We start from the raw sequence: 71338 nt of genomic DNA, 5'->3' as shown, positions 1-71338 counted from the left end.
CCTGTTCCTTTGACAGGCTCAGGAGTACGAGCCAACGCAAAGTGCCCCTTAGATGATCTTTTTGCAAGCGCTAAATCTTGGGACACTCTACGTTCCATTAGGCTAATTACTTGATCTATGACTGAATTAGCCCTTGTTATAAAGTTGTCTAAAGTGCCTGTTAACTGAGCCCCGCCACAGTTTTACTCCTACTTCCTCGTGTAGTCATATTAAAATGTGAACAATATATGTACCCACAAACAGATCTACTCTAAAATATAATATATTAATACAAGGACACACATACAGTTCACACTATAGCAGGGGAAAGAGGGGGGGGGCGGTCCGGTTTTGATCGGTCTTGAACGGGTTTAAATGGGCCCGACCTTGGCCCGGGCTTCGCCCGGCACACGCCCGCGCGCGCGTGTTTGAGCGTGACTAAATAGGCAGGCGAGGCGGGAAGAGGACCCAGGTGCGGCCGGTGACTCTGCCGCTAAGCAACCTGGTCCTCGCTGTCCCGATGTCCGGTCCGATGATGAGCCCCAAGTTGGCGTTATCTCCAATGTGGCAGGTGACCCGGAACGGTGGCAACAAAGTGTCTCTGACCTCGAGCGGCTCCCACGTAGCGGGGGCCGCGAGGCGCTATCAATACTAGGCGCACTGGTTAGAGGAGGCAGACTCTGATGCAGAGGTCAGACCCAGGACCAGGGTTCAATTCCCGACGCGGCAGGGTCTTGAGCTCAAAAATGTCCACGGACTCGATAATTCTCGCCTCGGTGCCTACTCGAATCATGGGTTCACACTCTGCAACTCTGGGCAATAGCTTGCCTAATCTCCACTACGGTGTGGAAAAGTAAATTTTGCCATGTTCTGTGTCCCTACGTCTCATCCATCATATGTTATGTGTGCATGATCAATATGCATATGTTATTCCCCATTTCTGATTAAAGACGCAATTACAGTTGTGTCCACCTCTAGTGTGCTATTTCCCAGTCCTCGTGAATACTACGAATATCAGGCCTATGTAAGTAATGTTGCCACGTTTCTCAGTGTGCACGTTATTCCATTATAAAATCCCCGTTTCCAGGCCTCAAAAGGGCCCGGACCACAGATTCAGCTCCTGTCTCCTGAAAGCCTCGCTGAGGAGCGATACAGCCCCCACCTGTATCCTCGACCCTTCACTTACTTCCTGCTTCGCAGTGCCCGGTGCACCCCGGCTCTGCCTCTGAGTCTGCCAAAAGTATGTTATAGTTCCTGCTATCAGTTCAGTCCTCCTCCTCTGCATTCCTAAGCTACTGAACTGCATCAATAGTTTCCGTCATTGTCTAGCCTTCTCGTCTCCACGTTAGAAGAATACTGTATTTAATGGTCATTTAATATTCTTCACGCACTACATGTAGAATAATGCATGGTCCAGTCTTAGAAATCAGGTCAGCCTCTCCCCTCATGACTTCTAGTTTATATCAACATGTTCCCTAAACATTAGATACCAGATAGGGTTTAGGTACATGTCGCTCCGACCCTCTAGACTCTAGTCTCTGCTCCTAGCACAGAGTTCGTAGCCCCCAGCTTCTCCTAGTAATACGTCATTGCTAGTTTTCGCGCACCATTAGGTTAGAGGTCCCGGCTCCTTAGGTAGCCCCCTCCAATGTTTCCGCCCATTCATGACATATTCTGTTACGTTCGCATCACATGTCTATGTATACTCCCAGTTACACCTCTTTTTACTGTTATCTCTCGCGACTGTTACACGTCACGCCTTCTGCTCCACCCACTGTTACGCCTACTGCAATGTAATGCTATGTGTTTGCGCTATGTATATATGCCTGTGTTTTATTATTAAATGTTAGCGCGCTCATCCCAGACCCAGCCCCGGCAGCTGCCGGGCCTTATTGTCCTATTCCTATGCAGGTTGTCCTGATCCTGTCCTTATGCTGTAATAAACCTGCAGAAACTCCTACTACCTCGAATCTTGACTCTTATTTATTGAGCTATCTGTTATTCATTCATTCATCCAAAAATAGGGTATTATTTATTTATTTACCACATAATGGCGCCCGAACAGGGACTTGCCCTTTCCCCACGCGTCGGTGAAGCCACGCCGACCCCCTGACCCTCTGCAGTCGTGACGGAACTCTTCTGCGCAGTGGCAGATATTTCTGCTCAAGTATCCCTCAGGCCCACGGAGGAGACGGAGGAGGCGGTCCAGCATCCGAACGAGACGGTGGAGGAACGCGGCGAGTCCCGACCAGAGCCCAAGCCGAGAGTCCAAGGTCCGAGGTATCCGGAGGTCCACCCGTAATTGAAGTCCTGAAGTCCGAAGTTCGTCGTCGTAGTTCAGTCCCGTCCGAGGCCTTCCGTTCCGTGCTGCCCGGTGAGTACCATTGCTGGGGTAGTGTCTAGACAGGGTCAGTCTAAATTGACTCCTGGTCCGTGGGTTGGTGGTACCCAAGCTCACAAACGAAGTGTTCACCTAGGTGGATACGGGTCTTGATGTGTTCCTTTATGGGACCGGTATGTTCCGTACTGTTATAGCAGTGCATCCAGTAACTCTAGTCTGTTCCGTTCTCGAGAATTCTGTTCTGTTTCTGTTTTCAGTATTTTCAGGTAGTATTCTGTTCGAACTGTTATTTATAATGTTGTTCAATGTATTTCCAATGTCGTGGTATGCCTGAATTGTTTTCCCAACTGTTATTGTTTTTCGTGTATTGTATTGTGCTCCGATTCAAGTTTAGAATGCCGCTCTTTTCCAAGTTACGTCAGTTAAGAACTAGAAAGGGTCTGCTGGAAGCAGCAGTTCCTGTTCCGCCTAGGGACAGTCCAGGTCACTTTATGTATCAGAAACATGGCATAAGCGCCATATTGTATCTAGATTTATGGGTAGAGTATACCAAACAGTTAGAAGAAAGGTATAGATGGCCCGTATCGGGTACATGGGATGCCGAATGTATCATGCGAGTAGAAGAAGCATTATGGAAAAAGAAAGCCAGACAGTCACAGAAAGATGCCATCGAGTTATGGCGTAAGGAAGCGCATAGAAGAACGGAAAAGGAAGTCAGAAAGTCAGAGTTAAGTAGAGAATCCCAAGAACGAGCCCAAGAAAGAGAATTAATCGAGATAGGTGAACAAGTCAAAGTCGAACAGTCAGACAGACAGAGGCATGCCCTTATTAAGGGTATGTATCCTCTCCTTGCCGAGGGCTTGCCACAAGCGACCCCAGAGGCATCCAGTAATTTCCCGCCACCATTAGTTCCGACCAAGCTACGTCACAAACCGACCGCAGCTGATATTTTTATTTCGTCCTATTTGGACGACACAGTCCCCGAATATGCCAATCCTGTTCGCGCTCCGCCAGTCCCTGTAAACCAGGTAATTCATGTTCCTCCAGATACCGGAGTACCTGTTGCGGTACCCCCGGGTCAGCCTGCCATACAAGTTCAGCCCACGTTACAATTACCGACCCTGCAAGCACGAAGAATGTCAGTCGACGACTCTAGTCTAGGGGCCGCAGGAGGAGGTCCTCCTCAAACCCCGCCGCCACACAAGCGTTTATCAGCACTCGAATTACATGCTCAAGCATCACAGCGTACTCCTAAAAGTAATAAGTCTGTTACAGAAATCAGGCAAGCCCTTAACGAATGTGTTTATGATCCAGTTCCAGGCGAATATACTATGGTTTTATATTCCGTACGCGTAAGGAGGGTGACCGAGTATCTAGTCACCTTGCCGAATATGAAAGAAGATCTAGACAGAATATATCGTTTCATCCGTACAGGGGATGATCCAGAAAGTATTGGCGAGATTATGTCTCAAAGGAAAGCCGAGATTCAGCTCATGATATTAAAGTTCCTGATAAATTGTCTAATAAGAGAACAAGATTACCCGTCTAAAGATCCCGCCGAAATGAGAATCCTGACAAGGTGGAGTGATAATATAGCCGAGGGTAAGCACAAGACCATTAGTGCCATGGAAAGTATGTACAAGAAAATTCGTAAAGAAATAATAAGGTTACACGAACAGCGTAAAGCAGCACAAGTAAGCGAGAAAGAAAGTATCTCTGATCCTGAAGAGGAAGACGAGAATCCCGCCAGAATAGCGTATGTAGGAAAATCCAGATTTCCAGATCGCCATTTACGTCTAGAACCTATGTCTATTTTTCATCATCCAGCACCAGAACGAGGTTCTCTAGAACAAGTATTTCAAGCTACCGATCACATTCTGAAATCACGAGTCGGTTATAGCGAATTAAGTACCATGCATGAACAAGAACTAGCCCGATCAGCAGTCCGATGGATTACTGATTCTACCACTTTTCCAGACGAAATAGTGGCACAAATGTTTCTGAAACTGCCCCCAGCCGAGCAACGACTGGTGGGTATGTATATGATCCAGCACCTCATTACCCTGTATGAGGGTCAACATTCTGATCCAGGCCCGTTACACGATATCCTGAACGAGTTACTCCAGTATAAATGGAGAGGTCTAGGTACCGATTTAATTAGTGTTATTCTAGAACAACGCCACAAGTATAGAACGTTCCTGAACCCGCATTTTGTTCATGTCTCACCCCCAGAAAGTAAACCATTTTACATAGACAGACAGAATCCGTTACGAGAAGTCCACCCAGTCCAAGGGGCGGGTGGCGTAATGCAACGAGTGTTTGTATACACTCCGATTTCAAAGATGGAACTCCTAGAGATGAAGAAATTAATTCCCTGTCATGACAAAGATCCAGCAGGGTTCCATCGAGAATTAAAAGACATGCTCCGTATGGGAGAATACACTTACCCAGATGTCATTAAAATGTTAAAGGTCCTGTTGCCCGCAGGGGTGTATGAAAAGTTAAAGGAAAAAGAATGGGAGGTGGGAGAGAAAAAGATCGATTGGGCAGCTCTAGAAGCTGAAGACAAGGCACGAGTACCAGGTACCGGTCTTGGAGATAAATGTAAAGAATTACCAGAATTATTGATTCAAGTTTTACCCAGATTATTGACAACTAGGAAAGAAGACTGGGATGCAATCTCAGCCTGTAAACAGAAACAAGATGAAGACATTAGTGATTTTTATTCTAGATTCGAGAAATGTTTCAGTATTAACAGTGGTCTCAAGACAAGTAGTGAGTCGTACCCTCATCTTTTCGTTACCAAATTAGTCGAGAATTCAAGTCCACAAATTAAAAACCGAGTTTTGAAAGTCGAAAGCACCTGGCAAGCAAATACTCCGTCCCAGATGCTCCAGATGCTCCAGTATCACCAGAATAGAATCAGAGAAGAGCAAGAACACGAAAGAAAACGTATGAAAGACACGAAAATGAAAGTGCTAGTTGCACAATCTGTTCCTCAAGACAGTCAGAAGAGGGGTCCGAATCAAGCCAGTCATCCTGCGGCTCCCGTTAAAGGGAATTGCAATTATTGCAAACAGCCAGGTCATTTTATAAACGAGTGTGCAGTTCTGAAACACAACATAGCTACTGGTAAGACTAAAGAAAGACCACGTCCGCCGAGACAAGAACAAGTTTCACAGACTCCTCAGTCACAGAATGCACAACAGATAGTTACAGTACCGCAGCCTATTGCTGCAACACAGCATGTTACATCACAGATGTACCAGTATGCACAGTCTGAGTATCCAGAGTACCAGTCATATTCATGAAACAGCCTAGAGAGGGAGGTAGGCTTGCCTCTCATCGAGATACCTGTAGACCAAGAAGGTCCCTATGTTCACAGCCAGGTATTAGGGAAAGACAGAAAGTTTTTGATCGATACAGGGGCAAGTAGGACCACAATTAGTCATGCCGAAGTTCCAGGGGCTCCGCTCTCAGGCTCAAGAAATGTTTCCCTTGGATTTTCAGGAAAACCCATAGTTAATGAGATTTCAAAGCCAGTTACTCTAGAAGTAGGTCCATTGTCCCGTACTACTGATCTGTTACTTACTAAGTCATGTCCAGAAAATCTATTAGGCATTAAGACATTGAAAGAATTAGGTGCAGTTATTTGCTGTTCCCCAGAGGGAATACGCCTGTTCCTACGTGACTTTAAGGGTCACTATGTATTACGAGATTTTGATTCAAGATTGTCTAATGTTCCGCAGCATTTATGGGCGCAAGGTCCAACTGATGTAGGTTACATGCAAATCACACCCTATCGTGTGACTCTCAAACCAGGTGTAGTGTTACCCCGAATCAGACAGTACAGATTGCCACCTGAGGCTGTAGCAGCTTTATCCAAAATTATTGACGAGCTCATGGCTCAAGGAGTAGTTGTAGAAACTGACTCCAATGTATGCAATTCTCCAATCATTCCAGTCATGAAACGTACTGATCCAAATGCACCCCCAGTATATCGATTAGTGATTGATTTACGAGAGCTTAATAAATGTATTATTCCTCAGTACCCAGTTGTCCCAGATATTTCTTCCCTGTTAACAGCCATTGATTCCGAAGCCATGTTTTTCACTGTTATTGACCTCAAGAATGCATTTTTTAGTGTTCCAATTCATCCAGACAGCCAGTTTCTTTTCGGATTTTGTTTAAATGGAAGGAGCTATATGTTTACACGCGCTCCTCAAGGTTTCACAGAAAGCCCTAGTATTTACAGTCAAGCACTCAAGAGACAACTAGACAATATTCACATGCCAACTGACACTGCCCTGCTCCAGTATGTCGATGATCTACTGATCACAGCCCGTTCTGAACGTGACTGCGAGCGAGCATCACTTACAGTTCTGTATTTTCTAGCCGAGATGGGGCACAAGGTGTCACCTTCAAAGCTTCAATTCTGTGTCCAGCAAGTGGTATACTTAGGACACTTGCTGTCCAAGAGGGGTAGGCAGTTGACACCCGACCGTATCCAGTTAATAGCGAGTCTTCCCCAGCCCAGAACCCAGAAGGAGGTACGTGCTTTTATCGGCCTTACTTCTTATTGTAGACAATGGATTCCCCAGTATGCATTCCTAGCCAAGCCACTGATACAGTTAACGACACAGGAGGCAGCCGTATCGACTGTCCTCCCTTGGACATCTGAACATACACTTAGTTTCAACGAGTTAAAGAAAGCCCTATGTCAAGCTCCAGTTCTAGCTACACCGAACTACAGTAAGCCTTTTATACTTTTCGTTACAGAACGCGAAGGTACAGCATTATCTGTTCTCACACAAGATCAGGCAGGTCAATACAAGCCCTGTGCTTATTTTTCGAGCACATTAGATCCAGTCGCCCAGGCGTTGCCTGCGTGCCTCAAGTCAGTTGCAGCCACAGCACTAGCTATCAGACAAAGTGATTCCATAGTTTTAGGACATTCCCTGACAGTACAAGTTCCACATTCAGTAGAAGTTCTTTTAAACCGAACACAAACTCAGCACTTGACAATTGCACGTTTAACAGGTTATGAATTGACACTGTTCCAGCCACACATAGAAATTAGACGCTGCAACGTTCTGAATCCTGCTACACTGTTACCAACAGTTAATTCAAATCCAGACCCACATGATTGTGTGGAAGTAGTTAACATTACGACAAAGCCAAGACAAGACCTGACAGATATTCCGTTACCAGATCCTGACCTGACACTTTACGTGGATGGTTCATGTATGAGAACTAGTACTGGAGAACTAGTCGCCGCGTATGCAGTGACTACTGACACTGAAGTTATTGAAACACACCGTATTGATACCCTGTCCGCTCAAGCAGCAGAGCTAGTTGCTCTGACACAAGCCTGTATACATGCCAAGAACCTGAAGGTTAATGTTTACACAGATTCACGTTACGCATTCGGAGTTGTACACGACTTCGGAGTGCTCTGGCAGGAAAGAGGTTTCATGACTTCTCATGGAACCAAGATTCAGCATGGTCTCCTTATTCAAGCCCTGTTAGATGCCATACATTTACCGACATCTATTGCTATCATGAAGTGCAAAGCACATACGAAAGTTACTGACATTATTTCCCAAGGTAATGATTTAGCAGACCGCACAGCCAAGCTTACAGCACAGACTCCAGACATTCCAGTAAACAAGACACATATTCCAGATCTGACTACATACATGACAGTTAAGGACCCTACACAAGATGTCATAGATATACAGTCACATGCTACTCCCGATGAAATCAAGAAATGGTCTGTACAAGGAGGGGTCCAGACAGATCAAGGATGGTTAACGAAGGGTAGAGCCACATGGTTTCTCCCCGATTCTATGGTTCAAGTTATTATCAATACCGCACATAGTCCAGCACATTTAGGAGAAAAAGCTATGTTAGACAGTATCCAGAACATTTGGTTCAACAAGCATTTACGAGCTGCAGCTAAGCAGAAAGTCCGTACCTGTATGATATGTTGTCAGTTTAATCCAGGTAAAAGTGTCCCGGTGGAACAAGGTGGTTTCCAGCCCCCTGACCACCCTTTTGAGGTCCTCCAGATGGATTATATTCAGATGGAGCGATGTCGAGGTTTCAAGTATGTCCTTGTAGTAGTATGCGCTTTGTCCAGATGGACAGAAGCATATCCAGTCCCAGATTACACAGCCGCGACCACTGCCAAGCAGTTGGTTCGTGAATTTTTCCCTAGATACGGACTCCCTAGAGTCGTATATTCTGACAACGGCCAGCCATTCTCATCCGAACTCATGAGACACGTTTCCCTTTTGTTAGGGTACCAGTGGAAGTTCCATTGTGTACGCCATCCAGAAGCAGCTGGACTAGTCGAAAGGCATAATCAGACTCTGAAAATCCGTATAGCAAAAGTCTGTAAAGACAAAGGTGTGGACTGGTTAGTAGCTTTGCCAGTCGCTCTGTTTTACATGCGTATGGTCGCACATTCCAGATCAGGTCTGTCCCCGTATGAGGTCGTTTTCGGCCGCCCCCCTAACATGTGGGGTACTCCTAGACCCCGAAGTATTACCGATGTTTCATGTAATATGCTGACAGATTACCTAGCTTCCTTGATGTCTGCCCTCAACTCATGTCGTTCACAGGTTGCCGCCGCATTTCCAGACAATACCGAGGTGGCACCGCACGAGATCGTTCCAGGTTCCTTGGTGATGATCAGAAATTTTGACAGATCAAGTCCGCTGGAACCACGTTGGAAGGAGCCACGTCAGGTCCTCTTGACCACCCGAACTGCCGTCAAGTTGGAAGGCAGGAAGGGGTGGGTCCACCTTTCTCATGTAAAACTTTTCAAAGGACCAAAGCCCGTCTTCAAAAACATTGCCAAGAACATTTCCCAGGATTCAAAGGATTGCCAGAACATTGTTTTAAAGGACTGTCCCGCACCGAACATTATTACAACCCCTCCCTTGTTAGAGATAACTCCGCAACAGGAGTATAAGTTAAAGCTCAGGTCTAATAAGTCAGCCAGTTTGATTGTATAAGTCCTCCCCTAGGTGAAACGGTTAGATTGTTTCTGACATGTATAAAATAGACCCATATAGTGAGAGAGTCAGTCGAAGTTCACTACAATGTATCGTTTTTCTGAGTTTCATATTATTCATCAGCATAATGATTTCTTGCACCAGCTATGCTTTCTATCTGTGTTTTTCAGTTCCTCATGTAAATATGTCTGCTCATGCTACAGTAGAGCACACGTTTAGTGATCTGCCTCCTCACGAATATTCATACCGCCTCGCCATGCGTAATAACACATTCATCCGTATGTTACATTATTCACACCAGACCAGCAATGCCACTAATTGTTGGGTGTGTGGTCGACTCCCCCCTTTCCAGACACCGAAGGGAGTTCTGCCACTTTTTCCTTATCCATTCTCACACAATGGTTCGTGTGGAGCATGGTCCACGCTAACGTCATCCTCAACAGATATGTCTTTTCTTAACAGTACATGTTTCCCAGACAAGCAAGGTTTCCCCCATAGAACAGGTTTAGATCCAGAAAATGAAGTATATAATATAGGAAATTATTCGTCGAATTTCATGGTCCTGAATGTCCAGTCTGATACTACTCCAGACTCACCCGCTATTTCAGTATTACCAGTCAAAGGCGAATTATGTGTTCGTAGTTATGGTTCTGTACATATAGGTCATAGTGAATGTACTACTGTTATCCAGTATAGTGACAGTAGGAAACCTATTTTTAAAGCTTCACGTCATTCTTATTTTGTTTGTGGTCAAACTGCATATGTCCGTCTGCCCCTCGATTGGGAGGGAACCTGTTACATTGCTTTCCTACTGCCACCTGTCTTTCTAGCCCCACCTGACTATCATAGGAATTCTTTCTTAGTACACACTAGACACAAGAGAAATCTCCCGATTGTCGATTATACTGAAACCGCCGCAGAGCAATTCATTGATATAGATAAAGGTGTTTTCCCTTATTTAGGTACAGTTGTAAATAGTAAGCTTATTCGTAGGTTAACAAGAACCCTTGAAGCAGTAGTAGATGAGACTGCCTCCGCTCTAGGTAACTTAACTGAAGAGCAATCCTTTATGAGAATTGTCATTTTACAGAATCGTCTCGTCCTTGACGTCATACTGGCCGATAGGGGCGGGGCCTGTAGAATTCTCGGATCCAGTTGTTGCATTTTCATTCCAAATAACGCGCCGTCTGTTTATTCAGCTATAACCAGACTCCATAAAATTGCCCATCTGTTACACCAAGATCCAGGCACCTGGACATGGTCCGGTTGGTTCTGGAATGTAATTTCCGCATGGGGATGGAAAGTTCTGTCCTTTCTAGGTATTGCAGTAGCGATCATATTTAGCTGCTGCATCTGTAAACAATGTGGCCCTGCGATTTGCAGCATGTGTGCTACCTCTTGTATTCCCAGTCCCAAGCCCCGTTCTAACTCCCGTTCCAAGACAATTCGAGACGAGCAAATGGTACTGTATGAAATGATAGACGGTATCATGAATATTGATGTTTCCTGATGGAAACGTAGTGACAAGGAGGGAATGTGGAAAAGTAAATTTTGCCATGTTCTGTGTCCCTACGTCTCATCCATCATATGTTATGTGTGCATGATCAATATGCATATGTTATTCCCCATTTCTGATTAAAGACGCAATTACAGTTGTGTCCACCTCTAGTGTGCTATTTCCCAGTCCTCGTGAATACTACGAATATCAGGCCTATGTAAGTAATGTTGCCACGTTTCTCAGTGTGCACGTTATTCCATTATAAAATCCCCGTTTCCAGGCCTCAAAAGGGCCCGGACCACAGATTCAGCTCCTGTCTCCTGAAAGCCTCGCTGAGGAGCGATACAGCCCCCACCTGTATCCTCGACCCTTCACTTACTTCCTGCTTCGCAGTGCCCGGTGCACCCCGGCTCTGCCTCTGAGTCTGCCAAAAGTATGTTATAGTTCCTGCTATCAGTTCAGTCCTCCTCCTCTGCATTCCTAAGCTACTGAACTGCATCAATAGTTTCCGTCATTGTCTAGCCTTCTCGTCTCCACGTTAGAAGAATACTGTATTTAATGGTCATTTAATATTCTTCACGCACTACATGTAGAATAATGCATGGTCCAGTCTTAGAAATCAGGTCAGCCTCTCCCCTCATGACTTCTAGTTTATATCAACATGTTCCCTAAACATTAGATACCAGATAGGGTTTAGGTACATGTCGCTCCGACCCTCTAGACTCTAGTCTCTGCTCCTAGCACAGAGTTCGTAGCCCCCAGCTTCTCCTAGTAATACGTCATTGCTAGTTTTCGCGCACCATTAGGTTAGAGGTCCCGGCTCCTTAGGTAGCCCCCTCCAATGTTTCCGCCCATTCATGACATATTCTGTTACGTTCGCATCACATGTCTATGTATACTCCCAGTTACACCTCTTTTTACTGTTATCTCTCGCGACTGTTACACGTCACGCCTTCTGCTCCACCCACTGTTACGCCTACTGCAATGTAATGCTATGTGTTTGCGCTATGTATATATGCCTGTGTTTTATTATTAAATGTTAGCGCGCTCATCCCAGACCCAGCCCCGGCAGCTGCCGGGCCTTATTGTCCTATTCCTATGCAGGTTGTCCTGATCCTGTCCTTATGCTGTAATAAACCTGCAGAAACTCCTACTACCTCGAATCTTGACTCTTATTTATTGAGCTATCTGTTATTCATTCATTCATCCAAAAATAGGGTATTATTTATTTATTTACCACAACGGCCCCACTGCGATGGGATGCCTGGTCTTCACCTTGGGGATGCCCAGTAGGGGTTATCTCGCAGGGAAAGCCAGGACGGGTTCCCAAAGCAAGCGCTAAGAGACCTGTCGGTGATTTGGCGCTATATAAATTGAAATTAACATAACATAACAAGTGCTGGGAGGCGGGGCGGGAAGAGGACCCAGGTGCGGCCGGTGACTCTGCCGCTAAGCAACCTGGTCCTCGCAGTCCCGATGTCCGGTCCGATGATGAGCCCCAAGTCGGCATTGTCTCCAATGTGGCAGGCGACCCGGAATGGCAACAACAAAGTGCCTCTGACCTCGAGCGGCTCCCGCGTAGTGGGAGCCGCGAGGCGCTATCAAGTGCTGGGAGGCGGGGCGGGAAGAGGACCCAGGTGCGGCCGGTGACTATGCCGCTAAGCAACCTGGTCCTCGCAGTCCCGATGTCCGGTCCGATGATGCGCCCCAAGTCGGCGTTATCTCCAATGTGGCAGGCAACCCGGAATGACGGCAACAAAGTGTATCTGACCTCGAGCGGATCCCGCGTAGCGGGGGCCGCAAGGCGATATCAAGTGCTGGGACGCGGACGGGAAGAGGACCCAGGTGCGGCTGGTGACTCTGCCGCTAAGCAACCTGGTCCTCGCAGTCCCGATGTCCGGTCTGATGATGAGCCCCAAGTCGGCGTTATCTCCAATGTGGCAGGCGACCCGGAATGGCGGCAACAAAGTGTCTCTGACCTAAAGTGTCAGTGAGAGTGTCAGTGAGTGTCTGTGAGAGTTTCAGTGAGAGTGTCAGTGTCAGTGAGTGTGTCAGTGAGAGTGTCAGTTTCAGTGTGAGTGTCATTGAGAGTGTCAGTGTCAGTGAGAGTGTCAGTGAGTGTGAGTGTGAGTGAGAGTGTCAGTGTCAGTAAGAGTGTCAGTGAGAGTGTCAGTGAGAGTGTCAGTGTCAGTGAGAGTGTCAGTGAGAGTGTCATTGAGTGTCAGAGTGAGTGTCAGTGAGAGTGTCAGTGAGAGTGTCATTGAGTGTCAGTGAGAGTGTCAGTGAGAGTGTCAGTGAGAGTGTCAGTGAGAGTGTCAGTGTCAGTGAGCGTGTCAGTGAGTGTGAGTGAGAGTGTTAGTGAGAGTGTCAGTGTCAGTAAGAGTGTCAGTAAGAGTGTCAGTGAGAGTGTCAGTGAGAGTGTCAGTGAGAGTGTCATTGAGTGTCAGTGAGAGTGTCAGTGAGAGTGAGAGTGTCAGTGAGAGTGTCGATGAGATTGTCAGTGAGAGTGTCAGTGTCAGTGAGAGTGTCAGTTTCAGTGAGAGTGTCAGTGAGAATGTCAGTGTCAGTGAGAGTGTCAGCATCAGTGAGAGTGTCAGTGAGAGTGTCAGTGAGAGTGTCATTGCGAGTGTCAGTGAGAGTGTCAGTGAGAGTGTCAGTGAGAGTGTCAGTGAGAGTGTCAGTGTCAGTGAGAGTGTCAGTGAGTGTGAGTGAGAGTGAAAGTCTCAGAATCAGTGTCAGTGAGAGTGTCAGTGAGAGTGTCAGTGAGAGTGTCAGTGAGTGTGTCAGTGAGTGTAATTGAGAGTGTCAGTGTCAGTGAGAGTGTCAGTGAGTGTGTCAGAGAAAGTGTCAGTGAGAGTGTCAGTGTCAGTGAGAGTGTCAGTGTTAGTGAGAGTGTCAGTGAGTGTCAGTGAGAGTGTCAGTGCGTGTCCTTGAGTGTCAGTGAGGGTGTCAGTGAGAGTGTCAGAGAGAGTGTCAGTGAGAGTGTCAGTGAGAGTGTCAGTGTCAGTGAGACTGTCAGTGTCAGTAAGAGTGTCAGTGAGAGTGTTGATGAGATTGTCAGTGAGAGTGTCAGTGTCAGTGAGAGTGTCAGTGAGAGTGTCGGTGAGAGTGTCAGTGTCAGTGAGAGTGTCAGTGAGAATGTCAGTGTCAGTGAGAGTGTCAGCATCAGTGAGAGTGTCAGTGAGAGTGTCAGTGAGAGTGTCAGTGAGAGTGTGAGTGAGAGTGTCAGTGTCAGTGAGAGTGTCAGTGAGTGTGAGTGAGAGTGTGAGTGAGAGTCTCAGAGTCAGTGAGAGTGTCAGTGTCAGTGAGAGTGTCAGGAAAAGTGTCAGTGAGAGTGTCAATGAGAGTGTCAGTGAGAGTGTCAGTGAGTGTCAGTGAGAGTGTCAGTGAGAGTTTCAGTGAGAGTGTCAGTGTCAGTGAGAATGTCAGTGAGAGTGTCAGTTTCAGTGTGTGTCAGTGAGTGTCAGTGAGAGTGAGAGGGTCAGTGAGAGTGTCAGTGAGTTTGTCAGTGAGTGTGTCAGTGTCAGTGAGAGTGTCATTGAGAGTGTCAGTGAGAGTGTCAGTGAGAGTGTCAGTGAGAGTGTCATTGAGTGTCAGAGTGAGTGTCATAGTGGGTGTCAGTGAGAGTGTCATTGAGTGTCAGTGAGAGTGTCAGTGAGTGTCAGTGAGAGTGTGAGTGAGAGTGTCAGTGTCAGTAAGAGTGTCAGTGAGAGTGTCAGTGAGAGTGTCAGTGAGAGTTTCATTGAGTGTCGGTGAGAGTGTCAGTGAGAATGTCAGTGAGAGTTTCAGTGAGAGTGTCAGTGAGAGTGTCAGTGTCAGTGAGTGTGTCAGTGAGTGTCATTGAAAGTGTCAGTGTCAGTGAGTGTGTCAGTGAATGTGTCAGAGAAAGTGTCAGTGAGTGTCAGTGAGAGTTCTTGAGTGACAGTGAGAGTGTCAGTGAGAGTGTCAATGAGACTGTAAGTGTCAGTGAGAGTGTCAGTGAGTGTGTCATTGAGTGTCAGTGAGAGTGTCTGTGTCAGTGAGAGTGTCAGTGAGAGTGTCAATGAGATTGTCAGAGAGAGTGTCAGTGTCAGTGAGAGTGTCAGTGAGAGTGTCAGTGTCAGTGAGAGTGTCAGTGTCAGTGAGAGTGTCAGCGTCAGTGAGAGTGTCAGTGAGAGTGTCAGTGGGAGTGTCAGTGAGAGTGTCAGTGAGAGTGTCAGTGAGAGTGTCAGTGTCAGTAAGAGTGTCAGTGAGTGTGAGTGAGAGTGTGAGTGTCAGAGTAAGTGTCAGTGAGAGTGTCAGTGAGAGTGTCAGTGAGTGTCAGTGAGAGTGTCAGTGAGTGTCAGTGAGAGTTTCAGTGAGAGTTTCAGTGAGAGTGTCAGTGAGAGTGTCAGTTTCAGTGTGTGTCAGTGAGAGTGTCAGTGAGAGTGTCAGTGCCAGTGAGAGTGTCAGTGAGAGTGTCAGTGAGTGTGTCAGGGAGTGTGTCAGTGAGAGTGTCAGTGTCAGTGAGTGTCAGTGAGAGTGTCAGTGAAAGTGTCAGTGAGAGTGTCAGTGAGAGTGTCAGTGAGAGTGTCAGTGAGAGTGTCAGTGTCAGCGAGAGTGTCAGTGAGTGTGAGTGAGAATGTCAGAGTCAGTGTCAGTGAGTGTGTCAGTGAGAGTGTCAGTGAGTGTCAGTGAGAGTGTCAGTGAGTGTCAGTGAGAGTTTCAGTGAGAGTTTCAATGAGAGTGTCAGTGTCTGTGAGAGCGTCAGTGAGAGTGTCAGTGAGAGTGTCAGTGTCTGTGAGAGTGTCAGTGAGAGTGTCAGTGAGAGTGTCAGTGAGAGTGTCAGTGTCAGCGAGAGTTCAGTGAGTGTGAGTGAGAATGTCAGAGTAAGTGTCAGTGAGAGTGTCAGTGAGAGTGTCAGTGAGTGTCAGTGAGAGTGTCAGTGAGTGTCAGTGAGAGTTTCAGTGAGAGTTTCAGTAAGAGTTTCAGTAAGAGTGTCAGTGAGAGTGCCAGTGAGAGTGTCAGTGAGAGTGTCAGTGTCAGTGAGAGTGTCATTGAGTGTCAGAGTGAGTGTCAGTGAGTGTCAGTGAGAGTGTCAGTGAGAGTGTCATTGAGTGTCATTGAGTGTCAGTGAGAGTGTCAGTGAGAGTGTCAGTGAGAGTGTCAGTGAGAGTGTCAGTGTCAGTGAGCGTGTCAGTGAGTGTGAGTGAGAGTGTTAGTGAGAGTGTCAGTGTCAGTGAGAGTGTCAGTGAGAGCGTCAGTGAGTATGTCAGTGAGTGTGTCAGTGAGTGTCATTGAGAGTGTCAGTGAGAGTGTCAGTGTCAGTGAGAGTGTCAGTGAGAGTGTCAGTGTCAGTGAGAGTGTCAGTGAGAGCGTCAGTGAGTATGTCAGTGAGTGTGTCAGTGAGTGTCATTGAGAGTGTCAATGAGAGTGTCAGTGAGAGTGTCAGTGAGTGTCAGTGAGAGTGTCAGTGAGTGTCCTTGAGTGTCAGTGAGAGTGTCAGTGAGAGTACCAGAGAGAGTGTCTGTGAGAGTGTCAGTGTCAGTGAAACTCTCAGCGTCAGTGAGAGTGTCATTGAGTGTCAGTGAGAGTGTCAGTGTCAGTGAGAGTGTCGATGAGATTGTCAGTGAGAGTGTCAGTGTCAGTGAGAGTGTTAGTGAGAGTGTCAGTGTCAGTGAGAGTGTCAGTGAGAATGTCAGTGTCAGTGAGAGTGTCAGCATCAGTGAGAGTGTCAGTGAGAGTGTCAGTGAGAGTGTCATTGTGAGTGTCAGTGAGAGTGTCAGTGAGAGTGTCAGTAAAAGTGTCAGTGAGAGTGTCAGTGTCAGTGTGAGTGTCAGTGAGTGTGAGTGAGAGTGTGAGTGAGAGTGAAAGTCTCAGAATCAGTGTCAGTGAGAGTGTCAGTGAGTGTCAGTGAGTGTGTCAGTGAGTGTGTCAGTGAGTGTAATTGAGAGTGTCAGTGAGAGTGTCGGTGAGTGTGTCAGAGAAAGTGTCAGTGAGAGTGTCAGTGTCAGTGAGAGTGTCAGTCAGAGTGTCAGTGAGTGTCAGTGAGAGTGTCAGTGCGTGTCCTTGAGTGTCAGTGAGGGTGTCAGTGAGAGTGTCAGAGAGAGTGTCAGTGAGAGTGTCAGTGAGAGTGTCAGTGTCAGTGAGACTGTCAGTGTCAATAAGAGTGTCAGTGAGAGTGTTGATGAGATTGTCAGTGAGAGTGTCAGTGTCAGTGAGAGTGTCAGTGAGAGTGTCAGTGTCAGTGAGAGTGTCAGTGAGAATGTCAGTGTCAGTGAGAGTGTCAGCATCAGTGTGAGTGTCAGTGAGAGTGTCAGTGTGAGTGTCAGTGAGAGTGTCATTGTCAGTGAGAGTGTCAGTAAGTGTGAGTGAGAGTCTCAGAGTCAGTGAGAGTGTCAGTGAGAGTGTCAGTGTCAGTGAGAGTGTCAGTGAGAGTGTCAGGAAAAGTGTCAGTGAGTGTCAATGAGAGTGTCAGTGAGTGTCAGTGAGAGTGTCAGTGAGTGTCAGTGAGTGTCAGTGAGAGTTTCAGTGAGAGTGTCAGTGTCAGTGAGAGTGTCAGTGAAAGTGTCAGTTTCAGTGTGTGTCGGTGAGTGTCAGTGAGAGTGAGAGTGTCAGTGAGAGTGTCAGTGAGTGTGTCAGAGAGTGTGTCAGTGTCAGTGAGAGTGTCATTGAGAGTGTCAGTGAGAGTGTCAGTGTCAGTGAGAGTGTCAGTGAGAGTGTCATTGAGTGTCAGAGTGAGTGTCAGAGTGAGTGTCAGAGTGAGTGTCAGTGAGAGTGTCATTGAGTGTCAGTGAGAGTGTCAGTGAGTGTGAGTGAGAGTGTGAGTGAGAGTGTCAGTGTCAGTAAGAGTGTCAGTGAGAGTGTCAGTGAGAGTTTCATTGAGTGTCGGTGAGAGTGTCAGTGAGAATGTCAGTGAGAGTTTCAGTGAGAGTGTCAGTGAGAGTGTCAGTGTCAGTGAGAGTGTCATTGTCAGTGAGAGTGTCAGTGAGTGTGTCAGTGAGTGTCATTGAGAGTGTCAGTGTCAGTGAGTGTGTCAGTGAGTGTGTCAGAGAAAGTGTCAGTGAGAGTGTAAGTGAGAGTGTCAGTGAGAGTGTCAGTGAGAGTGTCAGTGAGTGTCAGTGAGAGTTCTTGAGTGTCAGTGAGAGTGTCAGTGAGAGTGTCAGTGAGACTGTAAGTGTCAGTGAGAGTGTCAGTGAGTGTGTCATTGAGTGTCAGTGAGAGTGTCAGTGTCAGTGAGAGTGTCAGTGAGAGTGTCAATGAGATTGTCAGAGAGAGTGTCAGTGTCAGTGAGAGTGAGAGTGTCAGTGTCAGTGAGAGTGTCAGTGAGAGTGTCAGTGAGAGTGTCAGTGTCAGTGAGAGTGTCAGCATCAGTGAGAGTGTCAGTGAGAGTGTCAGTGGGAGTGTCAGTGAGAGTGTCAGTGAGAGTGTCAGTGTCAGTAAGAGTGTCAGTGAGAGGGTGAGTGAGAGTGTCAGAGTAAGTGTGGAAAAGTAAATTTTGCCATGTTGTATGTGCCTACGTGTTCCCCATCTTATGTTATATGTGCATGATCGATATGCATGTATTCCCCTCTGATCGATTAAAGACGCAATTACAGTTGTGTCCATCTCTAGTATGCCAGTTTCCAGTCTTCGTGAAAGCAACGAATATTAGGCCTATGTAAACCGACGTGGCCACATTTCACAGTGTACACGTTAATTCATTGAATTGTCCCCGTTTCTAGGCCTCAAAAGGGCCCGGACTCAGATTCAGCTCCTGTCTCCTGAACCCTCTCCGAGGAGCGATACAGCCCCCACCTGTATCCCTGACCCTTCACTTACTTCCTGCCTCACAGTGCCCGGCCCGGCCTGGCTCTGCCTCTCAGTCTGCCAAGAATATGTTATGTTTCTAGTTATCAGTCCAACCCTCCTTCTCTGCATTCCTAAGCTACTGAATCGCATCAATAGTTTCCGTCACGGTCTAGCCTTTATGTCTCCATGTAAGAGAAATACTGTATTAATATTCATAGAATATTCCTCGCACACGCACTACATGTAGAATAATGCATGCACCAGTCTTAGTGTCTATTAGCCTTTGCCCTGATAACTTTTGGATTCTATCAACATGTACTCTAAACACCAGATACTAGATATGCCTGGGTACATGTCGCTCTGACACTCCAGACTTTTGTCTCCTCTTCTAGCGCAGAAGTCATAGCCCCAGTTCTCCCTGGTAACACGTCATTGCCCGTTTACGCGCACCACTAGGTTAGAGGTCCCAGCTGCTCAGGTAGCCCCCTCCATGTTTCCGCCCCGTTTATGACATATTCTGTTACGTTTACATCACATGTCTATGTATACGCCCTGTACACGCCTTCTTGTTACATCATTTTGCCCTTATCTTTCGCGACTGTTACGAACCACGCCTACTGTACGCCTACTGTATTGAATGTAATGTATTTGTTTAAGTATATATACTGTACTCGCATATTAAAAGTTAGCCTATCCCTTATGCTCCCAGATCCTGCCCCCGGCAGCTGCCATCCTATTCCCGTACAGGCTGTCCTGTTCCTGTCCTTTATGCCTGATTAAAGCCTGTAAACTCCAGCTACCTCGAATCTTGACTCTTATTTATTGAGCTACCCGTTTATTGATTATTCTGAAAAATAGATCCGGTAATAAATTATTTATTTACCACATAATGGCGCCCGAATAAGAACTTGCCCTTTCCCCACGCGCCGGAGAAGCCACGCAGGCCCCCTGATCCTCTGCAGCCGTGACGGAACCATACCGTGCACGTGCAGATATTTCTGCTTCAAGTATCCCTCAGGCCCACGGAGGAGACGGAGGTTGCGGTCCAGCGTCCAGACGAGGCGGTGGAGGAACGCGGCGAGTCCCGACCAGAGCCCAAGCCGAGAGTCCAAGGTCCGAGGTATCCGGAGGCCCACCTGTAACTGAAGTCCGAAGTTCGTCCGTCCGTCGTCGTAGCAGTCCAGTCCAGTCCGAGGCCTTCCGTTCTTGCTGCCCGGTGAGTACCGTTGCTGGGGTAGTATCTAGACAGGGTCAATTCATTTGTCTCTGGTCCGTGGGTTTGGGTACACAGATCCAACACGAAGTGTTCACCTAGGTGGACGCGGGTCCTGACGTGTCTCTTTATGGGACCGGTAAGTTTCGTGCTGTTTTAGCAGTACATCTAGTCATTCTAGTAAGTTCTGTTCTCGAGAAATTCATGTGTTCTGTTCTCAGTATTCCAGGCAGTATTCTGTCCGAACTGTTATTATAAATGTTATTTCATGTGTTTTCAATGTCGTGGTATGAGTGATTTGTTTTCTTAGTTTTTATTGTGTTTATCGTGTATTGTATTGTGTCCAGACTCCAGCCTAAATTATGCCTCTGTTCTCGAGGTTACGTCAGTTAAAAACCAGAAAAGGTCTGCTAGAGGAAGCAGTTCCTGTCCCGCCTAGGGACAGTCCAGGTCATTTTATGTATCATAAGCATGGCTTAAGTGCCATATTATATCTAGACTTATGGGTGGAGTACACCAAGGAATTAGAAGAGAAATATAGATGGCCCGTATCAGGTACGTGGGATGCCGAGTGCATCATGCGAGTAGAAGAAGCATTATGGAAAAAGAAAGCCAGACAGTCCCAGAAAGATGCCATCGAGTTATGGCGTAAAGAATCTCATAAAAGAACCGAAAAAGAAATCAGAAAATCAGAATTAAGTAGGGAATCCTCAGAAAGAGCCCAAGAAAGGGAATTAATCGAAATAGGCGAACGAGTTAAAGCCGAACAGTCAGACAGACAGAGAAATGCCCTTATTAAGGGTATGTATCCTCTTCTTGCCGAGGGCTTGCCGAAAGCAACCCCGGAAGCACCATGTAATTTTCCGCCGCCACTAGTTCCGATTAAGCTACGTCACAAACCGACCGCAGCTGATATTTTTCTCTCGTCCTATTTGGACGACACGGTCCCAGAATATGCAAATACAGTTCCGCCAGCTCCTGTAAATAATGTGATTCCTGTTCCTCCAGTCGCTGGCCCCGTGGGTCCAGTTAATGTTACAACACCTGTTACAGTACCCCCGGTCCAGCCCACAGTACAAGTACCCGCTACATCAGTCACTCTGCCCGCCCGTACGATACCCGTCGACGATTCTAGTTTAGGAGCCGCGGGGGGAGATCCTCCTCGTACCCCGCCCCAACACAAACGTGTAATGTTACTTGAGCTACATGAACGTGCGTTACAGCGTACGCCCAAACCCCAGTCCGTTGCAGATATCAAGCGAGCTCTCACCGAATGCCGTTATGATCCAGTCCCAGGCGATGATGATATGGTCATATATTCATTGCGTGTAAGACGGGTGACCGAATATTTGGACACCCTACCGAATATGAAAGGTTATCTAGACAGAATATATTGTTTTATCCGTACAGGAGTAGATCCAGAAAGTATTGGCAAAGCCATGTCTCAAAGAAAAGTCGAAATTCAGCTCATGCTTTTAAAGTTTCTAATTAATTGTTTAATAAGGGAACAAGATTATCCGGATAAAGATCCGGAAGAAATGAAAGTCCTGACCAGGTGGAGTGACCACATAGCCGAGGGAAGACACAAGACACTAGGTTGTATAGAGAGTATGTACAAGAAAATTCGTAAGGAAATAATAAGGTTACACGAGAAACGCAAAGCAGCACAAGTAAGCGAGAAAGAAGACGACTCTCCTACCGAAGAGGTAGATGACAAGAATCCTACCAGAATAGCGTATGTAGGTAGAACTAGACTTCCCGACCGACATTCACGCCTAGAACACAAGAAAGTTTTCCCTCCTCCAGCACCAGAACAAGGTTCTCTTGAGCAAGTATTTCAAGCTACCGATCACATTCTGAAATCACGAATCGGTTATAGTGAACTTAGTACCATGCATGAACAAGAACTAGCCCGATCAGCAGTCCGATGGACTACTGATTCTACCACCTTTCCTGACGAAATAGTGGCACAAATGTTTCTGAAACTGCCCCCAGCCGAGCAGCGACTGGTGGGTATGTATATGATCCAGCACCTCATTACACTGTATGAGGGACAGCATTCTGATCCAGGTCCGTTACATGATGTTCTGAACGAGTTACTCCAGTATAGATGGAGAGGTCTAGGTACTGATTTAATTAGTGTCATTCTAGAACAGCGCCACAAATATAGAACGTTTCTGAACCCGCATTTTGTTCACGTCTCACCCCCAGAAAGTAAATCATTTTACATAGATAGACAGCACCCGTTACGAGAAGTACACCCAGTTAGGACAACGGGTGGTGAACTAGAACGAGTATTTGTTTACACCCCCATTACAAAGATGGAACTCTTAGAGATGAAAAAGTTAATCCCCTGTCACGACAAAGATCCAGCAGGGTTCCATCGAGAATTAAAAGACATGCTCCGTATGGGAGAATACACATATCCTGATATCATTAAAATGCTAAAGGTCCTGTTGCCCGCAGGGGTATATGAAAAACTCAAGGAAAAAGAATGGGAGGTGGGAGAGAAAAAGATTGATTGGACAGCTCTAGAAGCTGAAGATACTTCACGAGTACCAGGTACCGGTCTAGGGGGTAAAGTTAAAGAATTGCCCGAGTTATTGATACAGGTTTTGCCAAGGTTACTAGCCACGAAAAAGGAAGATTGGGATGCAATCTCAGCTTGTAAACAGAAACAGGATGAAGACACTAGTGATTTTTATTCTAGATTTGAAAAATGTTTTATTATTAACAGTGGTCTGAAGACGAGTAGTGAATCGTACCCTCATCTTTTTGTTACTAAACTAGTCGAGAATTCAAGTCCACAAGTTAAAAATCGAGTATTGAAAGTCGAAAGTACCTGGCAAGCTAATACCCCGTCCCAAATGTTACAGATGCTCCAGTATCACCAGAATAGAATCAGGGAAGAGCAAGAACACGAAAGGAGACGTATGAAAGATACGAAAATGAAAGTATTAGTTGCACAATCTGTTCCACAAGACAGTCAGAAGAGGGGTCCGAATCAAGCCAGTCATCATGCAGCTCCCGTTAAAGGGACATGCAATTATTGTAAACAGCCAGGTCATTTTATAAACGAGTGTGCAGTTCTGAAACACAACATAGCTACTGCTAAAACTAAAGAAAGACCACGTCCGCCTAGACAAGAACAAGTTTCACAGACTTCTCAGTCACCACAGAATGCACAACAGACAGTTCCAGCACCGCAGCCTATCGCTGCAACACAGCATGTTACACAGCAGATGTACCAGTATGCCCAGTCAGAGTATCCAAAGTATCAACAGTATTCATGAAACAGCCTAGAGAGGGAGGTAGGCTTGCCTCTCATTGAGATACCTGTAGATCAAGAGGGTCCCTATGTACACAGTCAAGTATTAGGGAAAGACAGAAAGTTTTTGATTGATACAGGGGCAAGTAGGACTACTATCAGTCATGACGAGGTTCCAGGGGCTCCGCTCTCAGGCTCTAAAAATGTTTCCCTTGGATTTTCAGGAAAGCCTATTGTTAATGAAATTTCGAAGCCAGTTTCCCTAGAAGTTGGTCCATTGTCCCGAACTACTGATTTGTTACTCACGAAATCATGTCCAGAAAATTTGTTAGGTATTAAGACACTGAAAGAATTAGGTGCAGTAATTTGCTGCTCCCCAGAAGGAGTCCGATTGTTTTTGCGTGACTTTAAAGGTCACTATGTATTACGTGATTTTGATCCCAGATTACTGAATGTACCGCAGCATTTATGGGCGCAAGGTCCAACTGATGTAGGATGTATGCACATCACACCCCATCGTGTGACTCTCAAACAAGGTATAGTTTTGCCACGAATCAGACAGTACAGATTGCCACCTGAGGCTGTAGCAGCCTTATCCAAAATATTGACGAGCTTATCGCTCAAGGAGTGGTTGTAGAAACTGACTCCAATGTATGTAATTCTCCTATCATTCCAGTCTTGAAACGTACTGATCCAAATGCACCTCCAGTATATCGATTAGTGATTGACCTTCGAGAGCTTAATAAATGTATTATACCCCAGTATCCAGTAGTCCCAGATATTTCTTCCCTATTGACAGCCATTGATTCCGAAGCTACGTTCTTCACTGTTGTCGATCTCAAGAACGCATTTTTCAGTGTCCCCATTCATCCAGACAGCCAGTACCTTTTCGGTTTTTGTTTAAATGGAAGGAGCTATAAATTCACACGAGCTCCTCAAGGTTTCACAGAAAGTCCTAGTATTTACAGTCAAGCACTTAAGAGACAACTAGACAATATTCACATGCCAACTGACACTGCCCTGCTCCAGTATGTCGATGATCTATTGATCACAGCCCGTTCTGAACGTGACTGCGAGCGTGCGTCACTTACAGTTCTGTATTTCCTGGCCGACCAGGGGCACAAGGTGTCCCCTTCCAAATTACAATTCTGTGTCCAGCAAGTGATCTACTTAGGCCACTTACTGTCCAAGTGGGGTAGGCAGTTGACACCAGACCGTATCCAGTTAATAGCGAGTCTTCCACAGCCCAAGACACAGAAGGAGGTACGAGCTTTTATTGGCCTCACTTCTTATTGCAGACAATGGATTCCTCAGTATGCATTTCTAGCTAAACCACTGATACAGTTAACGACACAGGAGGCAGCCGTATCGACTGTCCTCCCTTGGACCCAGGAACATACACTTGTTTTCAATGAATTAAAGAAAGCCTTATGTCAAGCACCTGTTCTAGCAACACCGAACTACAGTAAGCCTTTTACACTTTTTGTCACAGAACGTGATGGTACTGCATTATCTGTTCTCACACAAGATCAAGCAGGACAGTACAAGCCCTGTGCTTATTTTTCGAGCACATTAGATCCAGTAGCCCAGGCTCTGCCTGCGTGCCTCAAGTCAGTTGCAGCTACAGCTCTAGCTATCAGACAAAGTGATTCGATAGTGTTAGGACATTCCCTGACAGTACAAGTTCCACATTCGGTGGAAGTTCTTTTAAACCGAACACAGACTCAGCACTTGACAATCGCACGTTTAACAGGTTATGAACTGACACTGTTCCAGCCACACATAGAAATCAGACGCTGCAACATTCTAAATCCTGCTACACTGTTACCGTCAGTTACTTCAAATCCTTCCACACATGACTGTGTGGAAGTTGTTAACACCATGACCAAGCCAAGACAAGACCTGACAGACATTGCATTACCTAATCCCGACCTGACACTTTATGTGGATGGTTCATGTATGAGAACAAGTACAGGAGAACTAGTAGCCGCGTATGCAGTGACTACTGACACCGAAGTTATAGAAACACATCGTATTGACACCCTGTCTGCTCAAGCATCAGAGCTAGTTGCTCTGACCCAAGCCTGCATACGTGCTAAAAAGCTGAAAGTAAACATATACACAGATTCACGTTACGCATTCGGAGTCGTACACGACTTCGGAGTGCTCTGGCAGGAGAGAGGTTTCATGACTTCTCATGGAACCAAGATTCAGCATGGTCTCCTCATCCAAGCTCTGTTAGATGCAATACATTTACCGACAGCTATCGCTATCATGAAGTGCAAAGCACATACGAAAGTTACTGACATCATTTCCCAAGGTAACGATCTAGCAGATCGAACAGCCAAGCTTACAGCTCAGACTCCAGACATTCAAGTTAACACGACACAGACACTCACTCCAGATCCGACTACTTGTATGACAGTTAAGGACCCTACACAAGATGTCATAGACATACAGTTACATGCTACTCCCGAAGAAATCAAGAAATGGTCTGAACAAGGAGGGGTCCAGACAGATCAGGGATGGTTGACGAAGGGAAAAGCCACATGGTTTCTCCCCGACTCTATGGTTCAAGTCATTATTAATACCGCACATAGTCCAGCACATCTAGGAGAAAAAGCTATGTTAGACAGTATCCAGAACCTTTGGTTCAACAAGCACTTACGAGCTGCAGCCAAGCAGAAAGTCCGTACCTGTATGATATGTTGCCAGTTCAATCCAGGTAAAAGTGTCCCGGTGGAACAAGGTGGATTCCAACCTCCTGACCACCCTTTTGAAGTCCTCCAGATGGATTATATTCAGATGGAGCGATGTCGAGGTTTCAAGTATGTCCTCGTAGTTGTATGCGCTTTGTCCAGGTGGACAGAAGCATATCCAGTTCCAGATTACACAGCCGCGACCACTGCCAGGCAGTTGGTTCGTGAATTCTTTCCCCGCTATGGACTCCCTAGGGTCGTGTATTCTGATAACGGCCAGCCATTCTCATCTGAACTTATGAAACATGTTTCCCTTCTGTTAGGGTACCAGTGGAAGTTCCATTGTGTGCGCCATCCTGAAGCAGCCGGTCTCGTAGAGAGACATAATCAGACCCTGAAAATCCGTATTGCCAAGACATGTAAAGAGAAAGGTGTAGACTGGCTAGTTGCCTTGCCAGTTGCTCTATTTTTTATGCGGATGGTTGCACATTCCAGATCAGGTCTGTCCCCGTATGAGGTCGTATTCGGCCGCCCCCAAACATGTGGGGTACACCTAGACCCCGCAGTATTACAGATGTTTCCAGTAATATGCTGACAGATTACCTAGCTTCCTTGATGTCTGCCCTACACTCTTGTCGTTCACAGGTTGCCGCCGCATTTCCAGACAACACCGAGGTGAAACCGCATGAAGTCATTCCAGGAAACCTGGTGTTGGTGCGGAATTTTGATCGTTCAAGTCCGCTGGAGCCCCGTTGGAAGAAGCCTCGCCTTGTCTTATTAACTACAAGGACAGCAGTGAAGTTGGAGGGCAGGAAGGGATGGGTCCACCTGTCCCACATGAAGAAATTCCATGGAGTTCGTGAAAAGACTTTTGCAAAGGACTGTTCTATTCCTAAAGACTGCCTAAAAACAGACTCTGAACTTGACTCGGAACTTAAAGTTCCTCTGTTAGAGAAAACTCCGCAACAGGAGTATAAAAAGAAACTCCGGTCTAGTAAATTAAGTCAGCCAGTTTAATTGTCTAAGTCCCTCTCGGGTGAAACGGTTAGACAGGTCTCTGACATGTATGAGATAGACCCCCATAGTGAGAGAGTTAGTCAAAACTCTATTTGATGTATCATTATTCTAAGTTTTGTCTTATATGTGAGTCTTATGGTTACCTGCACAAGTTATGCTTTACATTTATGTTTTCCAATTTCACATGTAAACAAGTTTTCTAATGCTACAGTAGAGCACACATTTAGTGATCTGCCTCCTCACGAGCTATCCTATCGTCTTGCTATGCGAAATAATACATTCATTAGAATGTTACACTATTCACACCAGACCAGCAATGCCACTAATTGTTGGGTGTGTGGTCGACTCCCCCCTTTCCAGACACCGAAGGGCGTTCTGCCACTCTTTCCTTATCCGTTTTCACATAATGGTTCGTGTGGAGCATGGTCCACTTTAACGTCATCCTCAACTGATATGTCCCTTCTGAACAGGACATGTTTCCCAGACAAGCAAGGTCTCTCCCATAGAACAGGGTTAGATCTAGAAAATGAAGTATATGATTTGGGTAAATATTCTCCGAAATTTATGATCTTGAATGTTCAGTCTGATACTACTCCAGATTTACCTGCTATTTCAGTACTACCAGTCAAAGGCGAATTATGTGTCAGAAAGAATGGTTCCGCACATGTAGGACATAGTGATTGTACTACTATTGTCGAGTATAGTGACAGTGGGAAATCTATTTTCAAAGCCTCACGTCATTCTTATTTTGTTTGCGGTCAGACCGCATATGTTCGTCTGCCCCTAAATTGGGATGGAACATGTTACATTGCCTTCCTACTGCCACCAGTTTTTCTAGCCCCATCCGATTATCACAGAAACACACATCTAGTACACGTCAGACATAGAAGGGAGATCGAGTCCCCAATTGTCGATCAAACTGAAACTACTCTAGAACAGTATCAAGACTTCAATAAAGGTTTCTTCTTCTTTATAGGCCCTGTCCAGAATAGTAAGTTAATACGTAGGTTAACCAGAACCCTTGAAGCAGTAGTGAATGAGACTACTTCTGCTCTAGGTAACTTAACTGAAGAGCAATCTGCTATGAGATTTGTCGTGCTCCAAAATCGTCTCGTTCTTGACGTCATACTGGCCGATAGAGGAGGAGCATGTAGAGTCATCGGATCTAGTTGCTGCATTTTCATTCCTAATAACGCGCCGTCTGTTTATTCAGCTATAACCAGACTTCATAAAATTGCCCATCAGTTACACCAGAATCCAGGCACCTGGACATGGTCCGGTTGGCTCTGGAGTATTATATCTGCCTGGGGATGGAAAGTATTGTCATTCCTAGGTATTGCAGTAATGATCATATTCAGTTGCTGCCTCTGTATACAATGTGGCCCTGCGATTTGCGGCATTTGTGCTACCTCTTGTATTCCTAAGTCCCGCTCTAAATCCCGTTCCAAGACAATTCGAGACGAGCAAATGATGCTATATGAAATGATAGATGGTATCATGAATATTGATGTTTCCTGATGGAAACGTAGGGCACAAGGAGGGAATGTGGAAAAGTAAATTTTGCCATGTTGTATGTGCCTACGTGTTCCCCATCTTATGTTATATGTGCATGATCGATATGCATGTATTCCCCTCTGATCGATTAAAGACGCAATTACAGTTGTGTCCATCTCTAGTATGCCAGTTTCCAGTCTTCGTGAAAGCAACGAATATTAGGCCTATGTAAACCGACGTGGCCACATTTCACAGTGTACACGTTAATTAATTGAATTGTCCCCGTTTCTAGGCCTCAAAAGGGCCCGGACTCAGATTCAGCTCCTGTCTCCTGAACCCTCTCCGAGGAGCGATACAGCCCCCACCTGTATCCCTGACCCTTCACTTACTTCCTGCCTCACAGTGCCCGGCCCGGCCTGGCTCTGCCTCTCAGTCTGCCAAGAATATGTTATGTTTCTAGTTATCAGTCCAACCCTCCTTCTCTGCATTCCTAAGCTACTGAATCGCATCAATAGTTTCCGTCACGGTCTAGCCTTTATGTCTCCATGTAAGAGAAATACTGTATTAATATTCATAGAATATTCCTCGCACACGCACTACATGTAGAATAATGCATGCACCAGTCTTAGTGTCTATTAGCCTTTGCCCTGATAACTTTTGGATTCTATCAACATGTACTCTAAACACCAGATACTAGATATGCCTGGGTACATGTCGCTCTGACACTCCAGACTTTAGTCTCCTCTTCTAGCGCAGAAGTCATAGCCCCAGTTCTCCCTGGTAACACGTCATTGCCCGTTTACGCGCACCACTAGGTTAGAGGTCCCAGCTGCTCAGGTAGCCCCCTCCATGTTTCCGCCCCGTTTATGACATATTCTGTTACGTTTACATCACATGTCTATGTATACGCCCTGTACACGCCTTCTTGTTACATCATTTTGCCCTTATCTTTCGCGACTGTTACGAACCACGCCTACTGCTACGCCTACTGTATTGAATGTAATGTATTTGTTTAAGTATATATACTGTACTCGCATATTAAAAGTTAGCCTATCCCTTATGCTCCCAGATCCTGCCCCCGGCAGCTGCCATCCTATTCCCGTACAGGCTGTCCTGTTCCTGTCCTTTATGCCTGATTAAAGCCTGTAAACTCCAGCTACCTCGAATCTTGACTCTTATTTATTGAGCTACCCGTTTATTGATTATTCTGAAAAATAGATCCGGTAATAAATTATTTATTTACCACATAAGTGTCAGTGAGATTGTCAGTGAGAGTGTCAGTGAGTGTGTCAGTGAGTGTGTCAGTGAGAGTGTCAGTGTCAGAGTGAGTGTCAGTGAGAGTGTCAGTGAAAGTGTCAGTGAGAGTGTCAGTGAGTGTCAGTGAGAGTGTCAGTGAGTGTCAGTGAGAGTTTCAGTGAGAGTTTCAGTGAGAGTTTCAGTGAGAGTGTCAGTGAGAGTGTCAGTTTCAGTGTGTGTCAGTGAGAGTGTCAGTGAGAGTGTCAGTGAGAGTGTCAGTGAGTGTGTCAGTGAGAGTGTCAGTGTCAGTGAGTGTCAGTGAGAGTGTCAGTGAAAGTGTCAGTGAGAGTGTCAGTGAGAGAGTCAGTGTCAGTGAGAGTGTCAGTGAAAGTGTCAGTGAGAGTGTCAGTGAGAGTGTCAGTGAGAGTGTCAGTGAGTGTCAGTGAGAGTGTCAGTGAGTGTCAGTGAGAGTTTCAGTGAGAGTGTCAGTGTCAGTGAGAGTGTCAGTTTCAGTGTGTGTCATTGAGAGTGTCAGTGAGAGTGTCAGTGAGAGTGTCAGTGTCAGTGAGAGTGTCAGTGAGAATGTCAGTGAGTGTGTCAGTGAGTGTGTCAGTGAGAGTATCAGTGAGAGTGTCAGTGAGAGTGTCAGTGAAAGTGTCAGTGAGAGTGTCAGTGAGAGTGTCAGTGAGTGTCAGTGAGAGTGTCAGTGAGAGTTTCAGTGAGAGTCAGTGTCAGTGAGAGTGTCAGTTTCAGTGTGAGTGTCAGTGAGAGTGTCAGTGTCTGTGAGAGTGTCAGTGTCAGTGAGAGTGTCAGTGAGAGTGTCAGTGAGGGTGTCAGTGAGGGTGTCAGTGAGTGTGTCAGGGAGTGTGTCAGTGAGAGTGTCAGTGAAAGTGTCAGTGAGAGTGTTAGTGAGAGTGTCAGTGAGAGTGTCAGTGAATGTCAGTGAGAGTGTCAGTGAGTGTCAGTGAGAGTGTCAGTGAGTGTCAGTGAGTATCAGTGAGATTGTCAGTGAGAGTGTCAGTGAGTTTCAGTGAGAGTGTCAGTGTCAGTGAGAGTGTCAGTTTCAGTGTGATTGTCAGTGAGAGTGTCAGTGAGAGTGTCAGTGAGAGTGTCAGTGTCAGTGAGAGTGTCAGTGAGTGTCAGTGAGAGTGTCAGTGAGTGTCCTAGAGTGTCAGAGAGAGTGTCAGAGAGAGTGTCAGAGAGAGTGTCAGTGAGAGTGTCAGTGAGAGTGTCAGTGTCAGTGAGACTGTCAGTGTCAGTAAGAGTGTCAGTGAGAGTGTCGATGAGATTGTCAGTGAGAGTGTCAGTGTCAGTGAGAGTGTCAGTGAGAGTGTCAGTGTCAGTGAGAGTGTCAGTGAGAATGTCAGTGTCAGTGAGAGTGTCAGTGAAAGTGTCAGTGAGAGTGTCAATGAGATTGTCAGAGAGAGTGTCAGTGTCAGTGAAAGTGTCAGTGTCAGTGAGAGTTTCAGTGAGAGTGTCAGCATCAGTGAGAGTGTCAGTGAGAGTGTCAGTGAGAGTGTCAGTGTGAGTGTCAGTGTGAGTGTCAGTGAGAGTGTCAGTGAGAGTGTCAGTGTCAGTAAGAGTGTCAGTGAGTGTGAGTGAGAGTGTCAGAGTCAGTGTCAGTGAGAGTGTCAGTGAGTGTGTCAGTGAGTGTGTCAGTGAGTGTGTCAGTGAGAGTGTCAGTGTCAGTGTGAGTGTCAGTGAGAGTGTCAGTGAAAGTGTCAGTGAGAGTGTCAGTGAGAGTGTCTGTGAGTGTCAATGAGAGTGTCCGTGAGTGTCAGTGAGAGTTTCAGTGAGAGTTTCAGTGAGAGTGTCAGTGAGAGTGTCAGTTTCAGTGTGCATCAGTGAGAGTGTCAGTGTCAGTGAGTGCCAGTGAGAGTGTCAGTGAAAGTGTCAGTGAGAGTGTCAGTGAGAGTGTCAGTGAGAGTGTCAGTGAATGTCAGTGAGAGTGTCAGTGAGTGTCAGTGAGAGTGTCAGTGAGTGTCAGTGAGTATCAGTGAGATTGTCAGTGAGAGTGTCAGTGAGTTTCAGTGAGAGTGTCAGTGTCAGTGAGAGTGCCAGTTTCAGTGTGATTGTCAGTGAGAGTGTCAGTGAGAGTGTCAGTGAGAGTGTCAGTGTCAGTGAGAGTGTCAGTGAGTGTCAGTGAGAGTGTCAGTGAGTGTCCTAGAGTGTCAGAGAGAGTGTCAGAGAGAGTGTCAGAGAGAGTGTCAGTGAGAGTGTCAGTGAGAGTGTCAGTGTCAGTGAGACTGTCAGTGTCAGTAAGAGTGTCAGTGAGAGTGTCGATGAGATTGTCAGTGAGAGTGTCAGTGTCAGTGAGAGTGTCAGTGAGAGTGTCAGTGTCAGTGAGAGTGTCAGTGAGAATGTCAGTGTCAGTGAGAGTGTCAGTGAAAGTGTCAGTGAGAGTGTCAATGAGATTGTCAGAGAGAGTGTCAGTGTCAGTGAAAGTGTCAGTGTCAGTGAGAGTTTCAGTGAGAGTGTCAGCATCAGTGAGAGTGTCAGTGAGAGTGTCAGTGAGAGTGTCAGTGTGAGTGTCAGTGTGAGTGTCAGTGAGAGTGTCAGTGAGAGTGTCAGTGTCAGTAAGAGTGTCAGTGAGTGTGAGTGAGAGTGTCAGAGTCAGTGTCAGTGAGAGTGTCAGTGAGTGTGTCAGTGAGTGTGTCAGTGAGTGTGTCAGTGAGAGTGTCAGTGTCAGTGTGAGTGTCAGTGAGAGTGTCAGTGAAAGTGTCAGTGAGAGTGTCAGTGAGAGTGTCTGTGAGTGTCAATGAGAGTGTCCGTGAGTGTCAGTGAGAGTTTCAGTGAGAGTTTCAGTGAGAGTGTCAGTGAGAGTGTCAGTTTCAGTGTGCATCAGTGAGAGTGTCAGTGTCAGTGAGTGCCAGTGAGAGTGTCAGTGAAAGTGTCAGTGAGAGTGTCAGTGAGTGTCAGTGAGAGTGTCAGTGAGAGTGTGAGTGAGAATGTCAGAGTCAGTGTCAGTGAGTGTGTCAGTGAGAGTGTCAGTGTCAGTGACAGTGTCAGTGAAAGTGTCAGTGAGAGTGAGAGTGTCAGTGAGTGTCAGTGAGAGTGTCAGTGAGTGTCAGTGAGAGTTTCAGTGAGACTGTCAGTGTCAGTGAGAATGTCAGTTTCAGTGTGTGTCATTGAGAGTGTCAGTGAGAGTGTCAGTGAGAGTGTCAGTGTCAGTGAGAGTGTCAGTGAGAATGTCAGTGAGTGTGTCAGTGAGTGTGTCAGTGAGAGTATCAGTGAGAGTGTCAGTGAGAGTGTCAGTGAAAGTGTCAGTGAGAGTGTCAGTGAGAGTGTCAGTGAGTGTCAGTGAGAGTGTCAGTGAGAGTTTCAGTGAGAGTCAGTGTCAGTGAGAGTGTCAGTTTCAGTGTGAGTGTCAGTGAGAGTGTCAGTGTCTGTGAGAGTGTCAGTGTCAGTGAGAGTGTCAGTGAGAGTGTCAGTGAGGGTGTCAGTGAGGGTGTCAGTGAGTGTGTCAGGGAGTGTGTCAGTGAGAGTGTCAGTGAAAGTGTCAGTGAGAGTGTCAGTGAGAGTGTCAGTGAGAGTGTCAGTAAATGTCAGTGAGAGTGTCAGTGAGTGTCAGTGAGAGTGTCAGTGAGTGTCAGTGAGTATCAGTGAGATTGTCAGTGAGAGTGTCAGTGAGTTTCAGTGAGAGTGTCAGTGTCAGTGAGAGTGTCAGTTTCAGTGTGATTGTCAGTGAGAGTGTCAGTGAGAGTGTCAGTGAGAGTGTCAGTGTCAGTGAGAGTGTCAGTGAGTGTCAGTGAGAGTGTCAGTGAGTGTCCTAGAGTGTCAGAGAGAGTGTCAGAGAGAGTGTCAGAGAGAGTGTCAGTGAGAGTGTCAGTGAGAGTGTCAGTGTCAGTGAGACTGTCAGTGTCAGTAAGAGTGTCAGTGAGAGTGTCGATGAGATTGTCAGTGAGAGTGTCAGTGTCAGTGAGAGTGTCAGTGAGAGTGTCAGTGTCAGTGAGAGTGTCAGTGAGAATGTCAGTGTCAGTGAGAGTGTCAGTGAAAGTGTCAGTGAGAGTGTCAATGAGATTGTCAGAGAGAGTGTCAGTGTCAGTGAAAGTGTCAGTGTCAGTGAGAGTTTCAGTGAGAGTGTCAGCATCAGTGAGAGTGTCAGTGAGAGTGTCAGTGAGAGTGTCAGTGTGAGTGTCAGTGTGAGTGTCAGTGAGAGTGTCAGTGAGAGTGTCAGTGTCAGTAAGAGTGTCAGTGAGTGTGAGTGAGAGTGTCAGAGTCAGTGTCAGTGAGAGTGTCAGTGAGTGTGTCAGTGAGTGTGTCAGTGAGTGTGTCAGTGAGAGTGTCAGTGTCAGTGTGAGTGTCAGTGAGAGTGTCAGTGAAAGTGTCAGTGAGAGTGTCAGTGAGAGTGTCTGTGAGTGTCAATGAGAGTGTCCGTGAGTGTCAGTGAGAGTTTCAGTGAGAGTTTCAGTGAGAGTGTCAGTGAGAGTGTCAGTTTCAGTGTGCATCAGTGAGAGTGTCAGTGTCAGTGAGTGCCAGTGAGAGTGTCAGTGAAAGTGTCAGTGAGAGTGTCAGTGAGTGTCAGTGAGAGTGTCAGTGAGAGTGTGAGTGAGAATGTCAGAGTCAGTGTCAGTGAGTGTGTCAGTGAGAGTGTCAGTGTCAGTGACAGTGTCAGTGAAAGTGTCAGTGAGAGTGAGAGTGTCAGTGAGTGTCAGTGAGAGTGTCAGTGAGTGTCAGTGAGAGTTTCAGTGAGACTGTCAGTGTCAGTGAGAATGTCAGTTTCAGTGTGTGTCAGTGAGAGTGTCAGTGAGAGTGTCAGTGTCAGTGAGAGTGTCAGTGAGAGTGTCAGTGAGTGTGTCAGTGAGAGTGTCAGTGTCAGTGAGTGTCAGTGAGAGTGTCAGTGAAAGTGTCAGTGAGAGTGTCAGTGAGAGTGTCAGTGTCAGTGAGAGTGTCAGTGAAAATGTCAGTGAGAGTGTCAGTGAGAGTGTCAGTGAGAGTGTCAGTGAGTGTCAGTGAGAGTGTCAGTGAGAGTTTCAGTGAGAGTGTCAGTGTCAGTGAGAGTGTCAGTTTCAGTGTGTGTCAGTGAGAGTGTCAGTGTCAGTGAGAGTGTCAGTGAGAATGTCAGTGAGTGTGTCAGTGAGTGTGTCAGTGAGAATATCAGTGAAAGTGTCAGTGAGAGTGTCAGTGAGAGTGTCAGTGAGTGTCAGTGAGAGTGTCAGTGAGTGTCAGTGAGAGTTTCAGTGAGAGTCAGTGTCAGTGAGAGTGTCAGTTTCAGTGTGAGTGTCAGTGAGAGTGTCAGTGTCTGTGAGAGTGTCAGTGTCAGTGAGAGTGTCAGTGAGAGTGTCAGTGAGGGTGTCAGTGAGGGTGTCAGTGAGTGTGTCAGGGAGTGTGTCAGTGAGAGTGTCAGTGAAAGTGTCAGTGAGAGTGTCAGTGAGAGTGTCAGTGAGAGTGTCAGTGAATGTCAGTGAGAGTGTCAGTGAGTGTCAGTGAGAGTGTCAGTGAGTGTCAGTGAGTATCAGTGAGATTGTCAGTGAGAGTGTCAGTGAGTTTCAGTGAGAGTGTCAGTGTCAGTGAGAGTGTCAGTTTCAGTGTGATTGTCAGTGAGAGTGTCAGTGAGAGTGTCAGTGTCAGTGAGAGTGTCAGTGAGAGTGTCAGTGAGAGTGTCAGTGTCAGTGAGAGTGTCAGTGAGTGTCAGTGAGAGTGTCAGTGAGTGTCCTAGAGTGTCAGAGAGAGTGTCAGAGAGAGTGTCAGAGAGAGTGTCAGAGAGAGTGTCAGTGAGAGTGTCAGTGTCAGTGAGACTGTCAGTGTCAGTAAGAGTGTCAGTGAGAGTGTCGATGAGATTGTCAGTGACAGTGTCAGTGAGAGTGTCAGTGAGAGTGTCAGTGAGAGTGTCAGTGTCAGTGAGAGTGTCAGTGAGAATGTCAGTGAGAGTGTCAGTGAGAGTGTCAATGAGATTGTCAGAGAGAGTGTCAGTGTCAGTGAAAGTGTCAGTGTCAGTGAGAGTTTCAGTGAGAGTGTCAGCATCAGTGAGAGTGTCAGTGAGAGTGTCAGTGAGAGTGTCAGTGTGAGTGTCAGTGTGAGTGTCAGTGAGAGTGTCAGTGAGAGTGTCAGTGAGAGTGTCAGTGTCAGTAAGAGTGTCAGTGAGTGTGAGTGAGAGTGTCAGAGTCAGTGAGAGTGTCAGTGAGTGTGTCAGTGAGTGTGTCAGTGAGTGTGTCAGTGAGAGTGTCAGTGTCAGTGTGAGTGTCAGTGAGAGTGTCAGTGAAAGTGTCAGTGAGAGTGTCAGTGAGAGTGTCAGTGAGTGTCAATGAGAGTGTCAGTGAGTGTCAGTGAGAGTTTCAGTGAGAGTGTCAGTGAGAGTGTCAGTTTCAGTGTGCATCAGTGAGAGTGTCAGTGAGAGTGTCAGTGTCAGTGAGTGCCAGTGAGAGTGTCAGTGAAAGTGTCAGTGAGAGTGTCAGTGAGTGTCAGTGAGAGTGTCAGTGAGAGTGTCAGTGAGTGTGAGTGAGAATGTCAGTCAGTGTCAGTGAGTGTGTCAGTGAGAGTGTCAGTGTCAGTGAGAGTGTCAGTGAGAGTGTCAGTGAGAGTGTCAGTGAGAGTGCCAGTGAGTGTCAGTGAGAGTGTCAGTGAGTGTCAGTGAGAGTGTCAGTGAGTGTCAGTGAGAGTGTCAGTGAGAGTTTCAGTGAGAGTCAGTGTCAGTGAGAGTGTCAGTTTCAGTGTGAGTGTCAGTGAGAGTGTCAGTGAGAGTGTCAGTGCCAGTGAGAGTGTCAGTGTCAGTGAGAGTGTCAGTGAGGGTGTCAGTGAGGGTGTCAGTGAGTGTGTCAGGGAGTGTGTCAGTGAGAGTGTCAGTGAAAGTGTCAGTGAGAGTGTCAGTGAGTGTCAGTGAGTGTCAGAGAGTGTCAGCTAGTGTCAGTGAGAGTGTCAGTGAGTGTCAGTGAGTATCAGTGAGAGTGTCAGTGAGATTGTCAGTGAGAGTGTCAGTGAGTTTCAGTGAGAGTGTCAGTGTCAGTGAGAGTGTCATTTTCAGTGTGATTGTCAGTGAGAGTGTCAGTGAGAGTGTCAGTGAGAGTGTCAGTGTCAGTGAGAGTGTCAGTGAGTGTCAGTGAGAGTGTCAGAGAGAGTGTCAGTGAGAGTGTCAGTGAGAGTGTCAGTGTCAGTGAGACTGTCAGTGTCAGTAAGAGTGTTAGTGAGAATGTCGATGAGATTGTCAGTGAGAGTGTCAGTGTCAGTGAGAGTGTCAGTGAGAGTGTCAGTGAGAGTGTCAGTGAGAGTGTCAGTGAGAGTGTCAGTGTCAGTGAGAGTGTCAGTGAGAATGTCAGTGTCAGTGAGAGTGTCAGCATCAGTGAGAGTGTCAGTGAGAGTGTCAGTGTGAGTGTCAGTGTGAGTGTCAGTGAGAGTGCCAGTGAGAGTGTCAGTGAGAGTTTCAGTGTCAATGAGAGTGTCAGTGAGTGTGAGTGAGAGGTGTTCTCCTTTGCCTACCTTGTGGTGCCCTGAGCGTACTTCCCCTTTACTCCTGGTTCCTGTGCTTGTGCTGACTCGAGAGTCCCCCCCGCTGCCGCTTTCTGTCACCTGCGGCCGCCGAGCGGGGGACTCCATTGCCCAGGATCCTTTGCTGGGGCGCCGCCTGATGACCTCATCCCTGCGCCCGGAGGACATTTAAAATCCCTGCAGTCCCGGTGGAGCGGGTGGTGATCTCCTTTGCCTACCTTGTGGTGCCCTGAGCGTACTTCCCCTTTACTCCTGGTTCCTGTGCTTGTGCTGACTCGAGAGTCCCCCCGCTGCCGCTTTCTGTCACCTGCGGCCGCCGAGCGGGGGACTCCATTGCCCAGGATCCTTTACTGGGGCGCCGCCTGATGACCTCATCCCTGCGCCCGGAGGACATTTAAAATCCCTGCAGTCCCGGTGGAGCGGGTGGTATTCTCCTTTGCCTACCTTGTGGTGCCCTGAGCGTACTTCCCCTTTACTCCTGGTTCCTGTGCTTGTGCTGACTCGAGTCCCCCCGCTGCCACTTTCTGTCACCTTTGGCCGCCAAGCGGGGTACTCCATGGCCCAGGATACTTTGCTGGGGCGCTGCCTGATGACCTCATCCCTGCGCCCGGAGGACATTTAAAATCCCTGCAGTCCCCGCGCCGCGGGACCGCGCGCAGGCCAGCGCCGGGCTAAGCCTGGGCAAAGGGCGGGCCCTCTGTGGCCCTCAGAGGCCTAAAGAGACTGGACTGGGCAACGGACTCTGGTCGCAAAGTAAATACCTCCTTTATTACATATTTAGGCGTGTATAGGTTTATTATGCGTGATTTTAATAAGGTTAATAAGGTTAAAGTTCCATTGATTCCTAACCTACTAGTGTGTTAGGCTATTTGTGCTTCCGGAAGTGTTCGATCAGGTAGATCGTTGTTATTCAATACTGTTAGCTGTTTGGTTTACATCTTATTCACGTTGTGTAACTATGTCCAACTGTAAAAATTCTACCAAAGGCCCTGTAGTATCTACACTTGACAACTACCTGGTAAAAGTGGTCTCCAAGATCAATAGTGATCGGAGAGCTTCAATAGGGAAATCAGGCTCTCCGGGGCTACTGCTCCCCAGCTCCCTCTCCGATACAACAGTGATTTCCCTTGAGGCTAACGCCGATTCAGGAAGTAGGGGAATGGTAGTGACGGACGCCCAGGTACTCCCACCCCCATTAGAAGTAATTCCCGACATTGCTGCGAGTCCTGCTGGCTCATCTGGGCCAGATGAGAACAGCCCCAAATTAGTAAGAGCAGTCAGGGCATGCAGGAAAGTCTCAACCAAAAGGGGTGGTGGGGGGCAAAGAAAAGTATTAGAGTGTAAGCTTTCCCCTCGCAAAAATAAAGGCAAGCATGGGGGACATGAATTGCCGGATACTGCTGCAGGCTGTAGTAACAACATGGAACAATTTGAAATTTTACTGGGTGCGTTTGAGGCTAAACTAGAGACAAAAATGGTTGAAATCATTACTCCACTGTTGCATAAAATAGACGCACTTAGCTTAGAAGTTGATAGACTGATGGCTATTGTTAATACTCAGTCTATTCCGGTTGAAGTGGGTAAGGTTGCAGATAAAGCCCCCGTTGAGGGGCAGCATCAGGATGGAAATAGCCCTGTACATTTATTGCAACGAGTGGAAATTTCCACCAAAGAGAGGCCCACATAAACTCAGATACCCTTAGTGACTCAAGGGCCGTCTGGTTGCAAAAAACCTGATCCCATTGCCATAGAGTTAAATGTTAGCAGAAGACCCAGAATCAACCTCCCCCCGGAGGCTGCACCCTTTGTGTGCATACTTTCAGGGGTTCCTGTACTGAATTAAGGGAAATCAGAGAGCTATCAAGAGTTAAAAAATAAAGTAGCCTTCTGGCTCTCCAAGAATAGACCCCTACCCTCTACTATAGATGGTCGAATTCTAAATGTTCGAAGGGTGGGGTGGCTCGGTCACATGACTAAAGATATATCGGGCGATCTGGTCATTGTCAACTTTGGGAGTGCTCATGTAATTCTATTCCTTAGAGGCTGGTGTCCGCAAGGTGGTGATGGCCCGATTGTAATATGAGAGCTCTCTGACTTTTATCCTAAAGCCCGCCCTAGTACTAATGTGACACCCTTGCTGTCCAGGCCTAACAACATCCCTATTCGGGGTCGGACAAACCTGTTAAGCATTGAGTCTTTGGTTTCCGCTGGGAGATATGCTCCACTGTCTCATCTTGACGAAAATTATTGACTCACTGCGGGGCAGGTTTTATGTAATACAGGGGAAAAGAGGGTCTCTACACCGGTTGATTTAGGTATGGAGGTTTTATCCATTGCTCAGTGCTCTGAAACCAGTATTAGTGTTAGTACATCAACGGCACAAGACAATACTGCACCTATCCCCTCAGCTACCGTGGCAGCCCAGCTTGCAGTATTAAACCCTCATTTGTTGGACTCCGACTACACTAAGTGTGTAGGTTGGAATATAGCTGGGCTTGAGTCCCGCTTGTGTATCCCGGACTGGACGGATTTTATAGATCAAGGGGAGGTTTGGTCTTTTCAAGAAACTTGGGCACTTCTGCCGGTGTTTCGGGTGGGGTTTTTAAACTTCAGCAAACCCGCTGTAAAAGGACAAAAAGGGCGCCCCGCTGGAGGGCTGACAACATGGGTTCGCCAATGCGAGGGTGTACGGGCTGAGGAAATTGCCATAGACAGTCCAGATATATTGATAATTAGGATTAGATCTTCCAAAGGGTTAAATATCCTTTTGGTTAATATTTATGTTAGGAGTGTCCAGGGTGGAAGGGTCTCACCTACCCTTCTCCTTCTGGACGACTTCCTCTCTAGTGTATCCGAAGAAGGGCACAAGGTCGTGTTGGGGGATTTTAACACATGCTTTGAGCCCCTGGGTACAGAAGATGGTTCCCTTACAGAGGAAGAAGATATGTCGTGGGGTATACCACAGCTCGAGTTACCACCGATCGGGAAATGGTCTAGCTCAGCCACATTTATTAAGGGGCTGTGCCTAGATTTGGGCCTAAGGGCAACTAATGGTAGGGTAAAATCTGACAGGATGGGTAGGCACACATTCAACAACGGCAGACACAGTAGTCGTATCGACTATATCTTAGTCGACGTACAGCTGTGGGCAGCGGTTGTTGATATGGAAATCATGGAACGCCCCGAAAGTGATCATGACCCGCTTGTATTGGCTTTAAGGGATTTTAGCTTTCAAAGGACCACGAGTTGTGAAACAAATGTAGGCCCAGCTGAGGTCACCTTAAGTAATGATATGAGAAGGGTGCGCTGGTCTAAAATTGCCGTGGATGAAGGGGCGAGAAAGGAGATTAGAACATTAGTGTCCAGATCTTTGGGGCTTTTGAATAATTGTGGGTCGCAGGACGAGATTAATGTAAATCTCACAAGTATACATACCGATTTGTTTCTGATCCTCAAAAAGCTGTTTACTAAGATTATCCCCAAACAGGTTAGGATGATGAAGCCTAGAGCAGTTACATGGTATGATGATGAGTGCCGACGGACACAAGGGGACTTATTTTTAGCAATTAAATCCAAAAACCACGGACGAATCAGGTCCTGTAGAAAAGCTTACAATGATGCTAAACGCAAGGCTAAAACTAACTGGGATGAGGATCGGTGGTTAACTTTGACCGAAGCAAGTGGTTATTGAAATATGCAACAGTTTTGGCATCTACTAAAATGGGGGAAATGCCAGGATGATCACCCTAGCCCAGCATCTGTTGGTCAACAACAGTGGGTAAGCTTCTTTGAGGAACAATTCAGGAGTAACAATGTTGTTTTGGTTGATCTCCCATGCTCTGTTCCTGAGGAATTACTCACGTTTTCTATTCCTGAGGTTAGAAATGTTATGAAAACAATTCCGAGAGGTAAAGCACCTGGCCCTGATTGCATTCCTGCCGATGTATTTCTGCAGGATCAAGACCTCTGGGCCCCATATATTTCCCATCTGGTAAATGCACTTGCTTCTGGAGCAAAGGTCCCCGATTCCTGGTACGGGGCCGAAATCCTACCAATTTACAAGAAAGGCGATCGCTCGGTTCCCTCAAACTACCGACCGATTAGCCTCATTGACGCGGTGCAAAAAATAACAGCCCGCCTCGTCTTAGGTAGGATCCAGGAATGGATTAATGATTTTGATATCCTTACACCTTTGCAGGCAGGTTTCCGGTCCCATGTGAGCACTCTTGACCAAGCACTTCGTGTTGTGCTCTTATATTGGAAGACAGTTGCTATTGGCAAGGGCAAGCTATTTGCTGCCTTTGTGGACCTAAGGTCCGCATTTGACCTTGTTCCTAGGGCCAAGCTGTGGGAATGCCTATTGAAAATGGGAATGCCTGCCGTTCGTGTGCGACTCTTAGTGAATCTACATGCCCACACTTTTGTTGCAGTACGTTGGGGCAAGCCTGGGGAGGTTACGGATAGATTTCCAGTTGCCAAAGGTGTTAGACAAGGGTGTGTTCTGGCCCCTACCTTGTTTTCCCTATTTATTAATGGGGTCACTAATTATTTTGTGAACCACCCTACGGATGCTCCTACACTGGCGGGGATGAAAGTACCTCTGCTCATGCTCGCGGACGACACTCTGTTAATATCTAAGACGAGGCAGGTTCTCCAGGAGGCCCTGTCTTGATTTGAGTTGTTCTGCCGCGAGCATGAGCTGGAGGTTAATGTGTCCAAAACAAAGTTCATGGTACTGAGAGGACCTTCTCCAATTGTTGCCAGGGTTACAATGGGTGGTACCACCCTTGAGCAGACTATGTTATTCACATACTTAGGTGTCACTTTTAGTGAAAACCTTAGTTGGAAACCGCAAGTCGAGCTCCTGGCACTAAAACATGCGCAAATAGGTGGAGCCCTCCTCAAAGAACATAAAAGTTCTTACACCCGGCCAATGTCCCCGCTCATGAAAATTTATGGCACAAAAATCTTACCCTCTGTTCTTTATGGAGCAGAGCTTTGGGGCTACAGCAATCTGGATCCCTTAAAGGTAGCCCAAAATAAATTTCTCAGGGCGGCGATCGGATTACCGAAATCTAACCCGCGTATCCCGCTCCTGTACGATTTAGGGAGCCAACCAGTTGAAGATCTAGCGAGATTCAGACCCCTAGCATTCTGGCGGCGTCTGTAGACTACTCCAGAGCTTTTTCTTTATGCCAAAGCTTGTCTAGAGGTAAGGGATTCCCTGGGCTCTGACAATATAGGATGGTTCAAAGGGGTAAGATCCACTCTTTGCGCCATGGGGCTTGGTGAATTATGGCATAACCCTGACTCGGCCACCTTTCCTCCCAAAAAAGAGCTGAGAAATCGCTATTGGGAATGGGTTGTTGGTAAAAGACATTCGGAATTGATAGGAAGTTCTCTCACAATAACATTTGTTCTTCTGAAGGATGTTTCTTCTTTTGAAAAGTACTGGGATGTCATCACCAAGCCCCTGGATCGCAAACTATTCCATCAACTGAGAGTTGGCTCGCTACCACTGAGGTGCTTAACTACATCCTGGGGTAAGGGAGGGCCTGAGCACTGTCCACTGTGTATCAGGCAGGCTGAAAGTGTGTGTCACTTTCTCTTTGTATGCCCCCTGTATGTTGCCCCTAGAATAAAGTGGCTACTCCCATTGTGTAGAAGTCTGGGCACCCGTTCAGCATATAAAGCCTGTAGAATTTTAAAATCTGATCTATCGTCATTGATAGTAATTGGGGTTGCTAAATACCTCGGTTGGGCTTGGACTTTACGCTTGAGGTTGATTAACTCGCATCAAGGTCCTAGTTAAACAGTTTACAAGGTTCGAGTTAGACTGTGATATCTTGTTATAACTGTTTTCCATTATGTTTAACTTTTTATATCTGCAAATGAAGTCGTGTTAAATGAAGTCGTGTAAAAACGATTTAATCCTGTTTTAGTATGTTTTTAACCTCACACTAAATTATTTTCTTAACAACTATGCTTGCACTTTAGAAAATGAGATATAATGTCGGATGTGTATCATGTCTTTTATGATGAATAATCGAATAAAGACTTCTTTTGACTTGACTTGACTTGAGTGAGAGTGTGAGTGAGAGTCTCAGAGTCAGTGTCAGTGAGAGTGTCAGTGAGAGTGTCAGTGAGTGTGTCAGTGAGTGTGTCAGTGAGAGTGTCAGTGTCAGTGAGAGTGTCAGTGAGAGTGTCAGGAAAAGTGTCAGTGAGAGTGTCAATGAGAGTGTCAGTGAGTGTCAGTGAGAGCATCAGTGAGTGTCAGTGAGAGTGTCAGTGAGTGTCAGTGTCAGTGAGAGTGTCAGTGAGAGTGTCAGTTTCAGTGTGTGCCAGTGAGTGTCAGTGAGAGTGAGAGTGTCAGTGAGAGTGTCAGTGAGTGTGTCAGTGAGTGTGTCAGTGTCAGTGAGAGTGTCAGTGAGAGTGTCAGTGAGAGTGTCATTGAGTGTCAGAATGAGTGTCAGAGTGAGTGTCAGTGACAGTGTCATTGAGTGTCAGTGAGAGTGTCAGTAAGAGTGTGAGTGAGAGTGTCAGTGTCAGTGAGAGTAACAGTGAGTGTGAGTGAGAGTGTCAGTGTCAGTAAGAGTGTCAGTGAGAGTGTCAGTGAGAGTGTCAGTGAGAGTGTCATTGAGTGTCAGTGAGAGTGTCATTGAGAATGTCAGTGAGAGTGTCAGTGAGAGTGTCAGTGAGAGTGTCAGTGTCAGTGAGTGTGTCAGAGAAAGTGTCAGTGAGAGTGTCAGTGAGAGTGTCAGTAAGAGTGTCAGTGAGTGTCAGTGAGAGTGTCAGTGAGTGTCCTTGAGTGTCAGTGAGAGTGTCAGTGAGACTGTAAGTGTCAGTGAGTGTGTCATTGAGTGTCAATGAGATTGTCAGAGAGAGGGTCAGTGTCAGCGAGAGTGTCAGTGAGAGTGTCAGTGTCAGTGAGAGTGTCAGTGAGAGTGTCAGTGTCAGTGAGAGTGTCAGCGTCAGTGAGAGTGTCAGCGTCAGTGAGAGTGTCAGTGAGAATGTCAGTGTGAGTGTCAGTGAGAGTGTCAGTGAGAGTGTCAGTGAGAGTGTCAGTGAGAGTGTCAGTGAGAGTGTCAGTGTCAGTAAGAGTGTCAGTGAGTGTGAGTGAGTGTGAGTGAGAGTGTCAGAGTCAGTGTCAGTGAAAGTGTCAGTGAGAGTGTCAGTGAGTGTGTCAGTGAGAGTGTCAGTGAGTGTCCTTGAGTGTCAGTGAGAGTGTCAGTGAGAGTGTCAGAGAGAGTGTCAGTGAGTGTCAGTGAGTGTCAGTGTCAGTAAGAGTGTCAGTGAGAGTGTCGATGAGATTGTCAGTGAGAGTGTCAGTGTCAGTGAGAGTGTCAGTGAGAGTGTCAGTGAGAGTGTCAGTGTCAGTGAGAGTGTCAGTGAGTGTGTCAGGGAGTGTGTCAGTGAGAGTGTCAGTGTCAGTGAGTGTCAGTGAGAGTGTCAGTGAAAGTGTCAGTGAGAGTGTCAGTGAGTGTCAGTGAGAGTGTCAGTGTCAGTGAGAGTGTCAGTGAGAGTGTCAGTGAGAGTGTCAGTGAGAGTGACAGTGAGAGTGACAGTGAGAGTGTCAGTGAGTGTCAGTGAGAGTATCAGTGTCAGTAAGAGTGTCAGTGAGAGTGTCAGTGTCAGTGAGAGTGTCAGTGAGAGTGTCAGTGAGTGTTTCAGTGAGTGTGTCAGTGAGAGTGTCAGTGTCAGTGTCAGTGTCAGTGAAAGTGTCAGTGAGAGTGTCAGTGAGAGTGTCAGTGAGTGTCAGTGAGAGTGTCAGTGAGTGTCAGTGAGAGTTTCAGTGAGAGTTTCAGTGAGAGTGTCAGTGAGAGTGTCAGTTTCAGTGTGTGTCAGTGAGAGTGTCAGTGAGAGTGTCAGTGAGTGTGTCAGGGAGTGTGTCAGTGAGAGTGTCAGTGTCAGTGAGAGTGTCAGTGAAAGTGTCAGTGAGAGTGTCAGTGAGTGTCAGTGAGAGTGTCAGTGAGAGTGTCAGTGTCAGTGAGAGTGTCAGTGAGTGTGAGTGAGAATGTCAGAGTCAGTGTCAGTGAGTGTGTCAGTGAGAGTGTCAGTGTCAGTGAGAGTGTCAGTGAAAGTGTCAGTGAGAGTGTCAGTGAGAGTGTTAGTAAGAGTGTCAGTGAGTGTCAGTGAGTGTCAGTGAGAGTGTCAGTGAGTGTCAGTGAGGGTTTCAGTGAGAGGGTCAGTGTCAGTGAGAGTGTCAGTTTCAGTGTGTGTCAGTGAAAGTGTCAGTGAGAGTGTCAGTGTCAGTGAGAGTGTCAGTGAGAATGTCATTGAGTGTGTCAGTGAGTGTGTCAGTGAGAGTATCAGGGAGTGTGTCAGTGAGAGTGTCAGTGTCAGTGAGTGTCAGTGAGAGTGTCAGTGAAAGTGTCAGTGAGAGTGTCAGTGAGTGTCAGTGAGAGTGTCAGTGAGAGTGTCAGTGTCAGTGAGAGTGTCAGAGAGTGTGAGTGAGAATGTCAGAGTCAGTGTCAGTGAGTGTGTCAGTGAGAGTGTCAGTGTCAGTGAGAGTGTCAGTGAAAGTGTCAGTGAGAGTGTCAGTAAGAGTGTCAGTGAGTGTCAGTGAGAGTGTCAGTGAGTGTCAGTGAGGGTTTCAGTGAGAGGGTCAGTGTCAGTGAGAGGGTCAGTTTCAGTGTGTGTCAGTGAAAGTGTCAGTGAGAGTGTCAGTGTCAGTGAGAGTGTCAGTGAGAATGTCATTGAGTGTGTCAGTGAGAGTATCAGTGAGAGTGTCAGTGAGAGTGTCAGTGAAAGTGTCAGTGAGAGTGTCAGTGAGAGTGTCAGTGAGTGTCAGCGAGAGTGTCAGTGAGTGTCAGTGAGAGTGTCAGTGAGAGTTTCAGGGAGAGTCAGTGTCAGTGTCAGTGAGAGTGTCAGTTTCAGTGTGAGTGTCAGTGAGAGTGTCAGTGAGAGTGTCAGTGAGAGTGTCAGTGTCAGTGAGTGTCAGTGTCAGTGAGAGTGTCAGTGAGGGTGTCAGTGAGGTGTCAGTGAGGGTGTCAGTGAGTGTGTCAGGGAGTGCGTCAGTGAGAGTGTCAGTGAAAGTGTCAGTGAGAGTGTCAGTGAGAGTGTCAGTGAGTGTCAGTGAGAGCGTCAGTGAGTGTCAGTGAGTATCAGTGGGAGTGTCAGTGAGATTGTCAGTGAGAGTTTCAGTGAGTTTCAGTGAGAGTGTCAGTGAGAGTATCAGTTTCAGTGTGATTGTCAGTGAGAGTGTCAGCGAGTGTCAGTGTCAGTGAGAGTGTCAGTGAGAGTGTCAGTGAAAGTGTCAGTGAGAGTGTCAGTGAGAGTGTCAGTGAGAGAGTCAGTGAGAGTCAGTGAGTGTCAGTGAGAGTGTCAGTGAGTGTCAGTGAGAGTTTCAGTGAGAGTGTCAGTGTCAATGAGAGTGTCAGTTTCAGTGTGTGTCAGTGAGAGTGTCAGTGAGAGTGTCAGTGTCAGTGAGAATGTCAGTGAGTGTGTCAGTGAAAGTGTCAGTGAGAGTGTCAGTGAGAGTGTCAGTGAGTGTCAGTGAGAGTGTCAGTGAGTGTCAGTGAGAGTGTCAGTGAGAGTCAGTGTCAGTGAGAGTGTCAGTTTCAGTGTGAGTGTCAGTGTGAGTGTCAGTGAGAGTGTCAGTGAGAGTGTCAGTGTCAGTGAGAGTGTCAGTGAGAGTGTCAGTGAGAGTGTCAGTGAGGGTGTCAGTGAGGGTGTCAGTGAGGGTGTCAGTGAGAGTGTCAGTGAAAGTGTCAGTGAGAGTGTCAGTGAGAGTGTCAGTGAGTGTCAGTGAGTGTCAGTGAGTATCAGTGAGAGTGTCAGTGTGATTGTCAGTGAGTGTTAGTGAGTTTCAGTGAGAGTGCCAGTGTCAGTGAGAGTTTCAGTGTGATTGTCAGTGAGAGTGTCAGTGAGAGTGTCAGTGTCAGTGAGAGTGTCAGTGAGAGTGTCAGAGAGAGTGTCAGTGAGAGTGTCAGTGAGTGTCAGTGTCAGTGAGACTGTCAGTGTCAGTAAGAGTGTCAGTGAGAGTGTCGATGAGATTGTCAGTGAGAGTGTCAGTGTCAGTGAGTGTGTCAGTGAGAGTGTCAGTGAGAGTGTCAGTGTCAGTGAGAGTGTCAGTGAGTGTGTCAGGGAATGTGTCAGTGAGAGTGTCAGTGTCAGTGAGTGTCAGTGAGTGTCAGTGAAAGTGTCAGTGAGAGTGTCAGTGAGTGTCAGTGAGAGTGTCAGTGTCAGTGAGAGTGTCAGTGAGAGTGTCAGTGAGAGTGTCAGTGCGAGTGACAGTGAGAGTGACAGTGAGACTGTCAGTGAGTATCAGTGAGAGTGTTGTGGAAAAGTAAATTTTGCCATGTTATATGTGCCTACGTGTTCCCCATCCTATGCTATATGTGTATGACCGATATGCATGTATTCCCTCATGATCGATTAAAGACGCAATTATAGTTGTGTCCAACTCTAGTATGCCAGTTTCCAGTTCTCGTGAAAACAACGAGTATTAGGCCTATGTTGCCACGTTTACAGTGTGCACGTTAATTCACCGCATTGTCCCCGTTTCTAGGTCTCAAAAGGGCCCGGACACCAGATTCAAGCTCCAGTCTCCTGAACCCACTCCGAGGAGCGATACAGCCCCCACCTGCATCCCTGACCCTTCACTTACTCCCTTTCGCGCCGCACAGTGCCCGGCCCGGCCTGGCTCTGCCTGCCTGTCTGCCAAGAGTATGTTATGCTTCTAGTTATCAGTTCAGCCCTCCTTCTCTGCATTCCTAAGCTACTGAATCGCATCAATAGTTTCAGCCAGGGTCTAGCCTTTCTGTCTCCATGTAAGAGAAATACTGTATTAATATTCATAGAATATTCCTAGCACACGCAATACATGTAGAATAACGCATGCACCAGTCTTAGTGTCAAGTAGCCTTTGCCCTGATAACTTTTGGATTCTATCAACATGTACTCCAAACACCAGATACCAGATATGCCATAGGTACATGTCGTCCTGACACCGCAGACTTTAGTCTCCTCTTCTAGTGCAGAAGTCATAGCCCCCAGTTCTCCCTGGTAACACGTCATTGCCCGTTTGCGCGCACCACTAGGTTAAAGGTCCCAGCTGCTCAGGTAGCCCCCTCCATGTTTCTGCCCCATTCATGACACTTCTGTGACGTTCATACCACATGTCTCAATGCACGCCCTGTGCACGCCTTCTTTTCCACCCATGTCATAAGTTACGCCTACTGTATGTAATGTAATGTAATGTATTACTATATATATGCTGCACTGTCGATGAAACATTGCAGCTGCCTTCCTTCCTTCCTTTCTGTTTTATTTCAGGCTGTCCCGTTCCAGTCCCTTCCCTTTTGCCTGAATAAATCCTTTTGACTCGGACACATCGGATCCTGCCTCTTATTTATTGAGCTATCTGTTATTGTTAATATAGTCAAAAATAGTCCCGGTATTATTTATTTATATACCACATAATGGCGCCCGAACAGGGACGAGCCCCTTCCTCACGCGCTGGCGATGCCACGCAGGCCCCCCTGACCCTCTACAGCCGTGACGGAACTCTACTGCGCACCGGCAGATATTTCTGCTTCAAGTCTCCCTCAGGCCCACGGAGGAGACGGAAACTGCGGTCCGACATCCAGACGAAGCGGTGTGGAATGCGGTTCGTCCCGACCAGAGCCCAAGCCGAGAGTGCAAGGTCCGAAGTATCTGGAGGCCCACCTGTAACCGAAGTTTCCGAAGTTTCCGAAGTTCGTAGTCCGACGTCGTAGCAGTCCAGTCCAGTCCGAGGCCTTCCAGTTTCTGCTTTTCCCGGTGAGTACCGTCACAGGGGGGTATCTAGACAGGAGCATTAGTTTGTTCCTGGTCCGATGGGTTTGGGTACGCAGATCCAGCACGAAGTATCCATCTAGGTGGGTACGGGTCCTGACGTGTCTCTTTATGGGACCGGTATGTTCTGTACTGTTTTAGCAGTGCATCCAGTAATTCTAGTAAGTTTTGTTCTCGAGAAATTCATGTGTTCTGTTTTCAGTGTATCAGGTAGTATTCTGTTCGAACTGTTATTCATGTATTTTTATGTCGTGGTATGAGAGTTTTGTTCGCTATATTATTACTGTGATTATTGTGTATTGTATTTCAAGTGTATCAGTGAAATGCCTCTGTTCTCGAAGTTACGTCAGTTAAAGACCAGAAAAGGGTTACTCGAAGAAGCAGTTCCTGTCCCTCCTAGGGACAGTCCAGGACATTTTATGTATCACAAGCATGGCTTAGATGCCATAATATATCTAGACTTGTGGGCGGACTATACCAAGGAATTAGAAGAGAAATATAGATGGCCCGTATCAGGTACATGGGATGCCGAGTGCATCATGCGAGTAGAAGAAGCATTATGGAAAAAGAAAGCAAGACAGTCCCAGAAAGATGCCATCGAGTTATGGCGCAAGAATCTCATAAAAGAACCGAAAAAGAATACAGAAAGACAGAATTAAGTAGGGAATCCGCAGAAAAAGCCCAAGAAAGGGAATTAATCGAAGAAGGTGAACGAGTTAGAGCAGAACAGTCAGACAGACAGAGAAATGCCCTTATTAAGGGTATGTATCCTCTTCTTGCCGAGGGCTTGCCAAAAGCAACCCCGGAAGCACCCTGTAATTTTCCGCCGCCATTGGTCCCGATTAAGCTACGTCACAAACCAACCGCAGCTGATATTTTTCTTTCGTCCTATTTGGACGATACAGTCCCAGAATATGCAAATCCTATTCTGTCTGCTCCCGTTAATAATGTAATTCCTGCTCCTCCAGCCACTGGTCCCGTGGGTCCCGTTAATGTTACAGCACCTGTTACAGCACCCCCGGCCCAGTCCACAGTACATGTACCCGCTTTACCAGTCACTTTACCAGCACGTACAGTATATACCGACGACTCTAGTTTAGGAGCCGCGGGGGGAGATTCTCCTCGTACCCCGCCTCAACCCAGACGTCTGACGCTGCATGAACTAGCGTTATAGCGTACGCCAAAAACGACTACATACGTCGATATCAAGCGAGCACTTACTGAATGTCGTTATGATCCAGTCCCAGGCGATGGTCACATGGTCATATATTCATTACGTTTAAGAAGGGTTGTCGGCTTTTTGGACACCCTGCCCGATATGAGAGACCATCTAGACAGAATATATCGTTTTATCCGTACAGGAGTGAATCCAGAAAGTATTCACGAAGCCATGGTTCAGAGAAAAGTCGAGACTCAGCTCATGATTTTAAAGTTTTTGATTAACTGTTTAATTAGGGAGCAGGATTGTCCGGAAAAAGATCAAGAAGAAATGAAAGTCCTGACCAGGTGGAGTGACAATATAGCCGAGGGAAGACACAAGACACAAAACTGCATAGAGAGTATGTACAAGAAAATTCGTAGGGAAATCATAAAGATACACGAGAAACGAGAAGCAAAACAAGCAACCGAGAAAGAAGATGACTCTTCTACTGAAGAGGTAGACGACGAGAATCCCTCCAGAATAGCGTATGTAGGTAGAACTAGACTTTCCGACAGACATTCACGTCCAGATTACAAGAAAGCAGTTCCTCCTCCAGCACCAGAACAGTGTTCTCTTGAGCAAGTATTCCAAGCTACCGATCATATTCTGAAATCGCGAATAGGTTATAGCGAGCTCAGTACCATGCATGAACAAGAACTAGCCCAATCAGCGGTCCGGTGGACTACTGATTCTACCACTTTTCCAGACAAAATAGTGGCCCAAATGTTTCTGAAACTGCCCCCAGCCGAGCAGCGACTGGTGGGTATGTATATGATCCAGCACCTCATTACACTGTATGAGGAACAACATTCTGATCCAGGTCCTCTACATGATGTATTAAACGAGTTACTCCAGTACAGATGGAAAGGTCTAGGTACCGATTTAATTAGCGTCATTCTAGAACAGCGCCACAAATACCGAACGTTTCTGAATCCACATTTTGTTCACGTCTCACCCCCAGAAAGTAAGTCCTTCTACATAGACAGACAGAATCCGTTACGAGAAGTACATCCAGTCAAGAAAGAGGGTGGTGGTCTAGAACGAGTATTTGTTTACAACCCCATCACAAAAATGGAACTCTTAGAAATGAAGAAGTTAATTCCCTGTCACGATAAAGATCCAGCAGGGTTCCACCGTGAATTAAAGGACATACTCCGTATGGGAGAATACACGTACCCTGATATCATTAAAATGTTAAAGGTCCTGTTGCCTGCGGGCACATATGAAAAACTCAAAGAAAAAGAATGGGAGGTGGGAGAGAAAAAGATAGATTGGACAGCTCTAGAAGCTGAAGATAATTCACGAGTACCAGGTACCGGTCTTGGGGATAAAGCTAAAGAATTGCCCGAGTTATTGATACAAGTTTTGCCAAGATTACTAGCCACGAAAAAGGAAGATTGGGATGCCATCTCAGCCTGTAAACAGAAACAAGACGAAGATACTAGTGATTTCTATTCTAGATTTGAAAAATGTTTTATTATTAATAGTGGTCTGAAAACAAGTAGTGAATCATACCCTCATCTTTTTGTTACCAAACTAGTCGAGAATTCAAGTCCACAAGTTAAAAATCGAGTTCTGAAAGTCGAAAGTACCTGGCAAGCTAATACTCCGTCACAGATGCTTCAAATGCTCCAGTATCACCAGAACAGAATCAGGGAAGAGCAGGAACACGAAAGGAGACGTATGAAAGACACGAAAATGAAAGTACTAGTTGCACAGTCTGTTCCGCAAGACAGTCAGAAGAGGGGTCCGAATCAAACCAGTCATCCTGCAGTTCCCGTTAAAGGGACCTGCAATTACTGTAAACAGCCAGGTCATTTTATAAACGAATGTGCAGTTCTGAAACACAACATAGCTACTGGTAAAACTAAAGAAAGACCACGTCCGCCTAGACAAGAACAAGTTTCACAGACTTCCCAACCACCGCAGAATGCACAACAACAGACAGTTACAGCACCGCAGCCTACCGCTGCAACACAGCATGTTACACAGCAGATGTACCAGTACGCACAGTCAGAGTATCCAGATTATCAGCCATATTCATGAAACAGCCTAGAGAGGGAGGTAGGCTTGCCTCTCATCGAGATACCTGTAGATCAAGAGGGTCCCTATGTACACAGTCAAGTATTGGGGAAAGACAGAAAGTTTCTGATTGATAACGGGGCAAGTAGGACTACCATCAGTCATGACGAGGTTCCAGGGGCTCCACTCTCAGGCTCTAGAAATGTTTCCCTTGGATTTTCAGGAAAGCCTATTGTTAATGAAATATCGAAACCAGTTACTCTAGAGGTTGGTCCATTGTCCCGAACTACAGATTTGTTGCTAACAAAATCTTGTCCAGAAAATTTGTTAGGCATTAAAACGTTAAAAGAATTAGGAGCAGTCATATGCTGCTCCCCAGAAGGGGTCCGCCTGTTCCTCCGAGATTTCAAAGGTCATTATGTATTACGTGATTTTGATCCAAGATTATTGAATGTACCACAGCATTTATGGGCGCAAGGTCCAACTGATGTAGGTTGTATGCATATCACACCCCATCGTGTGACTCTGAAGCAAGGTGTTGTTCTACCACGAATCAGACAGTACAAATTGCCACCTGAGGCTGTAGCAGCCTTATGCAAAATTATTGACGAGCTTATTGTTCAAGGAGTGGTTGTAGAAACTGACTCCAATGTATGTAATTCTCCTATCATTCCAGTCCTGAAACGTACTGATCCAAATGCACCTCCAGTTTATCGATTAGTGATTGACCTTCGAGAACTTAATAAATGTATTATACCACAGTACCCAGTAGTCCCAGATATTTCTTCCCTACTGACAGCCATTGATTCTGAAGCCACGTTCTTTACAGTTATCGATCTCAATAACGCATTCTTCAGTGTCCCCATTCATCCAGACAGCCAGTTCCTTTTCGGATTCTGTTTAAATGGAAGAAGCTATAAATTCACACGAGCACCTCAAGGTTTCACAGAAAGTCCTAGCATTTACAGTCAAGCACTTAAAAGACAACTAGACAATATTCACATGCCAACTGACACTGCCCTGCTCCAGTACGTCGATGATCTACTGATCACAGCCCGTTCCGAACGTGACTGCGAACGTGCGTCACTTACAGTTCTGTATTTTCTGGCCGAGATGGGGCACAAGGTGTCCCCTTCCAAACTACAATTCTGTGTCCAGCAAGTGGTCTACTTGGGACACTTACTGTCCAAGAGGGGTAGGCAGTTGACACCTGACCGTATCCAGTTAATAGCACGTCTTCCACAGCCCAAGACACAGAAGGAGGTACGAGCTTTTATCGGCCTCACTTCTTACTGTAGACAATGGATTCCTCAGTATGCATTTCTAGCCAAGCCACTGATACAGTTAACGACACAGGAGGCAGCCGTATCGACTGTCCTCCCTTGGACCCAGGAACATACACTTGTTTTTAATGAATTAAAGAAAGCTTTATGCCAAGCACCTGTTCTAGCAACACCGAACTACAGTAAGCCTTTTACACTTTTTGTTACAGAACGTGATGGTACTGCATTATCTGTTCTCATACAAGATCAAGCAGGACAATACAAGCCCTGTGCTTATTTTTCTAGCACATTAGATCCAGTGGCCCAGGCTCTCCCTGCGTGCCTCAAGTCAGTTGCAGCCACAGCTCTAGCTATCAGACAAAGTGATTCCATAGTGTTAGGACACTCCCTGACAGTACAAGTTCCACACTCCGTGGAAGTTCTTTTAAACCGAACACAGACTCAGCACTTGACAATTGCACGTTTAACAGGTTATGAACTGACATTATTTCAGCCACACATAGAAATCAGACGCTGCAACATTTTAAATCCAGCTACACTGTTACCGTCAGTTATTTCAAATCCTGCCACACATGACTGTGTGGAAGTTGTTAACACCATGACAAAGCCAAGACAAGATCTGACAGATATTGCATTACCTGATCCCGACCTGACACTTTATGTGGATGGTTCATGTATGAGAACAAGTACAGGAGAACTAGTAGCCGCGTATGCAGTGACTACTGAAACCGAAGTTATAGAAACACATCGTATTGACACCCTGTCTGCTCAAGCAGCAGAGCTAGTCGCTCTGACCCAAGCCTGCATACGTGCCAAGAACCTGAAAGTTAACATATACACAGATTCACGTTATGCATTCGGAGTCGTACATGACTTTGGAGTGCTCTGGCAGGAACGAGGTTTCATGACTTCTCATGGAACCAAGATCCAGCATGGTCTCCTTATTCAAGCTCTGTTAGATGCAATACATTTACCGACAGCTATCGCTATCATGAAGTGCAAGGCACATACGAAAGTCACTGACATCATTTCCCAAGGTAACGATCTAGCAGATCGAACAGCCAAGCTCACAGCTCAGACTCCAGACATTCCAGTTAACACGGCACTGACACACATTCCAGAACAGACTACTTGTATGACAGTTAAGGACCCTACACAAGATGTCATAGACATACAGTTACATGCTACTCCCGATGAAATCAAGAAATGGTCCGAACAAGGAGGGGTCCAGACAGATCAAGGATGGTTGACGAAGGGAAAAGCCACATGGTTTCTCCCCGACTCTATGGTTCAAATCATTATTAACACTGCACATAGTCCAGCACATCTAGGAGAAAAAGCCATGTTAGACAGTATCCAGAACCTTTGGTTCAACAAGCATTTACGAGCAGCAGCCAAGCAGAAAGTCCGTACCTGTATGATATGTTGTCAGTTCAATCCAGGTAAAAGTGTCCCGGTGGAACAAGGTGGATTCCAACCTCCTGACCACCCTTTTGAGGTCCTCCAGATGGATTATATTCAGATGGAGCGATGTCGAGGTTTCAAGTATGTCCTCGTAGTTGTATGCGCTTTGTCCAGGTGGACAGAAGCATATCCAGTCCCAGATTACACAGCTGCGACCACTGCCAGGCAGTTGGTTCGTGAGTTCTTTCCCCGCTATGGATTACCTAGGGTCGTGTATTCAGATAACGGCCAGCCATTCTCATCCGAGCTCATGAAACAAGTTTCCCTTCTGTTAGGGTACCAGTGGAAGTTCCATTGTGTACGCCATCCTGAAGCAGCCGGTCTCGTAGAGAGACATAACCAGACTTTGAAAATCCGCATTGCGAAAGTATGTGCCGAGAAAGGTGTAGATTGGATAGTAGCACTGCCAGTTGCCCTTTTTTATATGAGAATGGTTGCTCACTCCCGTTCAGGTCTATCTCCCTACGAGATAGTATTTGGCCGCCCCCCCTAACATGTGGGGTACACCTAGACCCCGTAGTATTACCGATATTGACAGTAATATGTTGACAGATTACCTTGCCTCCTTGATGTCTGCACTACAATCTTGTCGTTCACAGGTTGCCGCTGCATTTCCAGACAACACCGAGGTGAAACCGCATGAAGACGTTCCGGGGGATTTCGTTTTGGTTCGCAATTTTGATCGTTCAAGTCCGCTGGAGCCCCGTTGGAAGCAGCCCCGTCTTGTCCTCCTTACCACCAGGACTGCAGTAAAGCTGGAAAATCGTAAAGGGTGGCTACATATGAGCCACGTTAAAAAATTCCATGGACTGAAACCTAAAACATTTCTCAAGGACTGCCCCGCTCTTAAGAACTGTCCAGACTATGAATATAAAATTCCCCTGTTAGAGAAAACTCCGCAGCAGGAGTATAAAGCAAAATTGCGGTCTAGTAAAGTAAGTCAGCCAGTTTAATTGTCTAAGTCCCTCTCGGGTGAAACGGTTAGACAGGTTCCTGACATGTATGAGACAGACCCACACAGTGAGAGAGTTAGTCAAAACTCTAAGAAATGTATTATAGTTCTATTCTTTTTATTGTTCCTAAGTCTTATGGTTACATGCATAAGTTATGCTTTACATTTATGTTTTCCTATTTTACATGTGCATATGTTTTCTAATGTTATAGTAGAGCACACGTTTAGTGATCTGCCTCCTCACGAATTATCCTATCGTCTTGCTATGCGTAACAACACTTTTATCCGAATGTTGCATTATTCACACCAGCCAGCAATGCCACTAATTGTTGGGTGTGTGGTCGACTCCCCCCTTTCCAGACACCGAAGGGAGTTCTGCCACTCTTTCCTTATCCATTCTCACATAATGGTTCTTGTGGAGCATGGTCCACGTTAACGTCATCCTCAACTGATATGTCCCTTCTGAATCAAACATGTTTCCCAGACAAGCAAGGTCTTACCCATAGAACAGGGTTAGATCTAGAAAATGAAGTATATGATTTAGGTAATTATTCCTCGAATTTCATGGTCCTGAATGTCCAGTCCGATACTACTCCAGATTTGCCTGCTATTTCAGTACTACCAGTCAAAGGCGAATTATGTGTCAGAAAGAATGGTTCCTCACATGTAGGACATAGTGATTGTACTACTGTGGTCGAGTATAGTGACAGTGGGAAATCTATTTTCAAAGCCTCACGTCATTCTTATTTTGTTTGTGGTCAGACCGCATATGTTCGTCTACCCCTTGATTGGGATGGAACATGTTACATTGCCTTCCTACTGCCACCAGTTTTTCTAGCCCCATCTGATTATCACAGAAACACGCATCTAGTACACGTTAGACATAGAAGGGAGACTGAGCCCCCAATTGTCGATCAAACTGAAACTACTCTAGAACAATATGAAGACTTCAATAAAGGTTTCTTTTTCTTTATAGGTCCTGTCCAGAATAGTAAGTTAATACGTAGGTTAACCAGAACCCTTGAAGCAGTAGTGAATGAGACTACTTCCGCTCTAGGTAACTTAACTGAAGAGCAATCTGCTATGCGTTTTGTCGTGCTCCAAAATCGTCTCGTTCTTGACGTCATACTGGCCGATAGAGGAGGAGCATGTAGAGTCATCGGATCTAGTTGCTGCATTTTCATTCCTAATAACGCGCCGTCTGTTTATTCAGCTATAACCAGACTTCATAAAATTGCCCATCAGTTACACCAGAATCCAGGCACCTGGACATGGTCCGGTTGGCTCTGGAGTATTATATCTGCCTGGGGATGGAAAGTATTGTCATTCCTAGGTATAGCAGTAATGATCATATTCAGTTGCTGCCTCTGTTTACAATGTGGCCCTGCGATTTGCGGCATGTGTGCTACCTCTTGTATTCCTAGTCCTAAATCCCGTTCCAAGACAATTCGAGACGAGCAAATGATGCTATATGAACAGATAGATGGTATCATGAATATAGATGTTTCCTGATGGAAACGTAGGGCACAAGGAGGGAATGTGGAAAAGTAAATTTTGCCATGTTATATGTGCCTACGTGTTCCCCATCCTATGCTATATGTGCATGACCGATATGCATGTATTCCCTCATGATCGATTAAAGACGCAATTATAGTTGTGTCCAACTCTAGTATGCCAGTTTCCAGTTCTCGTGAAAACAACGAGTATTAGGCCTATGTTGCCACGTTTACAGTGTGCACGTTAATTCACCGCATTGTCCCCGTTTCTAGGCCTCAAAAGGGCCCGGACACCAGATTCAAGCTCCAGTCTCCTGAACCCACTCCGAGGAGCGATACAGCCCCCACCTGCATCCCTGACCCTTCACTTACTCCCTTTCGCGCCGCACAGTGCCCGGCCCGGCCTGGCTCTGCCTGCCTGTCTGCCAAGAGTATGTTATGCTTCTAGTTATCAGTTCAGCCCTCCTTCTCTGCATTCCTAAGCTACTGAATCGCATCAATAGTTTCAGCCAGGGTCTAGCCTTTCTGTCTCCATGTAAGAGAAATACTGTATTAATATTCATAGAATATTCCTAGCACACGCAATACATGTAGAATAACGCATGCACCAGTCTTAGTGTCAAGTAGCCTTTGCCCTGATAACTTTTGGATTCTATCAACATGTACTCCAAACACCAGATACCAGATATGCCATAGGTACATGTCGTCCTGACACCGCAGACTTTAGTCTCCTCTTCTAGTGCAGAAGTCATAGCCCCCAGTTCTCCCTGGTAACACGTCATTGCCCGTTTGCGCGCACCACTAGGTTAAAGGTCCCAGCTGCTCAGGTAGCCCCCTCCATGTTTCCGCCCCATTCATGACACTTCTGTGACGTTCATACCACATGTCTCAATGCACGCCCTGTGCACGCCTTCTTTTCCACCCATGTCATAAGTTACGCCTACTGTATGTAATGTAATGTAATGTATTACTATATATATGCTGCACTGTCGATGAAACATTGCAGCTGCCTTCCTTCCTTCCTGTTTTATTTCAGGCTGTCCCGTTCCAGTCCCTTCCTTTTTGCCTGAATAAATCCTTTTGACTCGGACACATCGGATCCTGCCTCTTATTTATTGAGCTATCTGTTATTGTTAATATAGTCAAAAACTAGTCCCGGTATTATTTATTTATATACCACAGTGTCAGTGTCAGTAAGAGTGTCAGTGAGTGTGAGTGAGAGTGTCAGAGTCAGTGTCAGTGAGAGTGTCAGTGAGAGTGTCAGTGAGTGTGTCAGTGAGTGTGTCAGTGAGAGTGTCAGTGTCAGTGTCAGTGTCAGTGAAAGTGTCAGTGAGAGTGAGAGTGTCAGTGAGTGTCAGTGAGAGTGTCAGTGAGTGTCAGTGAGAGTTTCAGTGAGAGTTTCAGTGAGAGTGTCAGTGAGAGTGTCAGTTTCAGTGTGTGTCAGTGAGAGTGTCAGTGAGAGTGTCAGTGAGTGTGTCAGGGAGTGTGTCAGTGAGAGTGTCAGTGTCAGTGAGTGTCAGTGAGAGTGTCAGTGAAAGTGTCAGTGAGAGTGTCAGTGAGTGTCAGTGAGAGTGTCAGTGAGAGTGTCAGTGTCAGTGAGAGTGTCAGTGAGTGTGAGTGAGAATGTCAGAGTCAGTGTCAGTGAGTGTGTCAGTGAGAGTGTCAGTATCAGTGAGAGTGTCAGTGAAAGTGTCAGTGAGAGTGTCAGTGAGAGTGTCAGTGTCAGTGAGTGTCAGTGAGGGTTTCAGTGAGAGGGTCAGTGTCAGTGAGAGTGTCAGTTTCAGTGTGTGTCAGTGAAAGTGTCAGTGAGAGTGTCAGTGAGAGTGTCAGTGAGAATGTCATTGAGTGTGTCAGTGAGTGTGTCAGTGAGAGTATCAGTGAGAGTGTCAGTGAGAGTGTCAGTGAAAGTGTCAGTGAGAGTGTCAGTGAGAGTGTCAGTGAGTGTCAGCGAGAGTATCAGTGAGTGTCAGTGAGAGTGTCAGTGAGAGTCAGTGTCAGTGAGGGTGTCAGTTTCAGTGTGAGTGTCAGTGAGAGTGTCAGTGAGAGTGTCAGTGAGAGTGTCAGTGAGAGTGTGAGTGTCAGTGTCAGTGAGAGTGTCAGTGAGAGTGTCAGTGAGGGTGTCAGTGAGGGTGTCAGTGAGTGTGTCAGGGAGTGCGTCAGTGAGAGTGTCAGTGAGAGTGTCAGTGAGAGTGTCAGTGAGATTGTCAGTGAGAGTGTCAGTGAGTTTCAGTGAGAGTGTCAGTGAGAGTATCAGTTTCAGTGTGATTGTCAGTGAGAGTGTCAGCGAGAGTGTCAGTGTCAGTGAGAGTGTCAGTGAGAGTGTCAGTGAAAGTGTCAGTGAGAGTGTCAGTGAGAGTGTCAGTGAGAGAGTCAGTGAGAGTCAGTGAGTGTCAGTGAGAGTGTCAGTGAGTGTCAGTGAGAGTTTCAGTGAGAGTGTCAGTGTCAGTGAGAGTGTCAGTTTCAGTGTGTGTCAGTGAGAGTGTCAGTGTCAGTGAGAATGTCAGTGAGTGTGTCAGTGAAAGTGTCAGTGAGAGTGTCAGTGAGAGTGTCAGTGAGTGTCAGTGAGAGTGTCAGTGAGTGTCAGTGAGAGTGTCAGTGAGAGTCAGTGTCAGTGAGAGTGTCAGTTTCAGTGTGAGTGTCAGTGTGAGTGTCAGTGAGAGTGTCAGTGTCAGTGAGAGTGTCAGTGAGAGTGTCAGTGAGAGTGTCAGTGAGGGTGTCAGTGAGGGTGTCAGTGAGGGTGTCAGTGAGAGTGTCAGTGAAAGTGTCAGTGAGAGTGTCAGTGAGAATGTCAGTGAGAGTGTCAGTGAGTGTCAGTGAGTGTCAGTGAGAGTGTCAGTGAGTGTCAGTGAGTATCAGTGAGAGTGTCAGTGTGATTGTCAGTGAGTGTTAGTGAGTTTCAGTGAGAGTGCCAGTGTCAGTGAGAGTTTCAGTGTGATTGTCAGTGAGAGTGTCAGTGAGAGTGTCAGTGTCAGTGAGAGTTTCAGTGTGATTGTCAGTGAGTGTGTCAGTGAAAGTGTCAGTGAGAGTGTCAGTGAGAGTGTCAGTGAGTGTCAGTGAGAGTGTCAGTGAGTGTCAGTAAGAGTGTCAGTGAGTGTCCTTGAGTGTCAGTGTGAGTGTCAGTGAGAGTGTCAGAGAGAGTGTCAGTGAGAGTGTCAGTGAGAGTGTCAGTGAGACTGTCAGTGTCAGTAAGAGTGTCAGTGAGAGTGTCGATGAGATTGTCAGTGAGAGTGTCAGTGTCAGTGAGAGTGTCAGTGAGAGTGTCAGTGAGAGTGTCAGTGTCAGTGAGAGTGTCAGTGAGAATGTCAGTGTCAGTGAAAGTGTCAGCATCAGTTAGAGTGTCCGTGTGAGTGTCAGTGAGTGTCAGTGAGAGTGTCGTGAGAGTGTCAGTCTCAGAGTCAGTGTCAGTGAGAGTGTCAGTGAGTGTGTCAGTGAGTGTGTCAGTGACAGTGTCAGTGTCAGTGAGAGTGTCAGTGAGAGTGTCAGGAAAAGTGTCAGTGAGAGTGTCAATGAGAGTGTCAGTGAGTGTCAGTGAGAGTGTCAGTGAGTGTCAGTGAGAGTTTCAGTGAGAGTGTCCGTGTCAGTGAGAGTGTCAGTGAGAGTGTCAGTTCCAGTGTGTGTCAGTGAGTGTCAGTGAGAGTGAGAGTGTCAGTGAGAGTGTCAGTGAGAGTGTCAGTGAGTGTGTCAGTGAGTGTGTCAGTGTCAGTGAGAGTGTCAGTGAGAGTGTCAGTGTCAGTGAGAGTGTCAGTGAGAGTGTCATTGAGTGTCAGAGTGAGTGTCAGAGTGAGTGTCAGTGACAGTGTCATTGAGTGTCAGTGAGAATGTCAGTGAGAGTGTGAGTGAGAGTGTCAGTGTCAGTGAGAGTAACAGTGAGTGTGAGTGAGAGTGTGAGCGAGAGTGTCACTGTCAGTAAGAGTGTCAGTGAGAGTGTCAGTGAGAGTGTCAGCGAGCATGTCATTGAGTGTCAGTGAGAGTGTCAGTGAGAATGTCAGTGAGAGTGTCAGTGAGAGTGTCAGTGAGAGTGTCAGTGTCAGTGAGAGTGTCATTGTCAGTGAGAGTGTCAGTGAGTGTGTCAGTGAGTGTCATTGAGAGTCTCAGTGTCAGTGAGTGTGTCCATGAGTGTGTCAGAGAAAGTGTCAGTGAGAGTGTCAGTGAGAGTGTCAGTGAGAGCGTTGTGGAAAAGTAAATTTTGCCATGTTCTGTGTCCCTACGCGTCCTCCATCATATGTTATGTGTGCATGATTAATATGCATATGTATTCCCCATGTTCGATTAAAGACGCAATTATATTTGTGTCTACCTCTAGAGTCCAATTTCCAGTTCTCGTGAATACTACGAATATCAGGCCTATGTAAAGCTACGTTGCCACGTTTCTCAGTGTGCACGTTATTTCATTGTAAAGTCCCCGTTTCTAGGCCTCAAAAGGGCCTGGACACCAGATTCAGCTTCTGTCTCCTGAGCCTCGCTGAGGAGCGATACAGCCCCCACCTGTGTTCCTGACCCTTCACTTACTTCCTGCCTTGCAGTGTCCGGTTCAGCCTGGCTCTGCCTACGAGTCTGCCAAGAGTATGTTATGATTCTAGTTATCAGTCCAGTCCTCCTTCTCTGCATTCCTAAGCTACTGAATCGCATCAATAGTTTCCGTCATTGTCTAGCCTTTACGTCTCCATGTAAGAGAAATACTGTATTTAATGGTCATTTAATATTCTTCATCACGCACTACATGTAGAATAATGCATGCTCCAGTCTTAGAGTCTGTTCGCCTTTACCCCGATAACTTTTGGATTCTATCAACATGTTCTCTAAACATCAGATACTAGATAGTGTTTAGGTACATGTCGCCCTGACTCTCCAGACTTCAGTCTCTGCTCCTAGCTCCTAGCACAGAGTTCGTAGCCCCCAGCTTCTCCTAGTAATACGTCATTACAAGCTTGCCAGCTTGCGCGCACCATCAGGTTAGAGGTCCCGGCTCCTTAGGTAGCCCCCTCCATGTCTCCACCCCATTCATGACATATTCTGTTACGTTTGCATCACATGTCTATGTATACGCCTCTGTTACACCTACTTTCACCCTTATCTTTCGCGACTGCTATTGACCACACCCACTGCTCCGCCTATCGTATGTATTGTAATGCAACTGTTTTAGTATATATGATCGTGCACTGTTATTAAATGTTACGCCGATTCCGATCCTGCCCCCGGCAGCGCTGCCATCCTATTCCTGTGCAGGTTGTCCTGTTCCTGTCCTTATGCTGTATTAAACCTGCAAAACTCCTACTACCTCGAATCTTGACTCTTATTTATTGAGCTATCTGTTATTCATTTATCCATTCAAAAATAGAGGTATTATTTATTTATTTACCACATAATGGCGCCCGAATAGGGACTTGCCCTTTCCCCACGCGTCGGTGAAGCCACGCCGACCCCCTGACCCTCTGCAGTCGTGACGGAACTCTTCTGCGCACCGGCAGATATTTCTGCTTTAAGTATCCCTCAGGCCCACGGAGGAGACGGAGGAGGCGGTCCAGCATCCAGACGAGACGGTGGAGGAACGCGGCGAGTCCCGACCAGAGCCCAAGCCGAGAGTCCAAGGTCCGAGGTATCCGGAGGTCCACCCGTAACAGAAGTCCGAAGTTCGTCCGTCCGGCGTCGAAGCAGTCCAGTCCAGTCCGAAGCTTTCCGTCCTTGCTGCCCGGTGAGTACCGTTGCTGGGGTAGTATCTAGACAGGGTCAATCTAAATTGTCTCTGGTCCGATGGGTCTGGGTACGCAGATCTGAAACGAAGTGTTCACCTAGGTGGATACGGGTCTTGATGCGTCCCTTTTATGGGACCGGTATGTTCCGTGCTGTTTCAGCAGCGCATCCAGTAATTCTAGTCTGTTCCATTCTCGAGAAATTCATGTGTTTCTGTTCTCAGTGTTCCAGGTAGTATTCTGTCCGAACTGTTGCTTCATAATGTTATTCAATGTATTTTCAATGTCGTGGTATGCCTGAATTGTTTTCTCAATTGTTATTGTTCCTCGTGTATTGTATTGTGTTCAGATTCAAGTTTGCAATGTCCCTCTTTTCGAGATTACGTCAGTTAAAAACTAGAAAGGGTCTGCTAGAAGAAGCAGTTCCTGTCCCGCCTAGGGACAGTCCAGGTCATTTCATGTATCAAAAGCATGGCATAAGCGCCATATTGTATCTAGATTTATGGGTAGAGTATACCAAACAGTTAGAGGAAAAGTATAGATGGCCCGTATCGGGTACATGGGATGCCGAGTGCATCATGAGAGTGGAAGAAGCATTATGGAAAAAGAAAGCCAGACAGTCACAGAAAGATGCCATCGAGTTATGGCGCAAAGAATCTCATAAAAGAACCGAAAAAGAAATCAGAAAGTCAGAACTAAGTAGAGAATCCTTGGAACGAGCCCAGGAAAGGGAACTAATCGAGATAGGTGAACGAGTTAAAACAGAACAGTCCGACAGACAGAGGAATGCCCTCATTAAGGGTATGTACCCTCTTCTTGCCGAGGGCTTGCCAAAAGCGACCCCGGAGGCATCCAGTAATTTCCCGCCACCACTAGTTCCGACCAAGCTACGTCACAAACCGACCGCGGCTGATATTTTCATTTCGTCCTATTTGGACGACACAGTCCCAGAATATGCAAATCCTGTTCCTGCTCCGCCAGTCCCTGTAAATCAGGCACTTCCCGCTCCTCCAGACACCGGAGTACCTGTTACGGTACCCCCGGTCCAGCCCGCCATACAAGTCCAGCCTGCATTTCCATTTCCCACTCTGCCAGGACGAAGAGCATCAGTAGACGACTCTAGTTTAGGGGCCGCAGGGGGAGGTCCTCCAGGAACCCCGCCGCCACACAAGCGTTTAACGTTAGCCGAATTACATGCACAAGCGTCACAGCGTACGCCCAGATATCAGTCTGTTGCAGAAATAAGAAAAGCCCTTACCGAATGTGGCTATGATTCAGTCCCAGGCGAGGATAATATGGTTTTATATTCATTACGCGTGAGAAAGGTGACCGAGTATCTAGTCACTTTACCGAATATGAAGGAAGATCTAGACAGAATATATCGTTTCATTCGTACAGGGGATGATCCAGAAAGTATTAGTGAAGTCATGTCTCAAAGGAAAGCTGAGATCCAGCTCATGTTATTAAAGTTCCTGATTAATTGTCTAATAAGAGAACAAGATTCCCCGACTAAAGATCAGGCCGAAATGAAAATCCTGACAAGGTGGAGTGATAATATAGCCGAGGGTAAGCATAAGACCATCAGTAGTATAGAGAGTATCTACAAGAAGATTCGTAAAGAAATAATAATGATACATGAACAACGCAAAGAAGCACAAGTAAGCGAGAAAGAAAATGACTCTGCGGAAGAGGTAGAGGACGAGAATCCCGCCAGAATAGCGTATGTAGGAAAATCTAGATTTCCAGACCGACATTCACGTCCAGACTACAAGAAAACTGTTCCTCATCCGGCACCAGAGCAAGGTTCTCTAGAACAAGTATTTCAAGCTACCGACCATATTCTGAAATCACGAATCGGTTACAGTGAATTAAGTACTATGCATGAACAAGAACTAGTCCGATCAGCAGTCCGATGGATTACTGATTCTACCACTTTTCCAGATGAAATAGTGGCACAAATGTTTCTGAAAATGCCCCCAGCCGAGCAACGACTGGCGGGTATGTATATGATCCAGCACCTCATTACATTGTATGAGGGTCAACATTCTGATCCAGGTCCGTTACACGATGTCCTGAACGAGTTACTCCAGTATAAATGGAAAGGTTTAGGTACCGATTTGATTAGTGTCATTCTAGAACAGCGCCACAAATACAGAATGTTTCTGAACCCACATTTTGTTCATGCCTCACCCCCAGAAAGTAAACCCTTTTACATAGACAGACAGAATCCGTTACGAGAAGTACATCCAATTAAGACAGACGGTGGTGAAATGCAACGAGTGTTTGTTTACACCCCGATCACAAAGATGGAACTCTTAGAGATGAAAAAGTTAATTCCCTGTCATGATAAAGATCCAGCAGGGTTCCACCGAGAATTAAAAGACATGCTCCGTATGGGAGAATACACGTATCCAGATATCATTAAAATGTTAAAAGTCTTGTTGCCCGCAGGGGTATATGAGAAACTCAAAGAAAAAGAATGGGAGGTGGGAGAGAAAAAGATCGATTGGACAGTTCTAGAAGCCGAAGACAAGGCACGAGTACCAGGTACCGGTCTTGGAGATAAATGTAAAGAATTACCTGAACTGTTAATACAAGTTTTGCCCAGACTATTAGCAACTAAAAAGGAAGACTGGGATGCAATCTCAGCATGTAAACAGAAACAAGACGAAGATATTAGTGATTTTTACTCTAGATTTGAAAAATGTTTTATTATAAACAGTGGCCTCAAGACGAGTAGCGAGTCATACCCTCATCTTTTTGTTACTAAACTAGTCGAGAATTCAAGTCCACAAATTAAAAACCGAGTTTTGAAAGTCGAAAGTACCTGGCAAGCTAACACCCCGTCCCAGATGTTACAGATGCTTCAATATCACCAGAATAGAATCAGAGAAGAGCAAGATCACGAGAGAAAACGTATGAAAGACACGAAAATGAAAGTACTAGTTGCACAATCCGTTCCTCAAGACAGTCAGAAGAGGGGTACAAATCAAGCCAGTCATCCTGCAGCTCCCGTTAAAGGAAACTGCAATTATTGTAAACAGCCAGGTCATTTTATAAACGAGTGTGCAGTTCTGAAACACAACATAGCTACCGGTAAGACTAAAGAAAGACCACGTCCGCCTAGACAAGAGCAAGTTTCACAGACTCCGCAGTCACAGAATGCACCACAGACAGTTACAGCTCCGCAGCCTATCGCTGCAACACAACATGTTACACAGCAGATGTACCAGTATGCACAGTCTGAGTATCCAGAGTATCAGCCATATTCATGAAACAGCCTAGAGAGGGAGGTAGGCTTGCCTCTCATCGAGATACCTGTAGATCAAGAAGGTCCCTATGTTCATAGTCAAGTATTAGGGAAAGATAGAAAGTTTCTGATTGATACAGGGGCAAGTAGGACCACTATAAGTCACGCCGAAGTTCCAGGGGCTCCGCTCTCAGGCTCTAGAAATGTTTCCCTTGGATTTTCAGGAAAACCTATTGTAAATGAAATTTCAATGCCAGTTACTCTAGAAGTAGGTCCATTGTCCCGCACTACTGATCTGTTACTTACTAAGTCATGTCCAGAAAATCTATTAGGCATTAAGACACTGAAAGAGTTAGGTGCAGTTATATGCTGTTCCCCCGAGGGAATACGATTGTTCCTACGTGACTTCAAGGGTCACTATGTATTACGAGATTTTGATCCAAGATTGTCTAATGTTCCGCAGCATCTATGGGCGCAAGGTCCAACTGATGTTGGTTATATGCAAATCACACCCCATCGTGTGACTCTCAAGCCAGGTGTAGTGTTACCACGAATCAGGCAGTATAGACTGCCACCTGAGGCTGTAGCAGCCTTATCCAAAATTATTGACGAGCTCATGGCTCAAGGAGTAGTTGTAGAAACTGACTCCAATGTATGTAATTCTCCGATCATTCCAGTCATGAAACGTACTGATCCAAATGCACCTCCAGTATATCGATTAGTGATTGACCTTCGAGAGCTTAACAAATGTATTATTCCCCAGTACCCAGTTGTCCCAGATATTTCTTCCCTATTGACAGCCATTGATTCTGAAGCCTCATTTTTTACGGTCATAGACCTCAAGAACGCATTTTTCAGTGTCCCCATTCATCCAGACAGCCAGTTTCTTTTCGGATTTTGTTTAAATGGAAGGAGCTATATGTTCACACGCGCTCCTCAAGGTTTCACAGAAAGTCCTAGTATTTACAGTCAAGCACTCAAGAGACAACTAGACAACATTCACATGCCAACTGACACTGCCCTGCTCCAGTATGTCGATGATCTACTGATCACAGCCCGTTCTGAACGTGCTTGCGAGCGAGCATCCCTTACAGTCTTGTATTTCCTAGCCGAGATGGGGCACAAGGTGTCCCCTTCGAAGCTTCAATTCTGTGTCCAGCTAGTGGTCTACTTAGGACACTTACTGTCCAAGAGGGGTAGGCAGTTGACACCAGACCGTATCCAGTTAATAGCGAGTCTTCCTCAGCCCAAGACCCAGAAGGAGGTACGTGCTTTTATTGGCCTCACTTCTTACTGCAGACAATGGATTCCTCAGTATGCATTTCTAGCTAAACCACTGATACAGTTAACGACACAGGAGGCAGCCGTATCGACTGTCCTCCCTTGGACATCTGAACATACACTTAGTTTTAATGAGTTAAAGAAAGCCTTATGCCAAGCTCCAGTTCTAGCAACACCGAACTACAGTAAGCCTTTTACACTTTTCGTCACTGAACGCGAAGGTACAGCATTATCTGTCCTCACACAAGATCAAGCAGGACAATACAAGCCCTGTGCTTATTTTTCGAGCACATTAGATCCTGTAGCCCAGGCTCTGCCTGCGTGCCTCAAGTCAGTTGCAGCCACAGCACTAGCTATCAGACAAAGTGATTCCATAGTATTAGGACACTCCCTGACAGTACAAGTACCACACTCCGTGGAGGTTCTTTTGAACCGAACACAAACTCAGCACTTGACAATTGCACGTTTAACAGGTTATGAACTGACACTGTTCCAGCCACACATAGAAATCAGAAGCTGCAACGTTCTAAATCCTGCTACACTGTTACCGTCAGTTAATTTAAATCCTGCCACACACGACTGTGTGGAAGTTGTTAACATCATGACAAAGCCAAGACAAGATCTGACAGATATTCCATTACCAGATCCCGACCTGACACTTTATGTGGATGGTTCATGCATGAGAACAAGTACAGGAGAACTAGTAGCTGCGTATGCAGTGACTACCGACACTGAAGTTATTGAAACACACCGCATTGACCCCCTGTCTGCTCAAGCAGCAGAGCTAGTTGCTCTGACTCAAGCCTGCATACACGCCAAGAACCTGAAAGTTAATGTTTACACCGATTCACGTTACGCATTTGGAGTTGTACACGAATTCGGAGTGCTCTGGCAGGAGAGAGGTTTCATGACTTCTCATGGAACCAAGATTCAGCATGGTCTCCTTATTCAGGCTCTGTTAGATGCCATACATTTACCGACATCCATTGCTATCATGAAGTGCAAAGCACATACGAAAGTTACTGACACTATTTCTCAAGGTAATGATCTAGCAGATCGCACAGCCAAGCTTACAGCTCAGACACCAGACATTTCAGTTAATAAGACACCGACACACACTCCAGATCCGACTACATGTATGACAGTTAAGGACCCTATTCAAGATGTCATAGATATCCAGTTACATGCTACTCCCGATGAAATCAAGAAATGGTCCGAACAAGGAGGGGTCCAGACAGATCAGGGATGGGTAACAAAGGGTAGAGCCACATGGTTTCTCCCCGACTCCATGGTTCAAGTCATTATTAATACCGCACATAGTCCAGCACATTTAGGAGAAAAAGCTATGTTAGACAGTATCCAGAATATTTGGTTCAACAAGCATTTACGAGCTGCAGCCAAGCAGAAAGTCCGTACCTGTATGATATGTTGTCAGTTCAATCCAGGTAAAAGTGTCCCGGTGGAACAAGGTGGATTCCAGCCCCCTGACCACCCTTTTGAAGTCCTCCAGATGGATTACATTCAGATGGAGCGATGTCGAGGTTTCAAGTATGTCCTCGTAGTTGTATGCGCTTTGTCCAGGTGGACAGAAGCATATCCAGTCCCAGATTACACAGCCGCGACCACTGCCAAGCAGTTGGTTCGTGAGTTCTTCCCCCGTTATGGACTCCCTAGAGTCGTATATTCTGACAACGGCCAACCATTCTCATCCGAGCTAATGAAACACGTGTCCCTTTTGTTAGGGTACCAGTGGAAGTTCCATTGTGTACGCCATCCTGAAGCAGCCGGTCTCGTAGAGAGACATAATCAGACCCTGAAAATTCGAATTGCAAAAGTTTGTCAAGAGAAAGGTGTGGACTGGCTAATAGCTCTGCCAGTTGCCCTGTTCTATATGCGCATGGTCGCACATTCCAGATCAGGTCTGTCCCCGTACGAGGTCGTATTCGGCCGCCCCCCTAACATGTGGGGTACTCCTAGACCCCGAAGTATTACCGATGTTTCAAGTAATATGCTGACAGACTACCTAGCTTCCTTGATGTCTGCCCTCAACTCTTGTCGTTCACAGGTTGCCGCCGCATTTCCAGACAATACCGAGGTGACACCGCATGAAATTGTTCCCGGATCCATGGTCCTAGTGCGAAATTTCGATCGTTCAAGTCCGCTGGAGCCTCGCTGGAAGGAGCCCCGACAGGTCCTCCTGGCCACCCGCACAGCCGTGAAGTTGGAGGGACGCAAAGGCTGGGTGCATCTTTCGCATATCAAAAAGATTTATGGATTGAAACCAATTTCAAAGAACATTTCCGAGCATTTAAAGGACTGCCAAAGTACTATTCTTAAGGACTGTCCCGCAAAAGACAATGATACTGCACCCTCCCTGTTAGAGAAAACTCCGCAACAGGAGTATAAGACGAAATTAAGGTCTAGTAAAATAAGTCAGCCAGTTTGATTGTCTAAGTCCTCCCCTAGGTGAAACGGTTAGACCGGTTTCTGACATGTATAAAATAGACCCCCATAGTGAGAGAGTTAGTCAAAACTCAATCCGATGTATCGTTTTTCTATGTTTCATATTATTTCTCAGTATTATGATTTCCTGCACCAGTTATGCGTTTTATCTGTATTTTCCAGTTTCTCATGTAAATAAGTCCTCTAATATTACAGTAGAGCACACGTTTAGTGATCTGCCTCCTCATGAACTCTCTTACCGCCTCGCTATGCGTAACAATTCTTTTATCCGCATGTTACATTATTCACACCAGACCAGCAATGCCACTAATTGTTGGGTGTGTGGTCGACTCCCCCCTTTCCAGACCCCGAAGGGAGTTCTGCCACTCTTTCCTTATCCATTTTCACATAATGGTTCGTGTGGAGCATGGTCCACGTTAACGTCATCTTCAACAGATATGTCTTTTCTTAACAGTACATGTTTCCCAGACAAGCAAGGTCTTCCCCACAGAACAGGGTTAGATCTAGAAAACGAAGTTTACAATTTAGGTAATTATTCTTCGAATTTCATGGTCCTGAATGTTCAGTCTGATTCCACTCCAGACTTACCTGCTATTTCAGTACTACCAGTCAAAGGCGAATTATGTGTTAGAAATAATGGTTCCGTACATGTAGGACACAGCGATTGTACTACTATTGTCAAGTATAGTGACAGTGGGAAATCTATTTTCAAAGCTTCACGTCATTCTTATTTTGTTTGTGGTCAGACCGCATATGTTCGTCTGCCCCTCAATTGGGAGGGAACCTGTTACATTGCCTTCCTACTGCCACCTGTTTTCCTAGCTCCATCTGATTATCATAGAAACACACATCTAGTACACATTAGACATAAAAGGGAGATCGAGTCCCCGATTGTCGATTATACTGAAACTGCTCTAGAACAGTATACAGATTTCAATAGAGGTTTCTTCTTTTTTATAGGACCTATCCAGAATAGTAAGCTAATTCGTAGATTAACCAGAACCCTTGAAGCTGTAGTAAATGAGACTGCCTCTGCTCTAGGTAACTTAACCGAAGAGCAATCTGCTATGAGATTTGTCGTTTTACAGAATCGTCTCGTCCTTGACGTCATATTGGCCGATAGGGGCGGGGCCTGTAGAGTCATCGGATCTAGTTGCTGCATTTTCATTCCAAATAACGCGCCGTCTGTTTATTCAGCTATAACCAGACTCCATAAAATTGCCCATCTGTTACACCAAGATCCAGGCACCTGGACATGGTCCGGTTGGTTCTGGAATATAATTTCCGCTTGGGGATGGAAAGTCTTGTCCTTTTTAGGTATTGCAGTAGCGATCATATTCAGCTGCTGCCTCTGTATACAATGTGGCCCTGCGATTTGCGGCATTTGTGCTACCTCTTGTATTCCTAGTCCCAAGTCCCGTTCTAAAACCCGTTCCCAGAAAATTCGAGACGAGCAAATGATACTGCATGAAATGATAGATGGTATCATGAATATTGATGTTTCCTGATGGAAACGTAGT

Source organism: Lissotriton helveticus, chromosome 7 (genome assembly GCF_964261635.1).
Source record: "Lissotriton helveticus chromosome 7, aLisHel1.1, whole genome shotgun sequence".
Taxonomy (NCBI): Eukaryota; Metazoa; Chordata; class Amphibia; order Caudata; family Salamandridae; genus Lissotriton; species Lissotriton helveticus.
The sequence above is the reverse complement of the archived record's forward strand: the minus strand, read 5'-3'. Positions refer to the sequence as shown.